Source organism: Protopterus annectens, chromosome 2.part1, assembly GCF_019279795.1.
Source record: "Protopterus annectens isolate FY-2018-M chromosome 2.part1, PAN1.0, whole genome shotgun sequence".
Lineage (NCBI taxonomy): Eukaryota > Metazoa > Chordata > Ceratodontiformes > Protopteridae > Protopterus > Protopterus annectens.
In genome coordinates, this window is record NC_056729.1 from 225,339,277 (window position 1) to 225,411,365 (window position 72,089).

The following is a 72,089-nucleotide window of genomic DNA, read 5'->3' on the forward strand; positions in this document are numbered from 1 at the left end:
TTCAAACATTTTATTGCTATTATTCGGTATTTGTTCTCATTTGTCAGTCTTGGTAAGTAGCCATGTTTGCTATTACAGATATACATGCATGTATCTACCTGGTTGGGTGAGTTCCTAATGTCATTAAAATAAATGATGACTTGATGGCATTTCTTTCTCAACTGTTTAACAGCATAGCTGAGATTAAGGCACTAAGTTCATACACCAAAGCTAAAATGAAAGTACGTGTCTAAAATGGCATTCTTGGAGACTGACACCTCCTAAATAGTTTTCATAGTTGAAGGATACCTACGTAGCAGTAAATAATTAACCATTTAAAATTTTGGGACTTGCTAGAGGGAGTCCTGAAACATGGAAAGTGAACGGCCATAAATTTAGACTTGGTATGTATAAATATCAGATGCCATTTCTCAGAATATTCCCTTTGCTCCAAGGTATGGTAATCTCCAAGTTGGTATATATAAGTTTGGGTGGTATGGGGGGGGTGCAGGGGAGGTTTGCCTTACAGCAAAAAGAAGTTTTAAGCAAAAGAGTGATTTTTGATATTCGCTCATAGCTGGGTTTTCAGTCTTTTTTTTTTTGGCTTGTCAGCATTCACCATTTTGTGTGTCGACATTTAAATAAGGAGCTAAATGATCACCAAGTAAACATTTCTTTTGAGTGACAAGTCATTGAAAAACTCTGTATCCTGGAACAGATATAAGTCTTTATCATTCAAGCCTAAACAACATGTTCTACATACACCGACTCAAAGCCCTGCCACTATACTCGGTATCCTACAGGCTGTTAAGAGGTGACCTGTGTCTGGCATGCAAGGAAATCCTCTGACATATTACTGATGCATTTACTGCACATTAGCAAGTCAAATGACATCAGGAATACTCAGTCTAGGGATCTAGACCCCTATTACAACATCAACAGAATGGTTTGTAGGAATAGGTATATTTCACAGAGGATACTTCTGTTGTGGAACCCCATCCACATAAAACAAAGTCCATCCCTGTCCATTTTGAAGTGCAACTTGATCTGTGGATGGGATAACATAATATTTACCCAAGGACTCCTATCTGTACCACTAATGGACAGAGGCAGCTCCTAAATGTTTTATCACATGCATGGGTCCCTTAAATTCTCTATGTTATGACTCCCATTGTTCTTATTAGAGGAAATATATAATTATCAACAATGTGATGGATAAGGCCAGTCTATAACCAAATGGGATATGTTATTTCAAGCAAAGAAGGAGAATTTGGCTAAGCTTAAAATGGCCCACAACAGCAGCTAGCCCAGTACTTATCTATGAATATATGGATTTATAACACAAGCTTGGAGTTGACAAAGTGAAAAAATTACTGCTAGAGTAGTTTTCCAAGGCCTTGCAGCTTCATGACCCTGTCATAACAGAAAGAACCCACAGAACACTATACCATCTCACCAGGAAGAAAAGATCAGAATCGCATACTGATATTTTACGTTCTCAGTTATGCTTACAGGCAATTTCTACTAGCTGTAGCTAAAGAAGGGAGACCATTCCATCTGTCAAACAGCCAAGATCATTTATTATATTATTACTTATCTTACACTATAGAAAGGGGAATTTTTACTATACAGCCTCATTTATTACATAGTAGAATAATGCATTTACGTCCCCTAGCTGATCTGCAATTATCTTGCATTTCATACTTTTACACATAATTCTTTATGAAATCACAGAATCTATGGATCGTTATAAGTATCACTGCCACAATAGCCTAAGGCGGAATAGGTTATGTCCTGTCCAGGATATAACACACAGCTTATCTTCAACAAACACTGGCTCTCTCCCACACATGCAACAAAGCTGCTGTGTTATAAGACAGAAAACAGCATACTACTCAACCTGTTAATGCAAGAAATCTGGACAAATCCTAAACTAATGAGGGAACAAAGCCCCAAAATCGGGACAGATTTTAAATATTGCTCTTACAAATTTAGAAAGTTGCTAGAATAACATGATTTGTATCAACATGCATGTTTTGAAGGATATGAATTCTAAATCTCAAAAATATGTCATTTAGTGACGTCAGTCCTCCGTGTTTATCAAAAAAAAAAAAAACAGTGATTTTATGAGGAACAGACCAAATATTTGAGGCAAAAATCTGGACATTCTCCAAAAATCTGTAGAGCTGAGCAGTATGAAAAACAGCATCTTGGGTGATAAAAATATGTGATATTTTTTGCCGCACTCGAGAGCTCTCCTTTTGGACTTCACAGGCTTAACGGTCAGCTCTGATCTTCTATTGCTGGCATACAAGTTGCCTATATGGAACTCTTCCATGCAAGATTTTAATTATTGTCTGTTTTCTGAATAAAAATGGTTCAGGTGTCTTTAAATAGACTGACATTTGTATGTGTTTACTTTATACTGGAAATATGCCATTACACAAGATATTTTTTGATGGGGCTAATTGAGGGGTTTTTTTCTTGTTTTTTTTTTTTTTGGTACAAACATGCTTCTTTTGTACTTTTTGTGTTTTTAGTTGAATAACTTGGACATTCTTAAGGGGAAAGTAAGTGTGTTCAGTGCTTGCGTACCCATTGTGACAGGTTACCTTCCAACCTTTTTCTTTCAGCTATGCTTGCCAGGGAATTTATTCCTTGATTATTTGTGGACAAAAGTATACTGACTGTACATGTACTTTAGTGATTACTGGGGCTGTTGTGAGGCAGGAGAATATGTGCAATGTTTGTGCTTACTTGAATGAATATTTACCTTCCAAATTTTTCCTTCCAGCTGTGCTTACCAGTGAACAAGCTTCTTTCTTTGTGGGAAAAGGGATTCCTTTAGAGGTCCATAACATCCTTCTTCTGCTGAACTTAAAAAGAGAAAAGCTACTAATCATCCTTTGACTACTCCACAGGCCACTAGTGGATGTCTCTGCAGTGGACAAAGCTTGCTCCTCTGGCCATTTAGTGGTTTCCCTAGAACACATGGGCATAGCCCCTACTACCACTATGGACCAGGGCTTAGCCACAACCTCTGAGTTTTTTTCTGTGTCCCCTCTGGGTATAGCAGACCCACTTTCTTTGGCCATGGGAGTTTTTTGGAAGATTCATCTCAGTGTGCCAAGGTAAGAGACCTGTTTCCCAGGTTAATGTGCTATCCATCAATCAGTCTCCATCTAGGGATGTCCATAGGGGAAAAAAAAAAGAAATAAAAAATTAGACATAATTCTTCTGAAAAAAGGGGGTTCTGATAATAATGATGAATTACTTACTTTGGTTTAGGTCTAACTACTGGTTTTGAATCCTGTGGAACACCACAGCTGAAATAGAAATTTATGTTTAAATAAATATCGTCAGGAATATTATAATTATTACTAGGGGATTTTGATAACGATAGAGACACGGTTCCTCTGTTTTTTTTACATGTTCCTGACTCTGAGTCTGGGGAGAGTGATTCCTCAGTTTTTCCTGCAGAAGAATTTACCTTCAGTAAGAATCTGCCCACAGAGAATAATTTATTTCAGTTGGAACAAGTGGATGTTCCTTCTTCTTCGAAGAGATGTCATCACATGTTGCAAGTATACATGCCACACTGTACTCCTATTCCTCCTTGGAGGATGCTTTTGACTTGTCCTGCAATAAAACTAATAGTTAATCTTTCCTGTAAAACACAGGAGAAAGTGGACTTCTATCTGAATGTTTCCCTAATTTTCACCAATCTATCTCAAATGTCAGACAGAGAATATTTCAAGATTGTAGGATACATGGCATCCATCATTCTCATGATTTTTCTTGCCAACCTACACATTAAAAAAATCCAATCCTTTTTAAAAGCTATGTGGACACAACTGTCTCGCCCTCTGGAATTTCAAATTGCAGTCCTGAGTTTTATGAAAATAACAGTCATTTGGTGGAGAGAACAGATTCCCTAGACCCAGGTGCCATTCTTCTCTTCCAAGCCATATGCTGACTCTGTCACAACAGACACACTGAATTTTGCTTAGGGTGCTGCATTTATGGTAATAAAAGCGCAAGGTCTTTGAATCAAAATGGACAGACCAAAGTACATACATGTAAAAGAGATGTTAGCTGTGAGCCATGCTCTAGAATCTCTTCATCATATGCAGTCCCCAGGCCCTCTGTGGGTGATTACAGACAATATGACGATGATGTGGTATGTAATCTAACAGAGAGGTGCTAGTTTTTATCTTCTGAGCAAGCTGGCTATGGCTTAGGAGGTAGACGACGTGAAGCATTGTTTAACACCCTAGGCTTCCTACATTGCATCAGAACACAATAGTGAGACAAACAAACTGAGTAAGACCAGGACAGACCCACATAAATGGAAATTAAATGAGGGTTCTTGCAGGATCTGATCAAGTTGTGGGGAGTACTTCAAATAGATATGTCTGCCTTCTATAAAACAGACAAATAAATAAATTCTGCATCATGACTTCTTGCAGACTGGCCTAGAAAACAAATGATTTTTTTATTCCCTTGGACAGGCGTGTTCCTTTCCACTGATTTCCAGGGTCAACCAGATGATTCAAAAGGATTCTCCAAAAATCATTGTGATGACTCTCTTCTGACCTAAGCAGCAGTTGTTCTCCCTTCTTATGGAACTGGTATTTAGCATTTACCACAAACTTCCTCACAGATCAAATCTTCTCACAAAAGAAAAGAGGAGTTTGAATGTTATCTTTTATGGATCTTGTTACTGTGGAAATGCAACAGGTACTAAAGGAGGCAAGAAAACCTGCTAGTAGGAAATCATATGTTACCAACTGGAAGTTGGTGGAACTGGTTTTCTAGTCATTACCACTTTAATAGCAAGGGCACCATCAGGGATTATGTACCACTAGTTCTTAAATAACTGTGTGACTTACTCTACTCTGGTCTTTCTTATCCCTTTAAGAAGATTCATCTTTAAGCTGTATGAACATTTCTGCCCATGGATCCTCCCCTTTCTTCTCAGTCTTTGTTCAAACAATTCTTAAAAGGGTTTCTATTTGTTAGACCACCTAGGAAACAGGTGACACCTACATGGGATCTTAACTGTCTACTGGCAAAGTTAACATTACGTGCCTCTGAAGCAAATGATCAGATTTATTTATGGATCTTGAGGTAGAACACTGTGTTACTTATTGTTGTGACATCTCCAACAAGAATATCTGTGTTGCAAGTTCTTATGGTTTGTCAACTGTATTTGCTATTCCATAGAGATGGGGTCCCATCAAGAACAATCCATTTATTCATGCCAAAACTTTGACTCAAGTCACCAGGCTCTTTGTTTTCTATCTAGAACCTAAAAATCAGAGAGAAAGGATTCTTCAAACTCTTGACATGCACAGGCAACTTGGGTCTTATCTTGACAGAACTAAATCCTTTAGAAAAGCTGAACAGCTATTTATTTCTTATGATGGAACAAAGAAAGGGCAACCTGTGCTAAAACAGACTATTTTCAGATGGTTGCCCCTTGCTCTTGCTTTTTTTACTCCTACCATGGTAAATAAAAAGGCATAGTCTACTAGAATCTTATTTTCTTCAATGGCATACTGGAAAGGGTGGACTCTAGAAGCATTGTAGAGGCAAAATACTGCAAACTATATTACTTCTCCAAGGTCCAGAACAGGTTTTGCTATCACCAATCTCTAGGGGCTCCAGGACCTAATACTTACTCCTCCCAGGTTGGATAAGGTATGACAATCTTCCCATAAAACTTTCAACTACTGCAGCAGTGATACTGATTAATATAGTACAGTTGTGTATGTTGCAATTAGCATAACAGGGGATGTTTGATCTTATCATTGCTGTAGCAGCTGCTTCTTCCCTGTGCCCCACCCCCCCCAACAGATGCACAGCTTTAGTTATGTTTTTCGATAATAAAGTTTTGGGCTGTTTACTTTTGGGTCTTTTTCAGGACAGTAGAATCTCTCTCTTTTGGAGCTCATGCTACAGCAATATGGAGAGGCGAGCCACAGACTTTTACAGACTGGTCAGCCATTATATCCCAGGCCAGAAATAAACCACATAGCTTTAGGCTACTGCAGTAGTAATAACTCTGAACATCTACTGTTATGGTAAACATAACGTACACAGAAACTGGCCAGAATATTGCTTCTGCCACCACTGCCTGCTCAGAGGTCAGTACAGACCCAGATATGTATGCAGCAGTCTCTAAGCAGCATTCAGAAGCACACTGATTAGACCAGGTGCACTAGATGCATTCTTTCTGACTGATTCAGCAAAAACATCATAAACCTACAGCTAGCCTTTGTTACAATTTCCATCTGAGGATAGGTTTAGCCTATTGGTAAACAGAAGTTAAGGGGGAAATGGACATATGGAAGCAACATCAATCTGATACTTCATATGTAGACATTTTGCATTCTGCTGCTAATAAATGCAACACTTTACCAGCAGAGAACCTAAAACAGACTTAAAATATTCTTCCAATCCACCCAAGCCATCAGCAGAATGTAATGATAAACCAAATAAAGATAAAATTACATTTATTTCTCCCTCATAGTGGTATGTATTACTTTAAATACACAAAGCTTGAATCCACATATGAGCTCCAGTCTACATTATTAGCTCTTATATGGACAACTATCTTTCTATGTAGGTCTGAGTTTCAGGATTTATTAATATTACATGGTTTTAAGTTCTTCATTTCCTACACCTTTGGTCCTTATTACTAGATGTTAGCTAGCCTTGGGATACACTAGATCTCTCTACCCTTTATGTATTTGTCTGTTTATTGGTTTAATTTATTTGTTTATTTATTTATTACTTCACTCTACAGTTGTCTTCTATCAGCTATGTCACAGAGGCCATCCTGTCTCACCCATCCCATCTGACAACATCTGCCTGAGTTACCATTCTGTCTGAGTGCACATAAATAGGAAATTCCTAATGCAAGCAGTTGTGCTCAGAGTTAGTTGAGTACAGAAAAGATCAAACCAAGCAGCTTTTCAGCTGGCACTTTTAGTCTAGTTTACATATTGTTTGTATTTTCTGCAGTATCGATGCAGCAGTTGACCTGTGTTCTAAAATTATCACTATGCTCTACTAAGTACAGTTTGTGTAAGAACTGAAGCTGCTATCTGTGATTATAAGAAGTTTCAATTTTTATATTAAATGGCAAGTAGTCCGTAAATATCCACTGGACATACATGATCTTATTTTACATCAGAACGTAAAACCTGCAAGCATTATCTGAGCTTTCACTTTTTTTTGATAGTGTGACCACACAATTTATAGCCTGACTAACAGTTTTTGGTAAGGAGTTATGTTGTTAATTAGATATAGGTTAGGGAGAACAATTTGCAGGTAAAAAATATGATAGTGATGGTAAATGCTTATTGGGAAGTTTGTTATGATGGAATGTGAGATTGTTTTAGGATATCTATAAGGACCTAAAGACAGTGAGTCCCAATTTCCACCATCTTCTCCTCATTTTTACTTTCTTTATTCCCTGAATATCCCTATTCTCATGGGAAGAGAGTGACAAAAAGGAACATCCGCAGGGTCAGAAGGTTGTGAATCAGGAAAATTGCATCAGGTCTGTATTGAGGACTACTTCAGTGCATTATGACCTGTGTATTCTTTTCAGTTCCTTGCACTTAACAGATAAACTGATTAGATTATTTTTAATATATAGAAATATGATATCTTTGGTATTGTCATTGATGACAGCACCATGCCTCTTTATGGACCATGTAGTTTTTGAGGTAGTGGTCTGGTAGTCATGATGACTGACTAAAAGACTACAAATCCCTGGAAGATAGGCCCAGTGACTGGTAATGGCTGGGATGCTAAACAATTTATATATGTTTCTATATAAATATAAAAAAAAGAATTATTCTTATGGTTGCTGGTTATTTCTAAATGTGTAAAAAAATAGATTATGGGCTAGATTCAATAAAGCCTATATGGTGTGCTAAAACTGTGTGTGGATCATGGTGCAAGTTCCCCATTTTATATTCAGTAAATGGATCTATGTGCTGTGTAGAGCCGTGCAAACATGGTAAACATCATGGCATGCTAATTACAGCAAAAGCAGCTGAACTGTATGCTAATCAACCTGTGCAAGATGGAGGAGCTAAGTTTCTGACACAAAGTCATAAAATATCAGGATCTGCAGGCAGAAATGGGAGCAATGTAGAAGAAAGATACAAGGACAGTTCCAATAGTAGTATGAGCAATGGGTCTTATAAAAAGTATCTACAGTTGTATTTACATATGTTACCAATACATGTAACCCCATATGAATTGCAGAAGGAGTCTTTACTGGGCACATTGCAGGTTATGTGAAGAGCATTTTTGGCTGACATCAAAGACTGAAACAATACTAATTTAATGACTTTTAATTGTACTTTGACTTAGGAATGGGGTCCATTCCCATCATGGTATTAGAAACCCAAAATATTTGGAGAAATTAAAAAAGAGGAGCTATTTAACAAGCTATAAAGTAATTGTGTAGACTCAGTGCAGGTTTCTCCTGTGAATTCCAAAACCTACTGGAATACAGCCACAGAAACAATTGTACATGGAGACAGTGTTAGGGGCTGCCATTGCTCCTATACATGTGCGTCTGCAACAGGCCCAAGTCTATGCTGCTGCTACTAGTACAACCTAGCCAAGAATGTGAATGGTGTTTAGACCCTTTTTAACTTTTCATGGTCTGCATGAGGTGAAAATTGTAGAGTACTATAGGGTGAATAGAGACACACTACAGGAACTCTGCAACCTCTGCTATTCTCAACCGAGAAAAAGGGCAAACCAAGGGGAACCAATAGCTGTGAAAACTAAGGTATGTGTAGCACTTAGAAAATTAGCTACAGGAGCCTTCCAGAGACCAACAGTGGGATATGCTGGGGGTGTCAAAGGCATCAGCATCCAGGATCCTAAACCAATTCCTTAATGCCATGCTACAGCATGCCAATGACTACATACATTTCCCCATACACCTGAGGACAGAGCCACAACTATGCAGGATTTCTACCCTGTAGCATACTTCCCTGTAGTGTTGGGGGACCATAGACTGTATGTACACTGAAATCAAAACACCATCTGGAGTACAGGGAAGGGTATACATAAACAAGAAGGGCTTGAATCATCCTGAATGCATGTACTGATAACCCAGGCAGCTACCCAGACTCCCATATCTGACACAACTCTCAACTCTATCAGAGGTTTTCTAGGTGGTATATCTTGCAAGGCCATTTACTGGGGGATGCTCGGTATGAACTTGAGCTGAGTCCGATGGCGGCCATCAGAAATGCTGACACACCCACTGAAGAACCCTATAATGAGGCACACACTCAAACAAGAAATATCATACAGCATGTGTTTGGACTGCTTAAGTCATGGTTCTGGTGCCTAGATACATCAGGAGAAGCCTTTCAGTACAGTCCCCTTATTTGTGCTGAAATTTTCACAATCTGTGCTATCCTTCACAAAATTGTCTTGAGAAAACAGTTTCAGCAGGATCACTAAAGTGAAGGGGCACACATCCTACTACCACTGGCAAGGTCAGCACTGCCACAGGCAGATGAAGAGTCAGAGGGAGAACCTCCAGCCACTGTGGGTGTAGGTAGAAGTATGCATATACAATATGCCCTTGCCCTGGCCAAGTGGAAATGGATAGCACACATTCTTACCACCTAATGGAGTAAAACTGTCCTCCTGCACACAAACTTACAGTAAAATGGATGCTAGACAATACCTGCAATCTTTATTTACCCATGTAATGTCTGTGTACTGCTGGCATCACACAGAGACAGACTCAAATTAAAACACTTGTAACTGCTGAACTATCAAAGTAAGTGTTGAACTAGGAATATGATAATGTAACTAAATAGATGGATGGTTATTTTTACAGAAATGACATCAATATTTGACAGCAATGACTTATGTCAATAGATGTGTTCAATATCAACTAATACACCTCATGCATCAAATATACACACATTACAAAAACTTGTAAGAAAGGAGTAGAAATTTAGAAAGAGCATCCCAAACACATATATAATAAGCACTCAGTCAGCTATGCACCATGTACATCAGACAAAAGACTGATGTAACCTATGAATCCAAAAGGCAAAAAAATCAAGTAGAAGGCATAGTCATTATCATTTGCGGAGGGTGCTGTTTGGTGGGGACAGGAGGACAAGGTTGACACAAGAAATAGTGACTATGTGTCAGTAAGAAAGACAGATAGGCAGGCAGAAATTTGGATCACGTATCTAATGACCACTGAGACAGAATGAGCTGCAAATGACCCATGCATACCTCTCTACTGTATAGATTTTTGTAGAACGTCCAGATTTTTGCCTCATATATTTGATATATTGCTCATTAAATTATGGTTTTGCCATTGGCAAATCATTGAGGACTGAAGTCAGAAAATGATGACATATATTGAAATTTAGACTTCATATCCTTCAAAAAAATCACGATAATGCAAAACCTGTTATTCTATCAGCTTTCTAAGTTTGTAAGAGCAATATTTAAAAACTGTACCTATTTTTGGACCTATATTCCCTCCATTATTTATGACTTTGCCCAGATCTGTTGCTCTAAGAGGTTGGCAGGTATGGACACATGTAACTATTGTGTGTGTGTGTGTGTGTGTGTGTGTGTGTGTGTGTGTGTGTGTGTGTGTGTGTGTGTGTGTGTGTGTGTGTGTGTGTGTGTGTGTTTGTGGGTGGCTTTCTGGGCAGTCAAGTTGAAATGTATGTGTAAATGTCTACAAGAATGCAGCCAAGCTCTGCGCTAGCTCTATGTCCTGGTATGGTGGACAGGTGTGAGCCATGTAAGGAGGGGTAACAGTTCATTGTCATTTCCCCCAACCGTGAGAACTGGCTCTGTCAGGAGTTGCACTGGCATGTCCATGCCCATGGTCAGATGTGCTACTGCTACTTAAACATGACTGATATCTGCTGGAAGAGCTCCCCTCATGAGCATTGCCCAAATCAGAACCCCCTGGCCTACCACGTCTGGGGTGGACATGTTAATCACTGATGGAGCAGTGGAAATAGTGCCACTACAGGAGCATGATCAGGCATTGCCACATTGGCTGATATCAGATGAAGATGTTGACCTACATCCATGTGGATGCTGTTCTAATCCCAGCAGACTTTCCATTAAATACAATGCCTCCTCCATAGTGTCATTCATCTGATCCACTGAATCAGCCACATGTTGAAGGCAGTCATGCATGTCCACCTGTGCCACATCAATAACCCTAAGCATTTCCTCAGAGGCCCTAGTGGAACATGCCTGTGCCTCCATAATAGTCTTAAACTTATGTTGAGTGGCACATAAAGACACACCAGGATCAGGTGGATGGTGGACAGCAGAGTTCCTCCTAATACCACTAATAATCCTCGTGAGTGGCACCTTGCTCGCACTTTGGCTATGGCCAGAGTCAATCAACACTGAAGCTGCAGTAACCACACTGCCCTGATAAAGTGTGTCACCCTTCCCCTGTCCAATATCTGAGGGCTCAGTGGAATAGGTATGCATAGGCCTATTAACTGTGTCTTAGGGAAATACAGGGAATGGCTGAATGTCAACCTCAGTGTCAGATTCAACCACTGCACACCCCACCTGTGCCTCTGTTTGACCACCACCATCATCAGACTCTACAGATACTCTGTCAGGATCAACTGTGATAATAAGCAACAAACACATGAAATAAACTAATGCATAAACTAAATATTTAAACCAATTTATATGAAAACAAAATAACACTGGTCACAGTATCACAGATGGTACAGTAATACATACAACACTCATTGCACCCACCTCACACGTAGAGATAAATGCATATACCTGACAACTTTTCATCAATAATCAAAAGAAAAATGTTTACCTTCCTATGTACATATGACTCCATACTTGGTAGGGAGAATGGCCTTGGAAGAAATGAAGTAAGGCAAGGATGCAATCATCACAGCTGCAATAACCCAGAGGAAATGTGAATACACAATTTTCGCCTATATGTCTGTTAACAATAATTTTAACTGAAACTTGTCTGACACATCCACTACACAAAGTTCAAGATGTAATAAACAAAAATGTGCTAATTCTCTTTATTTACCGATAGGTTCATCAAAAAATTATGAATTAGTCATTTTTTTTCTATATTTTACTATACACTCAAATCTTACAACTTGACACATGTAAGCTCACTTGGATTCTCTTCTGGGCATATACTTGTCTCCCAGAAACAACAGCACCAACATCAATTCCAAGTTGGTGTGCAGTTTCCACTGAGGTCTCTGTATCTTTGACACTGGAAAGGAACTCTTCATTTGGTGTCAGTGGTGGATCTGTAGCAATCCCCCACCCCAGCCTGCTGTTCATAGACAACTGCAGCTGCTCTCCCCCGGGCTGATGAAATCATATCTGTGGCCCTATGACACACCTGATCATAGGTCCTGGTGTGCCCCCCTACAGCATTCACATCACTGACTATTTGGTTCCAAATCTGCATTCTGTCAGCCATATCCCCACATCTTGTCATAAGCAGAAAGGCAACGTGGTGCTAGAATGGATGTACTATGACATTGATTTCTTGGTCACTGAAAGGGAGTTTACGTGGATTTGTATGCTTGGGTGCCATAATCCTATGGTACTTAAAACAGAGAAGGACAAAACACATAAACATCACACAATTGAATTCCTGCTCCAATACACACACACACACACACACACACACACACACACACACACACACATGTATATATATATATATATATATATATATATATATATATATATATATACATAAGAAACAAATTTCTGTCATTAAAATTGAAGGTTATGTGGTTGTACAATGTTTGGACCAAAGCAAGGAATACCACTTTAGTAATGTATTGTTTACCAAAAAAATAACAAGATGACTAGACAATTCCAACAGCAAGCCTCTTTAAACACAAATTTTGTTGTGGCAACATACACAAATGGCACTTGGGATCCTCACCTCCAAAAAACAGACAAATGAAAAGTTTGTACAAACCAAGTAATGCCACATAATTCAATTGTTATATATACTGTCGACACAATTCTCACAAAATCTGTACATATTTTTAACTGAAAAGTCACTTTATATGATTGCCACTCACCGCTCAGTGTGCCCAGCACTCCCTTGTAGGTGTCTATGTCCATCTCAGAAGCATAGCACCCATGTGTCACTGGCAATATAGTACATTACATTTTTTCTGGAATAACATAAGAAAATTGTAAGATAACCAGTTTTAACAAGAATACTTGTGATGAAATTTAATAGGTTGTCTATATGAGAAAGAACAGTTTGCCCAAAATACCTATGACAACAGTGAACTAGAAGAAGTGCATAGAGATAAAAGTTCCATTTTCTAATGCATGTATATAAAAATGTTATTTGTAACATGTTAACAAATGTTGAGTGTATTACAAAAACTATAGTCATACCATAGCAAGATCAGAAGCCTTCTATGCAGATAAATGAAAAGAAATATAAATCGTCTATGCTATCTAAATATACAAGCCTCCTCACCTTAAAGTTCTCGTGCTACATAGTTACACTTTTTAGTGTGGATTCAGGCCTCTGATCATGGTGAAGATGCAAATGAGGTGTGAACTCATTACAATTGCTGAATCCCAAACTTTTGACTTTGTGTAGCAGGTGCAAACATAATACAGGCACTAGCTTGATGTTAGTTGCTAATGGATTGCAATTGTGAATTAGTGTGTTGGAGAAGGAAGACACAAAGGAAATTCAGACTAACTTACATGCAGTGGGTGTGTCACCCAGGATGGGCTTATAAAATGACTGTAGCAAGCTTTTAAATGAAAGTGTACAGCACACAGTTCTCGTTCTTGTTCACTAATACCAAAACTCTTCTGTCTTTGTTGAAAACTGTTTTTCAATATCATGTCATTTTATCATATATTTAAAGGACAATGATACAACATGCCCCATATACTACATGTCTAAGAGTACAGCACAGATAAGAGAAGAATGAATATAATACAAAGAGAAAACAGAGCTGCATTGGTATAAACAGTGCTAATAACTGGTTGTGTGATCACTCATTGCAATAAATCTGTAAGCAACATATGCAAACAAATGGGATTGTACAAGTGTATAAATCTTGTTAATACTGTGGATGAAGTGGGACTTGCTTGTTTGCACAGTGATTTGCTTTCTTGCCTCAATTTTTTTTTTCTGTGGTAGAGAGATAAGACACTCCTAGTGTGTTTGGTAGGTTCATTAGTATGATACTTCACATCCAGAGTTGTGTAAAAATCTTTAAGGTGTGTTAAAATGTATTGTGTAATGTTGTTTATGTTTCCTTTTTTAAATATTAATATTTGAGTGATGCACAGTTGAGGTCAAATACAGTGAAATGGATCAATAAATTAAAATTAATGGAAGTTGTTGCTATGATAAGGAAAGCATAAATTGCAGCTATAAATCAAGTGTGAGTGTTGCACATCTGGTAAACATGATGAAGCACATAGGATATGTAGATCACAGTTCAATTCCTGCATTTATATTTTAATGATGAAAAATAATAAACACATTTTACAAGAAAAAATATATCCTGAGCTTTGCCTGTCTCATTTGCACATTGGTCACCTCCACACAAAAATGGCATAATGAGCCAGACAACAAGCAGACATTGTCGGTTTCAGAAAAGATACAGTGTCACATCTTTTGCATTCAATCTCACAAACACACAAAGAGGCATTATGCAGCAGTCAGCATTCTTCCACAGCACCTGCAGTTCCACAAAACCTACAGGCAGTAAGCAGACTATCAATTAAAAAAGATACATTGTTACATCTTGTGCTTTCCATCGTGCAAACACAAAGTGGCATTGGGTGGTGGATAGCATGCTTCCACAACACCTGCAGACTTGTCAATTTCTAAAAAGATACATTGTAACGTGTGTGGTCTTCTATCACACAAACATGCTAACAGTGTTGTATAGCAGTCAGCAGTCATACACCTGCTGGTCTGTCTTCTCCGTTGCAACTAGTGTAAATTCATGGCCAGAATACAGGAGACTCAGGGTTGTAATCCAGCAAACTCCAACTTTATTAATGCTGTTCCACTGTAATTTATATTAAAATTAACAATATAAAAGTAATTATACATAAAATAACTGTATAGCAGATAGGATTGAACATACACATGGCATCATATATATTATATGTCTAACTGTAGTTATCAATATAACTATTGTTCTACAATTAAACATTTATTTTCTGAACTTGCATGACACACACATACATGGTTAATCACTCGACACTTTAATGTGTATATGTAACCAATGATCATATGTGACAAACACATCCTCAGTTGCAATGAGCAGTCTGCACAGTAATGATGCTAAAAACTACACCTTTTGCCAGACCTTCTGTGTGGCAGCTGATGTCAGTTCATTGCCACAATTCAGATAAACCAGGGTTCTAACCCAGCTAATTCCAACTTGTATTAATGCTATCCCAGTATAATTTATTTTAAAATTAACAATATAAATATAATTATACATAAAATGGCTATGTATAGCAGTGGATATCATGTGAATTATATGTACAACTGACAGTATATTGAAAATTATGTTTCTGTACTTACAAGTTTTCTGCCCTGGAATGACTTCATACTTCAATGATTGTCATGTACACATGAATGTATAAACCAGGACAATGTCAGGTCATACACATTCATGTTTAACCACTCACTCTTAAATGTATCTATATATTTCATGAGCATGTGAGCAAAGCACTTCCTCTGTGGCAAGGAGGCAAAAACACCTATGTGAAAGATTATATATTGTCTATCTTATGTTTGTTTGAATCCCACATTGTAAAAATGACTTTTATCAGTGTGTAAAAAAAAAAAAAAATGTCAAGACATACAATTTATACATACCAATACATGTCTGAAAAGTTAACTCATCTAACACATGCATCAGCGTCCAAACCATAATCTAATATCAACTGTCAAATTACCCTTCCTAATTCATAAAACACCTTACACTCTTTTTGGTATTGTTGCTGTCCATGTTACATCACTTAAACATGGCTGGCATAGTAGTTCAAGTTTGTGTACTGACCATTTAATGAGATATCACAAGTGGGTGGGAAAGCACTTTAGTTGTGGTTATGACCTGTGTGGACATGGTAGGAGCAGGAAAGGAAGGTGCCCAATTTAGGGATCAAAGGTGGGATGTACTGGAATTCAGAATACCCTCTGGGCTCCTTTTATCGTGCCACAGCCATAGGCTATTGCAGGGGGACTATACCGGGAATCAATATAAATCAAAGGCTTGGAATAGTGTTGCCAAGTCTGCCTTTAGTGTGCATGACATTCCATGCATCAGAGAGCAATTTAGGCACCACTTCAATGACATGGAAAGGTGCTAACAGGCACAACTGAACCAGTGGCTGGATGAGATTAGGATTGCTGACTTCCTACAGTTGTGTAAGTGCACAGATAAAGATACTTTCAATTATACTCAGAGCTGGAAATAGGCAAGACTAGTATGCATAATGCTCTTCTCTTTTTTTCTCCTTTGCTTTCTCCTTATAGCTACCCAGGAAATAGCAATGAACACAGAAGCCCATGCTAACATTCAAAAAGACTAAGAGTAGCAAGGGGTATGTATGCAGCACAAAGTAAGTATTATGTATTAAAAGTATTGATGTTGCTGTTGTATACATTAGTAGCACAGTAAGCATACATATCTTAACTGTAAAACCAGTCATGCATGCTTCATTCTGCAGCTCAAGGTAATTGTAGTAGTCAATTATAATAGTATATTCAGATGCTGTGTGTTCAAATCCCACAGTTAACAAGTATATTGTAAAATAATATAAAAAATATTAAATATTAATTTCCAGAAACTGGCCTAAATGCCATGTTCTTAACTTAGTCTGTATTATTTGAAAAAAAAACATATGTGCGATATATGCATATTTTAAGGATTACTTGGAAAAAATTATCAGTCCTAGTTTGTAGTTTTTAAAAAGTATAATTAATGTAAAGTAAAATTATATTCATATTGCACTATTTTATTGTATGTGATATGATGTTTCTAATTATCTTATTATTTTTTTTCTTTTACCCCACCCCTTATCTCTCTTCTTTATTTTTATATGTGTGGTCACAATATTCTGATGCCATCAGCTCCTGAGAATTGAAAAAAATATTTCCAGCACAGGAAGGTAGGATAATCAGTGTGGCTCAGCCTGCTACCCCTCCAATGGCATCTGCACCAAAGCCCAGCACATCTGGGATGCAACCTGACAGTACTGCCTCTGCAACCCCTGCACTACCTGAGCCCTCAACATCAGGTTGCATTACCCCAGCAGCTGGTGAAGAGGTACCCACCAGGAGTATTGGTGGAGGTGGTGAATTTGTCACCCATCAAGAGATACCAGACATGGTGCATGAGGTCATAGAAAGTACTATTGGTGCACATCTTAGCCGGATGGAAAAGATGCTTGTTGGAATGCTGGAAAAAATATATCAAGAACTCCAACAGAAAGCTGAGGAAGGGGCAGTTATGACAGATCTGAGGATGAGGACTAGATGCTTACTGTCCACATGCTTGATGGACATGGACCTCTGATGTCCCCTCCCTATCCCCAATCATGGTGTTTCCCAACCTTTTCTGTCCCACACCATCCCTGTCTCTGTCTTGTTTGTCCTATGTGTCTGCACCCACTTTATCACCTACTCAACTTACCTGATCCTGACATACCTATTTTCCTTACCCAACATTCTTCTCTTACTGAAATAAAATAAAAATGAGCACCTCTCCACAAAAAAAGAAAAGAAAATTATCCCATACATAGCTCTCTGCTTTGCATGTGTCTTCTTGACACACTTGATTTGTTCCAGTAAGCTCTACAACATGATTGTGTATTTGTCACCCATCTTTGTTGAGGTGACTGCCCAAATTCAGCCAATATTCTACACTTGTTCATTTTACTCTGTTGAAGAAGTGGATAGGTATGGTTCTTATCTAATTTTCTCCTGCAAATTCCTGTATTGCTTCCCCTTTGTTCTGTTACCTGCTTCTCCTAGTTCACCACTTTTTTATCTATCCCATGTTCACACCTTTAATCTGGTCAAAAAATAGAATCACACACCACACACATAAATTATAAATCCATAATAAAGGCCTCCCCTTTTTTTTGTCTCAACTTGCCTGCAGTTTGGCATTGTGCACCAATGCTGAACAACAGAGAAAAGCAATTCATATCCTCTGGGAAGGTATGGTTACCTCCACACAATGCTGGTTAAACTTGCTGTACTAAAGGAACACACAGTAATGTCACTAAAATTAAATATTTCTTATCATATTTATTTAGATGGATGAATGTATAAAAATGCAAATCCATATATGCACTGTTGACATAATTCACTTGAGTGGTGTTCATTTTTATACTGTACTTCACTGTAGTAATTCCCTTTCAGTTTTCAAACATTATCACATTTAATTATTTAGTGCCATTGTGAAGACATATGTAAAGCAAATTAGATATAACTGGACACAAACCCTGTATCATGTGTGCTCAAAAGAAAGCTTATTGGTGTTACACCTGCTGCCACAGAGAAAGCTAGACAGAATATGTTTTTATTACACTTAGTACTGTCCAAAGTGTTAACTGCCATGCCTCTGCACTTAAGTTTTTGTGTGTAGGAAAGCAAACTGATGAAAGTTTTACTGTTTTTCTCATTTAGACAGAGACTCACATTTGTAACTCCACACAAATGGGGAAGGCAATAACAACAGTCCTTAATTTTATTAAAGTTATGGTGCATTTCCAATATAAACTGCATTCTGAACACCACCGTATCTGTCAGCTATTTCTATACTAGCCTATATTCATAAGTACTTCTCAACTTTAAGTCACGTTGTCATTAAATGCGAGTCTCCCATGACCAAACACTTTGCCATTGATTGCGCAAACCAGTTGCTCAGTGGTGCACTATGGAAAGAGTTGACTAATATGTATTAGTATGTTTAATGCACAGCTAGTCTTCATCCCATTATAATCTATGTAACAACACAATGAAAAGGAAGGCACTTGTTTCTGACTGAATACATTTACTTAGACTCATGTGTGCCCTGCACTCATGCACTTGAAAATGGACTGGTCAGTAGTAGTTCCCTAATGTCAACTACACTGCAGAAATAAATAGCACAACTACATTGTTACATCATCTAAAGCCTTATACTGGCAACAGACATTCAGACTGTCTTACACATGTATTAATGTAAAATCAATTAATACATGTATTAATGTAGAATTAATTAATCACAAGTATGAACACACATACATACACAGTTGCATGCATGCTGATCACAAAACGTGTCTGTGTGTGACAGTAAGTGTATAAAGTACACAGCATATTGAGAAACATCTGCATATGTCTCATTTCTGCTACATGCATTACTGACAGCCTTTTGCATCGAGTTTGAGAAGCTGTCTTTTAAAGTATACCTGTACATTGTAAACACAACAGAAAATATAAAATCTACACTTTGCACACTACTCTCATAAAAAGATATGTTATCCACATCATATAATGATGACGGTGTCATCTATAAAGACCAGTAGAACAAGGCAGAAACATACTTCAGGGATGGTGCAATCATTAATCACTGTGTTCTGCAGATGGCAACTAAATACTTACATGTGGGTTAGCTTAGCACAACAGCCAAATTATATGTGTGTGTCTCTATGTATGTGTAAGTGTGAGTGCAGTCATCCTACTGTTATCTGTCTAGTCCCATGCCGATCAAATATTTTTATTCTTGTACCTGCCTACACAGCCATTTCATATAGGCCTCCAAACATCTTTTCCCAAACATGCAATGATGACATTGTCCACTATAAATTGTTCAGCAGCACCACAAAAGGCAGACTTATCCAGTGGCACTTGTGTTAAGGACTGCAGTCTCTAGTTTGTTGTGGTTATAGTCTTACTGCATTCAACTGGTTTGAGTGTATAGTCAGAAGTGCATGAGTCTGCATCCTTTTTTCAGCAATCAAATCACATGGAAAACAAATAGTTTTACAGTTGTACATGCCTACACAGCCATTTCATACAAGCCCCCAAACCTACACTGCTGACATCATCAGATGTAAAGTGTTGTCTGACACTATAATAGCCAAACTTGTGCTGTGGCACTTGTGTTAAGTAGTGTGTTTTGCAATTAGGTAGGGTTCTAGTCTCACTACAGTCACTGTGTGAGCATCTGTGTGTACATTTCTGTTCAGTTAGTTCACATTTGAGAGACCATATTTGAACAGCACATGAGATACTCCTACTACCACCTTCTTCTCACCAGATACTGCTGACTTCATCAGCTATAAAGTGTTGTCTGATACTATAATAGCCAGGGTTGTGCTGTGGCACTGACATTTAATTACTGTGTTTCATAGGTAGTTAGATGATGGTTCTAGTTTCACTGTAGTCCACTTGTGTGTTTATTTGTGTTTAGTTAGTTCACATTCAAGACACAATTTTATATCAGCATGTCAGACACTCCTACTACCAACTTCTTCTCACCAGACACTACTGATGTCATCAGCTGTAAAGTGTTGTCTGACACTGTAATAACCAGGCTTATGCTGTAGTGCTTGTATTAAGTACTAAGTTCTATAGATTGTTAAGCAGTGGTTCTAGTCTCAATATGAACAACTGTTGTCTGTGTTCATTCATTCTGGTGACAATTTTAGAAGAGCATGCAAGTCCAAAGCTATGTCAGACATGCCTCTGAACATCTTCTTGCAACATACACTGATGATTTCATCCTGTATAGAGTGCACTCTGACATTACTCAAGTCAAACTTGTGCTGTGGCAGTAATGGTAAGTACTGTGTTCTCCATCTTTTGTAACTACATATTTATGGGTTCTAATTTAACAACAGGCAACTTCAGTCTGTATACATCCAAATAATATTTACTAGACAATTTTACACCAAGATGAGACTCCACATCCAATGTCAGACACTCCTCCCAACATGTTCTTTTCAGCATACAGTGATGCTATTATACTCCATAAAGTACAATGTGACAATGTTAATAAAAGGCATAAGTAGTGGTGCTACTGTTACATTGCATGAAATTCAGCTGTCATACCTACACTGGTGTAATCTTCAAATCAGACCCGGTCTACTGCTGTGTCTGGTTGGTGGTACATTACAGTCATAGTGTGATTGTTTGAATCACTTTTCATTTCACTGACACTTAGGAGAACCTTTAGCATAGCTGAATGCATCCAGCATCTGCTTTTTCCCTCTGGCCACATGACATCCTTCCTGCAGAGGAGCGAAGGATGTCCTTATGACAAAGATGAATACATGTATCATGAAGCAGAGTCCTTCCCTGAGCTTCATCAAGCCATCTCAAGACCATTGGATATGTGTTTGCTAATTCTGTCATGGGGTGGTGCACATCACATATGGAGAGATGCAGTATGTAATGCAATGAAACAAATACGCACATACACACATACCTTAATATCTTCCAGCATATAAATATAGGGAGTCTGGTTTAAATTGTATAAAATTTCTAGGATTTTATGTGATGCTGGCCATTAGCTGAGTAATGACCTATGAACATTACACATGTCAGTGTGTCAAAACACAAGAAGTGTGATCAGCAGTACATTCTCTAATATGTACATATAAGATTAATGTTCATGCAACAACTGTCTTGTCTTTGGAGTGTACATACATTGACATGCCCTTATCTGGTGCACATTATTAAGTTTGACTTGTCCTCTTACCCATTCTTCATTCCTACCATTCCTGTCTGTGGCCCTTTTTAATAAACACACTTCTCCATAATGCAGTACTACTGCTGATCATCGCCAAACCTTTATTTCAGTATGGCCAAAACACGTCTGTACTGTACCTTTCCCTGAGTACACTTTCCGAGTATGTGTTAGTAATGCATTCATTTCCTTAAATTAAACCCTAGTAGTCACTGTGGCTGTACACACAATCCCAGAGAACTAGTTTGCCTGTAAGTAAACATGTCTGCATGTTTGCATGTGTTCATGTTGCTTTACATGGCTACCTGGCTGGCAACACTGGTTTGTATATGTGAACCAGCATGCATATGCAATTAGTGCGGACTGCTCATTGTACAAACACATACACTTCAGGTAGGCTTCTTGCTAACCCTACAAGGAGTTTATTGAATTCCTGGGAATCTCTTGCTTGCATGCCAGTGCTTTCATATTGATCATCTTTAAAATTTATATTAGAAGCATCCTGCAGTACTGCTATTTTTAACTATGAGCACTGATAGGTTTACAGGTCATTGAAGTAGGATTTAGAAAGAAAAAAATAAACTGAAGGAATATATATATATATATATATATATATATATATATATATATATATATATATATATATATATATATATGGGTGACACTCCAGTCATACTGGTCATTCAGAAATAAAACAAATAAATTCTTAATATATCTGTGGAAACAACTAGAAAGTGAGCCATCCATATGCTACATGACAACAGGAATAAGGTGGCTATCCCAAAACAAATCAATGAGTTAACCTATTAAAAAATGTTTACTCTGGATCTCAGATATTCTATTTTGACACCAGCGACCTACACTAATTTCTTTTTATTTTTCATTTCTTTTTTTTAAACATCACTATACTTGCTAACAATCACTTTGTTTCAGTCATACTTCAAAAACCTTTATCTCTCATTGGTTACTTGTAAAACTGTTGAAAGTGCTCTTATAGGGTGTGTAATGTGGTGTGTGTGTTTTTGGTTGGAAAGGCAGGTTGCTAATTGTGGGAAGTGCCAATCATTGGAACACTGACATGTAGTAGGTAGTGTGATATTTGTTTGTGTGCAGGTAAGGGCTTTTTGGACATAATGAAAGGTTCAGCATTAGGGTTTGGAATGAGTGTGTGTGTGTGTGTGTGTGTGTGTGTGTGTGTGTGTGTGTGTGTGTGTGTGTGTGTGTGTGTGTGTGTGTGTGTGTGTGTGTGTGTGTGTGTGTGTGTGTGTGTGTGTGTGCGTGTGTGCGTGTGTGCGTGTGTGTGTGTGTGAGCATTTTTGAGTTAGGGCTAAATTAAGGCCTGTGTGTATATGTGTGTGTGTCTGTGTGTGCATGTGTGCGTGTGTGTGTCTGTGTGTGTGCGTGTGCGTGTGTGTGTCTATGTGTGTGTGTGTGTGTGTGTGTGTGTGTGTGTGTGTGTGTGTGTGTGTGTGTGTGTGTGTGTCTGTGTGTGTGTGTGCGTGTGTGCGTGTGTGCGTGTGTGCGTGTGTGTGTGTGTGTGTGAGCATTTTTGAGTTAGGGCTAAATTAAGGCCTAGGTTAGCAGGTCAGATTGAATATTGTGCCATGTGTGATGGTGTTTGCTGTTTGTGTCTGAGTGTCTTGTGTAGTGATATTGTTAGGGAATTTTTTTTTTTTTTTCATAAGGAAATGAGTAGGGACAGTGACAGGGTTATGGCTAGAGTTAAGGTTAAGGCCAGTATTAGAACACATATGTAAGGTGGGATGAGGGGTCAAAGGTCAATGCTAGCTTACATATCTGATATCTTATATATGTCAAAGCGCCAGACCCTGATAGTCTCCCCTTTGAATTATATTAGCTCATATTTCACTCTATGTCAATACCTTTGTGATAATTAATTCAAGAATTGCATACTGTGGAAAAAATATTTTCTCACCTAAACTTTGACATTTGTTGTCCTACTTAAGCATGGCAAACATCTCACATAGGTTGGCAGGGAAAGATTAACAGTGAGGTAGTAGAAGAGGGGTGGGGACAGAGGAGAAGGTGTCAACCCCAAAACTTCCCATTTACAATTTGAGTTCATCTGTCATTCCTGAGACTCGGGCCTTGGTAATGATTAAAGGCTTGTCTTTTATTCCATCTAGCAGAGCTAATTGAGTTCACACTGTGTTCTAACTACAGCTTTTCTCATGCAAGTTGAATCTATAGTTTGTCTTAAGTGATTTTTCTGAATTTAGTAACAAGAATTTGAACTTGTTATAAAAAGCTTAGCACATATAATCCAGTGCTTTAGACTACTCTTACCACTTTTGTTAATTTTTGTTATGATGACATTGGAGAGACATGTGATTAAAAAAAGGTTACAAGCAAATTCTATAAGTTATCTAGGGTAGAAAAATAAACTTTATACAATTTAACACATGGGTGCAACTCGCATGTGTCAAAGCAGATAAAGGAAATTGGTGTGTTCATATGGATCAAACTTGATGCAGAGGACAGGAAGAAATGAAAACAGATGAACCGCTCTGGCGATCCCTAATAGGAGCAGACGGAAGAAGAAGATATGGATCAAACTAGATACACTGAAAATATGGAATGAATGCTTACTAAATGTTTTTTTCATATTCTCACTAGATTAGGTGTGGTATACAAGGGCTATAAACTGACTGATAATAGCTTGTTAAGAGTTACTGCAACAAGGTTATGTTGACCTACACTTACATGATTTTCTGGATGTTAGTAGTCCTATACTAGGTCAGTTGATTGGTGTGCCCAATATACAGAAAAACATGCTTCAGCCTTCTTTTTGACCAGTTGTTACAGCTAGTGGTTCTGAGACTGAATGTATTTCAATTTATGTTAATAGCTTACTTAACCCTCTAGTGCAGAACCTTATGTCAGAGATTCCTGGCATTTTTTTAGACTTACAGAGAGGTGATCAGATTACTGGCATTGAGGTTGTGATGTTTAATATGGACGTGGAACCTTTTTGTACCCCTGTATCTCAACATAACAATTTGGTCACATCAGTTAATCATACCTCTCAACCTCATAAAGCAAGAAATCTGGACAAAGCCATAAATAATAGTGGGACAAAGGCCCAAAAATAGGGACACATTTTAAATATTTCTTTTACAAACTTAGAAAGTTAATAGAATGACAGGTTTTATATTAACGTGGATTTTCAGAATGGCAATGTATGTCACTATTTTTAACTTTAATGATTTGCCACTAATTTGCCAGAAAAAACATATTTATTTTGAAAAACATTGCCAAAATATGAAGTAAATATCTGGGCATTATGTGAAAATTTGTACAGTTGAGAGGTATGCAGGAATGCAGTGAATTTACTGATTTGTCTAACACTTAGAACAACACGACTTGTTTGCTTATTGATCTGGTTCTTAAAGAAAACTGTTTTCAACAAGCAAATATGTCATCAGTTGAAAGGCGTTGCTATGAGCACCAGAGCTGCCCCTGCATTTGCTAATATGGTTATCACAAACATGGAACATATATTTTTTTTAAATAAGCACTCTTTCCTTCACTATGTTTCTTTATATAAGCATTTCATTGATTACTTTTTTTCGTTTAGATGTGACATCGATTTATCAAATGGGTTTGTACATGTTCTAAATACTAGTACTAGTTTCTTAAATATTTCCATCAGTGACAAACATAGTGAACAACTTGGACATTTCTGTTTCATTCAATTCCATTGATAGGATGTTTGAAAGCAAGTATATTGCAAAGCAACCTTCTTTATTTATTTATTATTTTATTTTAACATTATTATACCAGGATAAATCCAACTGGACACACAAGTGTCCATTTTCAGTGGAATCCTGGGGAGAAAAGCTCCAAGGAAGTTAACAGAGTACATACATGGTTTAGATAACAATAAAAAACTGGTATACAAAGTAAGAGAAACAAAGAAGTACAAGAACAATTTGAGAAGGTTGGATTTTTGTCAGATGTATTCATTGACAGAGGCTACCCATCAAGCACAGTATCCAGTATAGCAGAGGAAGTGATTAGAAGTTAAAACAGTAGTGTTGAGCCTATTTTATTTGTGGGCTTGGAACATACTCATCACTGTGGTTGTATTTTGAATAAACACATTATTGTTTTATTCCTATTTGATTGGATAGTAGAGACATTATGAAAATGATTAAATCCAATGGGAAAATTATTTTGGGGAATGTCTAACTTTCCAAGGCTATTGGGCCCACAACAAATTCATTTACAAAAGGCCAATTAACCTAAAAGTTCATTAAAATTCAACCATTCTAATAAAATAAGTAACATTTCTACAGTTGTTGTGTTTCCTTGTAAATTTTACTTTTGTTTCACGTTTGCATTTGCCTGTACAGCAAGTGTTATTTTAATTGACAAACAAATGACTGATTTACAGTTATCCTTGTGTTTAAACTGGGAAGGCTACTATAAGATTATATGAATGTTTTCTGGAACAGGTGGCATCTATTAAGAAAAAAAGATGCTAATCTCACTTTTGTCAAATATGGTACAGACTGTCACAGTTTCAACTAGTTTTTATTTGGCGTGTTGACTCCTACACATAGTTAGAAGTAAAGGAACTTTGGTGGCAGCCGTGTCTTAAAGCATGTTGTTTTCCAGGACTCAATGCATATATTAAGATCAAATGTTAATATTGATTTAAAGTTTTATATATTTTTACATTTTCACAATCATGTGATTCAAAGTCATTTGACAGTATTTGGTTTGTATAAATGGTGTTTTTTTCTTTGGTGGTTAGTTTGGGTGAAGTTCAGGAGTGTTTATCTGAAAGAAAGTGTTTAACTTTATTGAATATTGTGTTTGTTCGTTCCAGTGTTTTTTTTGTTTTCTTTTTTTTCACTTTTGATTTAATGCTCTTGTCAGGGCATACTCAGGCAGAGCTTTTTTTGTTTTTATTTTTTTGACTTCTTTGATTGCTTACCACAAATATGCTCACCATGCTGTAGTGACTTTTTGATGGATCAGTATAATCTCTGTAGGTCAGTGCAAAAGATGATGTGGAAAAAAATTATTTTTACGACACTAAGGTCTTTTATCTTCTTACATTTTGTGGGCTACTGTCAGGGGACTAAACCAGATGAACTGCAATAAAGATAGTGGCTGTAGTCTAACTGCCCACCTAGAAAGAAATGCAGCACAGACATGCCTTAACCTGGCTGCTCAATGAAGAAACAAATGTCTGTGCTGCTTTGCTGGGAGGGATTTTTCGTGTAAATGTAGTAATATCTGTAGTTTTCTACTTTGGGCCACAGGGTGTAGGCATTATAAAAAATGTATTTTACTGCAGAATTGCAATGGAAGAGTTTAGTCTTTAACAGCCAGATCAACCAGATTGCAGAGCACATGTGTGAATATGCAGTGGGACAACAGAGTTGGCCAGACAACAAGATCAATAACTCAATAACAGTAATGCTCTTACTTTTATTAAATAACACATTTTCCTCTGGGATCATATGTTTTTTTCCACAGTACTCTATGCACACAGAATCAGAGCATATAGTGGCTCTGCTTTTGTATGTGTAAACAAAAATACTTTAATGTGTTGCATTATCTGAAGAGACCACAGATGTGCTAGAGGCAATGTACAGAGAACACTGGAAAAGCACTTTGACCTGTAGAAAACATGCAGTGCTCTCTCTACACAAGTAACATTATAGATGAGAAGGCAAACTTTCTTACTCACAATTAATGAGGGCAAGATTTATTTTTATTCCTATACAGAAAGTGCTGTTAGCTTTGCCTTTGCTGAAGTAGCTTACTTTTGCTTGTTTTATTTTCCCGTTCAATCTAGAAGTATTGTTCTAGAACCCTGCACAAATTATTGGTATTCAGTCTATTCTCCATTAGCCCTTCTTTTCACAGGCATGTCTGTGACTGGCTGGACCTCTGTGGTTAGGAGTGGGACTCTAGGTAGATCACAGAAATCATTTCATTAGCAGCTGATTATTGGGCTATGGAAACCTGAACGTCATTTGTGATCATAAATGAACAATCGGTAAACACTACTTAAACAAAATCAGTCTGAAGAACGATGAAGGTTTGAAATGGTGTTAAATCCAGCAAGAGAATTGTGGTTGTTGTCACTACCTTCTACTTCTTTCCTCAAGATTCAGGGGCTGAAATCCAAAATCAGAAATAATTTCAAATAATATTTTCCTTGACATAAAAGTTAGCAGAATAGCTGATTTGCTTCAAAATGCAATTCTGGGCAATAAGAAATATGAAACTCTAATGTCCAGAATTATTTACTGACTGTAATCCTCAGTGATTACTGATATGTCAGAACATCAAAAATGATAAAAGGGACAGGGTGCAAATATGAAATAAAATCATTGACATTTTAGAAAATCAGGAACATTTAAACGTATGGCGGTCGCTTTCTGTTGCTGTTATGGTAAAGAAAGGAGCCTCTCATTATTGCAGCACTGCTGCTGATGATTATGATGATAAGGATACGAAAAAAAGAAAACATGGGAATGAGACTGGGGAATTTCTATCTTCACTGGAACTTTTGTTTTCTTCTTTTTATTTATTTATTTTTTCTCTTTTTGCTACTGAGACTTGGACCATCTGCTGTAAGAAAGCTCCGTTACTTGGCAGTGGTTTGTGGTTAGTAAGACAGACAGAAAATGAGAAAGAGGAAGTAAGACACAGATTGGGAGACCGAGATAATGAGAATGGGAGAGAGAGAGAGAGAGAGAGAGAGTAAGCATATCAGAGAATGGGGTGGGAAAGCATGAGCCTTAGTAGCAAAGATCAAGCGGGAGAGTATGAAAGAGGGTATGTCAGAATGTGCAAGAGAGGGAAATTGAAATCTGTAAGCAAGAGTGGGAAAGAGAAAAACAGTATGAAAAAGAGTGGAGGAAAAACAAAGAGAGAGAGAGAGATATTAAGATTGGGAAAGAAAATTTAAGAGACAAAATTAAGAGTAAATGTTTTGCATCAACATGCTTTCTGAAAAGAACAAAAATGACTGATTGCAGTCCTCAGTAATGTATTTAAAAACAGCAGTAGTAACAGACTGAGTATTAATGTGTATTTTCTGAAGAATAATGAGTATGAATATGTTGGTGTCTGGCAAAATTGATTGACTGGAATCATGACTAACATACTTACCAGAAAATAAAAAAATGTTGATGGGCACAGCAAAAATATGAGGTACAAGAGGTGAGGCTTGACACCCATTTCAAAAACACAATAAATTGTCAATGATCAGATGGTAGCTTTATATACATGTATGTCCCTTGCATGTTTCCTGTATATTTTTATATACTTCTTCACTGACTGATGTTTTTTAAGGCTTCATATTGTTAGGGATCTGCTAACTTTCTGGTGTTGGGTATCCTATCAAGTCATCTTTGGACTGTAATGGTATACATGGCAGATAGTACAACTCTGTACTTGCTTATTCTGTTTGACATGACTTTCCTGACCACTACATGATATTTCTTGCTCATTCTATGCACCTTACTATTCCCAGGCATGAGTCATGTATCCTCTCATGTATTGGTGCAGTTACCTTTGTTACTTTAGTTTTATTAGGTTTTGGTATTTGTTTTATTATTTCTCATGATCACTAGCCACAGCAGTATCAGATGTGTTTAGTGAGCATAAGACAGATGGCTGTCATTTATCTTTTATTTTATTCTTCATTCACAGTGCTTTGGCACATTGCCACAAAATGACACACACACACACACACACACACACACACACATATATATATATATATATATATGTATATATATATATATATATGTATATATATATATATATATATATATATATATATATGCGTGTGTGTGTATATAGATATAGATATTTATTTATTTTTTTAATCAGGCTTTACTTGCCTATTAATACTGTGTTGGAGAATGCTGTCTCTCCATTTGGGTGTTATTTAAAGTTAAGCATATTTTTGTAAAATTAGTTAAGTCCTTCACTATGAGTTTCAAAAGTGAGGCTATCTCTCTGTCTTTGAATCTTCTTCTTTTTCATCTTTTTCTTTCAGCTATTCCCGTTAGGGGTCACCACAGCGGATCATCTGTTTCCATTTCCTCCTGTCCTTTGCATCTTGCTCTGTCACACCAACCACCTGCATGTATTCTCTCACCATATCCATAAACCTTAACTTAGGCCTTCCTCTTTTCCTCTTACCTGGCAGCTCCATCCTTGGCATCCTTTTCCCAATATACCGAGCATCCCTCCTCAGCACATGTCCAAACTAATGTAATCTCGCCTCTCTGGCTGTGTCTCCAAACAGTCCAACCTGGGCTGACCCTCTAATATACCTATTTCTAATCCTGTCAACTCTTGTCACACCAGTGCAAATCTTAACATATTTACCTCTGCCACATCCAGTTCTGACTCCTGCCTTTTTGTCAATGCCACTGTCTCCAACCCATATAACATAGCTGGTCTCACTACCCTCTTGTAGACCTTCCCCTTCACTCTTACAGTTACTAGTCTGTCAAAAATCACTCCTGACACTCTTCTCCATCCACTCCATCCTGCCTGTACTCTCTTCTTCACCTCTCTTCCATACTCGCCATTACTCTGAACTATTGATTCCAAGTACTTAAACTCATCCACCTTCGCCATCTCTACTCCCTGCATCCTCACCATTCCTCTATCCTCCCTCTCATTCACACACATATATTCTGTCTTAGTTCTGCTAACCTTCATTCCTCTCCTCTCTAGAGCATATCTCCACCTCTCCAGGGTCTCCTCAACCTGCTCCCTACTCTCACTACAGATCACAATGTCATCTGCAAACATCATAGTCCACGGGGACTCCTGTCTGATCTCATCTGTCAACCTGTCCATCACCATTGCAAATAAGAAAGGGCTCAGAGCTGATCCTTGATGTAATCACACCTCCATCTTAAATGCATCCGTCACACCCACCGCAGAACTCACTGCTGTCACACTACCCTCGTACATATCCTGTACCACTGTTACATACTTCTCTGCCACTCCTGACTTCCTCATACAATACCATAACTCCTCTCTGGGCACCCTGTCATATGCTTTCTCTAAGTCCACAAAGACACAATGCAACTCATTCTGACTTTCTCTGTACTTCTCCATCAACACTCTCAGAGCAAACATCGCATCTGTGGTGCTCTTTCCTGACATGAAACCATACTGCTGATCATTAATCCTCACCTCCCTTCTTAACCTAGCTTCCACTACTCTTTCCCATGACTTCATGCTGTGACTGATCAGTTTTATCCCTCTGTAGTTACTACAGCTCTGCACATCACCCTTATTCTTACAAATCGGCACCAAAACACTTTTTCTCTACTCCTCAGGCTTCCTCTCACTTTCCAAAATTTCATTAAACTCTCTGGTTAAAAACTCCACTGCCATTTCTCCTAAACACCTCCATGCTTCCACGGGTATGTCATCTGGACCAACAGCCTTTCCATTCTTCATCCTCTTCATAGCTATCCTTACTTCCTCCTTGCTAATCCGTTGCACTTCCTGATTCACTATCCCCACATCATCCAACCTTCTCTCTCTCTCTCATTCTCTTCATTAATCAGCCCCTCAAAGTACTCTTTCCATGTGGTCAACACACTCTTCTCACTTGTGAGTATGTTTCCCTCATAATCCTTTATCACCCTTACCTGCTGCACATCTTTCCTAGCTTGGTCCCTCTGTCTAGCCAATCGGTACAGGTCCTTTTCTCCCTCCTTAGTGTTCAACCTTTTATACAACACTTCATACGCCTTATCCTTAGCCTCCGCCTCCTCTCTCTTTGCCATGCTCCTCATCTCCTTATGTTCCTGTGTACTTTCTTCATCTCTCTGAAAATCCCACTTCTTTGCCAACCTCTTTCTTTGTATACTCTCCTGTACTTCCTCATTCCACCACCAGGTCTCTTTGTCCTCCTTCTTCTGTCGAGATGTCACACCAAGCACCTTTCTAGCCGTTTCCTTTACTAGCTCTGCTGTAGTTACCCAGCTATTCGGTAAGTCTTGATTCCTACCCAGTGCCTGTCTTAACTATTCCCTGAACTCCACCTCACAATCACCCTTTTTCAGTTTCCACCATTTGATTCTTGGTGCTGTCCTCACACTCCTCCTCTTCTTCTTGATCACCAACATCATCCTACAGACCACATTCTATGCTGCCTAACTACACTTTCCCTGTCACCACTTTACAGTCCCCAGTCTCCTTGAAACTGGCCCTCCTGCATAGGATATAATCAACCCTCTCTCCCTGTCTTTGAATATCACCCTGAAATTATTTAATGATGTGGCATACAACCATGGTGGACTGCTGACTGCCAGTCTTAGAAAGCAAAACATCTCCAGCAAGTAGGGCTGGAAGAAATAAAGCACTTAGCAACTATTTTAAGGTCAATAAATGACTTTGGTATCATCATCCAGTACCTGCAACCACAATTCTAATGATGCCAAAGGAGGAGAACAAAGAGACAGAATTTTCTTTCTCAATACATGGATTTCCTTTATGACCTTTAACAATGATGCCAAAGGAGGAGAACAAAGAGACAGAATTTTCTTTCTCAATACATGGATTTCCTTTATGACCTTTAACAATATCCCAGAGATAGTGAATGGCACAACAACTCAGACCATGCATGTATTCATTAACAGAGGAAAAGATGCTTAGGAGTCTGATATTGGTCCATTAGCATTTTCCATTTACAGGATGAATTTGTATTCCACACCAGGACTGAAAAGCTTCATATGTCTAAGATTAAGAGTTCATTATGAAAGAGCTGTTTCATAGATCATTAAAGTTCACTGATCTAACCAGTATTGTCTACTTAAATCATATAACAATTTAATGGAGTCATGCTTCTCATCTAACAAATGAAACCTTAAACTAGTTCTTAGTTTTATTTGCTGTCATAATATCTGCCAAATCTCTTTTTGTTAACATTTGAATAAGTAGCAAAGGCATGTTAACTGTTTATAGGTATAACTAAACACTGTAGGGAACTATATAAGTAAGCTAACCAAACTGACTTTATGTAACACAAGTACTGTATAAAGGTTACATAAATGTATAAACAACTGCTGTATCTTAGGTAAAGAGTTGTAAATGCATGAGGAAAAGGGAGACTAATCACTAACAGCAGAGCAACAAGTCCCATTAAGATTGTTAAATCATATAGAGGTGGTATACGGACCACAACATCATTTCCATGCCAGATTCCAGTCAAGAAAATTTCATCTTAAAGCTGTTTATAAGCTTATACGGTTTTAAAAACTTGGACATGGCAGAGGAGCATTTGAAAAAGGATATCTCATGCAGATAGTTCTATTCAGATGAAATATAAACTTTTATAAGTAGAGAGATTGTTATAACTTACATCAGATTACTTTTATTGACTATGTGGATGCCACTGTTCAACATATCTTGCTGTCAGAACAGTTTAGTCATTATGATATTGAATTAAAAACATTTCTTAATGATGTTTTCCTAAGGAGGTAAAGAAAGGAGGACAGGGAAAAAATGAAGAACGTGAGCAGTCTGTTTTCTACATGTAGAACAGAAATTATGACGTTAGGGACATGATGCACTTTGAGTTGTGTTAAATTGCTACTATAATAAATCATAAAACCGACTAAAGAACAGTTTTTTTTCAAAAGGGACATAATGTGAGGTGATGGTAGATATATTTTCCAAGTGTTACTATTCCTCAGGTTAGAATCAACTTGAAAACAGTAAGAAGAATTTCCAGATATTGTTGTCATATAGTACTTGGTTCAATAGTAATTTATAATAAAAAGGCATGTGGTTTGACAGATGATAACATCTGTTTAAATAGTATTAAGTTAAGACATTTACATTTATAAAAACAAATATAATGGATATTCAAATAAAAAAAACTCCAAATGATGAAGTGGTTGGAAATATAAATTTTAGATATATAGTAATATTTGCAAATTTCTGATAATAAGGTACACTTTTTTAAAAAAAGATCAATCACAGTGAATTACTCAAGAAAAGTCTTGAGAGGATATAATCCTCCAGTTAATCAGTATATACAGATATAAATTCTAAGCAAAATAAGTAATGTCAGACAGGTCAAAGACTTTAAGCAAAGACAAGAAATGTTAAATTAAGTGTTAAAGTAGCTTATGGGTAATATGTGTTGACAACACAAAAGGTCAGCATAAGGAGTAACAATAGTGATGCACTAAACATTTGGATCTTTCCTTACGCCAACATAGGTTCATAGGCTCATAGGTAGGTACTAGGGGTTCTACTTCACGCTGTCAAAAGCTGACAATATTGAACCTGATATTGTCGGCACCACAGCATCGAAAGCGCAGAACATCATGCAGGTAAATGGAAATCTCCGTAGGGGGAGATTTCCATTTACCTCAATGTAGTGCGGTCTCTGAGTTGGAATATTTAAGTAGTGGGGGCGTGGGGGTGCAGAGGGGCTTGCCCCCCTGCTACGCTATTTAGTTTTTAATTTTTTTATTTTTTTAAACGTTATTCGATGTTTTACTACATTGATCACTAGAGGTCGACCTTTAGTGATTTGATGTAGTAAGATTTCGATAACGTGATATAGACGCGGTACTAGGCTATCTGCCCAAGGACATTTATAAGCCTAGCCAGAGTGTGTCAGATTTCGCTGCCACCCATTAATTAATTAACTGAGCCTCTGTCAAGAAAAGCCAATGAAGTAATCCCAGGGGGTGTATTTTCTCTTACCCATCCACTCATCAAGGTTTCTCTTGAAGAGTGTTAGTTAGGGGATCTGCCTTATGTAGTTAGGAATTTTGTTCGAAAGCATGGGGAGTCTCTGTGACAGGAATCTATCCCTCCAGCATGCTCTATTTATTGTTGTGGCAAGATTTAGCTCACTAGAGTGAGTGGCTCGCAGTGACTTGGATTTCTTTAGGTGGAGCATGTCCATCAATTCTGAGTTGGACATGGCTTTGTAAGTCAGGCAAAGATCACCTTTGAGTAAGCGACATGCCACTGAGTACAGCCAAAGTTTTTCCAGTCGGGCTGCATAGGACATATGTTTGAGGCCAGTAATCCTCTTGGTGAGGTACTTTTGTGGTCTTTCCAGCTGTTGGAAGTGTCTTGTGAGGTACATCCCAAATGGGCCATTGTACTCTATGATGGGTCTGATGAGTGACGAGAAGAGGGGCACTATAACCTCTTTAATTCTAGATGCGAACCCTTTAGTAATTTGATGGGCTACATAGAAGGATTTCCTAACTACTTTGGCAATATGATTGTCAAAGGAGAGATACTATCTACCTGGGTCCCCAGATCTCTTATTGCCTCTTCTGTATTATGGAGGCTGCCACCTATGTGGTAATTCATGGGTGTTTTGTTTTTCCCAAATGGGATGACTATGCATTTTTTGGCATTTAGCTTGAGACCATGACTTTGACACCAGGTGTCCGTCTCAGTAAGGCCCTTTTGGAGAATGTCCGTGTCAGCCAGAGAGTCAATTATGGCTCCCAGTTTGCAGTCATCGGCGAACTTGGTTAGCCATAGCCCACCTGTGTTTGCTTGTACTTCTGAGAAATATATGCTGAACAGTAGGGGTCCCAGGACTGAGCGTTGTGGGACACCACTTGTGACTGGTTTAGAGTTGGATCTGGAGCCTGCTATTCTTACCATGTGAGTTCTGTCTGTAAGCCAAATGGCAACCCATCTCGTGATGTAGGGGTTTACGTTCAGGCTGGTAAGTTTTTCTATAATTCCCGAGTGGGGAATGGTGTCAAAAGCCTTGGTGAGGTCAAGGTAGGCTGTGTAAACCCCCTTCCCCTCATCTATGGCCTTGGTGACTGTCTCGAAGAAGTCAACCAGGTTTAGTAGGCATGATCTGCCCTTAACAAAGCTGAACTAGGTCGGGTCAAGTGTTTGAAGGTTCCCAATGTCTTTCTTAATGAGTTCCATGATGATGCACTCCATAGCCTTGCAGACCAGGCTAGTCAGGCTTATGGGCGATAGTTACCGGGGTCAATTGTGGCCCCTCCTTTGTGGAGCAGAATAAATGTTGCTGTGCGCCATTCTATGGGCACATAGCCTGTGGAGAGGCTGAGGTTGAACAGTGTGTTTACGTGGGGGTTAGTTCGTTCTACAGTTCGTGCAAGACGCAGCCTGGGACACCATCTGGCCCCATTGATACTGTGCTTTTGGCTTTTGAAAGGGCTGTTTTCACCTGTGCGTCTGTGATTTCTGGGACACTACACTTGCCTGGTATTGTTGTGGTCCCTTTTTGGGGTGAGAGAGGGGTGAAGTTTGCAGTGAATCTATCTGCCAGGATGTTGGCAATATCAGTAGGTTCAGTATATTTTGTGCTATTTTGCACTAGCTCAGAGCATATCTGTGAGTTGCCACTTAGATTCTTGACATAGCTAAAAAAGGCTTTGTGGTTATCTTTCAAATCCTTGGCTATTTGTCTTTCAAAGTTAGCCTTGGATGATTTTATGAGGGACCTTACTTTCTTACTGATACTGATCAGGGATGTCTTTCCTTCTTGGAATTTGCTTTTTTCTGAACTAGTTTCCTCCTTCTATTGTATAGCCTGTTTATGGCAGAGGTCCACCAGACTGGTTTCCTTCTCTTAGGGGAGTGAGTCTTGGTTTTGCTAGGGATGGCACGATCCATGTATCCTTGTAGGTGCTCATAGAGTGCATTTATAAAGGTTCCTGCATCTTGGACACTGTTATCCTTTAGCATGGGGGCTGTGAAACTTACCACCTCTGTCTTAAGTAAGGTGAAGTTTGCTATAGAAAAGTTTTTCACTGTGGTTTCCTTGGTTGGGGATGATGTTTTGGTGTGGACATCCAGAGTGATTAGTTTATGGTCTGATCTAACCAGTGATGGGTTGACCTCCAGTGTGGAACACCTGTCGCCCATGTTGGTGATGACCAGGTCCAATATGTTTTCACCTCTGGTAGGGGAGTTTACTAGATGATCCAAGGCATTTGAGTTGATAAATTCCAGGAAGCGCTTGACCTGGGAGTTTGTACTTGAGTAGTTTTCCCAGTTAATGGTAGGGTAATTGAAATCACCCAATATCAGGGTGTTTGGTAGAACCTTCATGTTTTCCAGTGTCTCCAGAAAGGCAGAGTGGTGGTCCTGGGTCATGGAGGGTGATCTGCAGCAGGCCACAATTTGCATTGTAGATTTGCCTGATGTTAGTTGCACATGGATGATCTCAGAGGTATCATGCTGCACCACTAACATGGAGGTGTAGGTATCCTTGATGAATATTTATCCTCCTCCTCCTTTTGTGTTTCAGTTCATGTTCTGTGGCTGAAATATGTGGTATGAGTTGTAGCCCAGTAGTGCTAGGGTGCTCTGTGGAGCTTTGAACCAGGTTTCAGTTACTGCGCAGATGTCGACATTCTCCATACTGAGGAGTGCTTTGAGCGCGTGTATTTTGAGATTTAAACTCCTGGCATTGAGTAGCATAACCCTCATTTTTTAATTTGTGCTTTTTATGGAGGTGGATTTGACTTTTGAGCCTTGGCTAAAAAAGGCACTATGGGGCCATAAAATAACAAGATAGAGCACCACAAGATGTTGATATAATCTGGTACTTTTTGAAGGACCTGTCACTAAAAAGTTAGATAGGTTAAACTGCCTGCAGTGTTGGGTGCAGAGAGTTTATAATATACACCTTTAAATCGTGTGTAACAAATTAACCTATGGATGTTAATGTGAATATTTTGGAAAAAAACATTTTTTCTTTTCTTTTACTTTTTAGTAATTATTACAGGAAGAGATTATAAAGAAGAAAACTATGGTCACCTACCTGATAACTCATATGCTCATAGGTTTATAGGTGAATACTAGGCTATCATCCATGGCAGGAAATGTTGAACTTAGACATGTTACCTATTGCCTATTTGTTGCCTATCCTGTATGCGTCCAACTATCCTTAACATAATTTTATTTAAACAATTTTCATTTGAAAATAATTAGTTGCTAGGGTCACATCTTCAGTGATGGCAGGGGAATTTTGTGTAGTCCATCTTTATATATTATGTTCAAGTGAGTTCTAAAACTAAAAGATGCTATGCTGTATATAATTTAAATTGCTTTGTAATAAAACTATACTTATGTATTTTAAATCAGAGTCTAGTTAATCATAGGCATGTCAATTGGTTAAGATGGAACAAAAATAAAATAATTTCATATAGGTTTGATCTAACTGCAATTGGAGAAATATCAGAATATATCGATGGTAGATATTTTTCACATTTTTGTATTTCTCACAGTTTAAAAGTCCGGGATTTAGTAATTTGTCAGAGCTGCACATATATTCATAGCCATATTTATTTATTTCAACTCTGTCATTCTATTGCTGATACTTTTAATATAGCCAATCTCTAAATATCACTTATTTCATTGTTTGCAGCAATATTTAATGTATACATAGCCAGGTTACCTGTATGATCCACAGAGCATCTGTTTGAACTCATCAATGGACTTCCTCAGAATACTACATTGAGTTTTGTGGGTACAGTAGCAATTAACAATATTCAGTAGTTATTTTCCTTCTGTTTTATGCGCAGTATTTTTTAAGTGAAATCATTTATCTTATTAAATGCTTCTATTAGAATTTCAAAATAGGTTTAGTCAAATCCAGCTTTGCAGTGCTATTGCCAGAGGAATCAAAGGTAGTGTGAATATATAACTCTTATACAGTTTTCTAGCATATGAACATCAATCCTGTTATAAAATAAGTACTTAATTTGAACAAACTGTCCACTCTTATCAAACATCTGTTGGGTTGTTTGTTTATGATAACTTGTTGCAGTTACACTCTTTTTTTCTAGTGGCCCCTTTAGCTGTTTAAAACTTTCATTTAAAGGCTCACTGCTGCTTTTCAGCTGTGAGTAACATTTCTGCAGTTTGTTCTAAGTAGTGGGGATATTTGTAGCATTTCCATATTCAGGCTTGTATTTGGTCTTAGTGTTTGTGGAGGCTGTGTGTCTGAGCACATAATTCAGGGACATCTTGTTTTAGCCAAAGTCATCAGGCATTTCAGTGAGAGAGAATTGTTTGAGGTCATTGGCTGACTGAGGTCTCCTGGACTACAGCTTAGACTAAGCACCTCATTGGTTCTTTTGAGATTTCTTTCTTAAAAGCTGTCTCAGGTTTCAACTTTCTGTTACCTAAGAAGCTCAGTTGTGAGTGTTCTGCCATTTTACACCGAGCTAATCGAAGGAAGGACACTCAGCAAACTCGGAGCTATAATATATAACATTAAGTATTCTGTTTTTTTGTTTATTTTGTTCTTTATTTCTTTGTTATTTATAGCACTTTGTGTACTGTGTATTTTTTCTAACTAGTTTCACTGTGTGTGAGATATTAACTGGAAATTGTCCACTCTTATTAAGCATCTGTTGGGTTGTTTGCTTATGATAAGTTGTTGCAGTTAAACTCTTTTTTCTAGTGGCTCCTTTAGCTGTTTAAAACTTTCATGTAAAGGCTCACTGCTGCTTTTCAGTTGTGAGTAACATTTCTGCAGTTTGTTTTCCACCCTCCCTCCCTGTTGGCATAGTGTTTTTATAGTTGGTGGCTTTGCAGTTGCCAGCCCCTAGTGTAAATTTGATCTGGGACCCTCCTCCCAGTCTAGTGTCATTACCTCATTCTACCCAGTACAGGGAGAGCATTTGAGAAGGCCAATCAGTTTAGTTTCTGCTACTCCTTTCTCTCTTTCCTTTCTCTCTTTCCACAAAAAAAAATGTATCTGCTTTTACTGTATTTGTGTTTTTTCCTACTTTATTTTGCTTTTGCTTCATCTTAAAAGTACTCAGTTGTATTTATTACTGCTTGGTGTAACTCATTCTAAGCCTTTTAGTTTAAGCACCTGGGCTTCAGACCAGTTTTACATTAAGAAGGTTTGTGGTCTGCACTGTAGTGGCAGAACAGGTAGCTTACATCCTTTTAAGTTGGGAACTGCTGATTTAGGGTTCAGTGTCTGTTATTCTAAAAGTGTATTCATTCTGGTTTAAGCACTTGGGCTTGAGGCCAGTTATTTTACATTAAGAGGGTTCGTGTTCTGCACTCTTTTGGGAGGAGAGGCTGGACTCTGTCCTTCTGAGCTGGGAATTTCTGGTTAAAGGCTTATAGTGCCTGCATATTTGAACTGCTTCTTACTGAAATTGGTACACCTTGTTTGCTGTAGCACAGACTAGATCCAGGCCCACTGAATCTAGCTTTGTTTGAATAACCTGAGCACTAATCCAGGCATTCTTTAAAGTATTCAGTTGTATTTATTACTGCTTGGTAGTAACTTGATTAAAGTGTAGATATCATTTCTAAGTCTTTTGGATTAAGCACTTGGGCTTCAGACCAGTTGTTTTACATTAGGAAGGTTTGTGGCCTGCACTGTGGTGGCAGGACAGGTAGCTTACATCCTTCTAAGTTGGAAACTGCTGACTGAGAGCTCAGTGTCTGTTATTCTAAAAGTGTATTAGTTCTGGTTTAAGCACTTGGGCTTCAGGCCAGTTATTTTACATTAAGAAGGATCGCAGTCTGCACTCTTGTGGGAGGAGAGGCTGGACTCTGCCCTTCTGAGCTGGGAATTTCTGGTTAAAGGCTTATAGTGCCTGCATATTCTAACTGTTTCTTACTGAAATTGGTACACATTGTTTGCTTTAGCATAGACTAGATCCAGGCCTGCTGAATTTAGCTTTGTTTGTATGCTTGTTGTTTGTTTATTTCCCTGAAATGCTAATTCCACCTAAAACACGGCCTTTTAGCACTTCTGTGGATCCCTAGTGATATCTGCATTGCTTACTGTACCTATTTCCTTGTTTCACTTGAAAGTTACTGTTTGTCGTTTTTGCATTTAAGTTACCTGTAACACATTGCATTTAAGTTACCTGGCACTTGCTCACTAAAGCAATTATATAAGTCAGCTCTAAAAAATTAAAAGCAATACACCCTCACAAACTCCCCTTGAGTACCTTGTTCCCCATTGGCCCTTTTTTTCAGTTATAAAGGAATTCCCAATACTATTCTAGCATGTCCAAAGGTCAGTTGTCAATCTTCTCTCTGGTCCAGCTGGTGAATCTGGGAATCTTGAGGCAATGTTACAACTGCCTCATGTACACAGACAACCCTCTCCTCCTCCCAACAAATTCCAACACATGTGAGAGATGCAACCATATAGCCAAACTGGAGGCTAAGCTCTCTCAACGCAGTACTGGCGTAACCAGTCAGGAGGAGAAGGAAACCACACTCACTACAATTCCAGTCTCACATAGACCTACCATGACAACAAACCAAACACATAAACACACAAAAACATACTCGGAGGCTCTAAATAAAAATCTGCCTAAGCAGCAGAGACCTCCAAAGCAGACACCCAAGCAACCGCTACCCCAAAACAAAACACGTGCAACACATAGCTCACAAAGCCAGTGTGCCGAACAGTCACAGCCCTTAAGGCTAAACAACACACCTGATACACTTGTAATAGGTGACTCTATCTTCAGGCACACTGACGTCCCACTCACCAGGCTGAACAAGGAGAAGGTCACGGTGAGCTGCCTGTCGGGCGCTAGGATCTGCCACATAACACAAGCACTCAGGTCACTACAAGGCAAGTACAAATATGACTCAGTCATTGTCCATGCTGGTGTGAATGACCTGAGATGTACCTCCCTGGACTACATGAAAAGAGACATAGAGGAGCTCTCTGAGCATGTAGCCCAGGCTGGTATGACCCTGAATTTGAGTAGCATTTTACCCTCACCAAGAATGGTGCCTCAATATGAAGACATGATGATCAATTTCAACAATTGGCTTAAGTATTGGTGTCATTCAAAGGGGATCCAATGCCTGTCAGCCTGGGATGACATGCTCGACAAGCACGATGCTTCACTAGGGACGGCTTGCACCTGTCACCCCTGGGCTTTCGGATATTGGCAAAGGCTCTTGCTACCCCCATAGTGCCTTTTTTAGGCAAGGCTCAAAAGACAAACCCACCTCCATAGGTATCACAAGGGATAAGAAACTAAGAGTAATGCTACTCAATGCCAGAAGTCTAAACCTCAAGATGCACACACTCAAAACTCTCCTTAGCATGGAGAACATTGATATCTGTGCAGTAACAGAAACCTGGTTCAAGGCTCCTGAGAGCACCCGAGCACTACCAGGTTATACCTCATACCATGCTTTTCGGCCCCAAAACTTGGACCGAACCACAAAAGGAGGGGGAGTATCAATTTTCATCAAAGATACCCACACCTCCAGGTTGGTGGCACAGCACCAAGCATCAGAGACTATCCATGTGCAACTAACAGTGGGTAAAACTGCCTTCCACTTTATAGCCTGCTACAGACCACCCTCCCAAACACAGGAACCCCACTTGGCCTTCCTGAGAATACTGGAAAATATGAAGGTCTCTCCAAACACCATTATATTGGGCGACTTCAACTACCCAAACATAGACTGGGAGCATTACTCTGGCTCCAACACCCTAGCCCAAAGGTTCTTAGAATTTATAAACTCAAATGCTATGGAACAACTTGTTACCACTCCCACAAGAGGGGAAAACATACTGGATCTGATCATCACCAACATGGGGACACTATGCTCCAGACCAGAAGTGTATCCCTCACTGGTGAGATCAGACCATAAACTAATCTCACTGGATATTCACATCCCGACCCCAACCCCTGCCCAGAAAACCACAGTGAAAAACTTCTCTAAAGCAAATTTCACATGCCTCAAAACCGAGGCGGAATCCTTCAAAGCCCCCGGGCTTGTGGAAAATACGGCCCAGACCGCAGAATCCTTTATAAACGCATTCTATGAACACCTTCAGGAATGCATGGATCATGCAATCCCAAATAAAACCAAGACCCAATCCTCCAAGGGCAGACATCCTGTCTGGTGGACCCCAGCCATAAACAAACTATACAATAGAAGGAGGAAGCTACTACATGATAGAGCAAAATCCCAAAAAGGGAAGGCATCTCTGATCAGTATTAGCAAAAAACTACAGGCACTCATAAAATCATCTAAGGCCAGCTTCGAGAGAAAAATTGCACAGGACACTAAGGATAATCACAGGGCTTTCTTTAGTTATGTTAGGAACCTGGGTGGGAATTCCCAGATATGCTCAGAATTAGTCCAAAATGACAAAAAATACACCGAGCCCACAGACATTGCCAACATCCTAGCTGACAGGTTCAGTGCAAACTTCTCCCTCCCCTCCCCACCAAAAGGGCAAATATCTATCCCAAAAGAGTGCTGCCCCCCTGACATCTCAGATGCTCAGGTAAGAGCCGCCCTCTCCAAAGCAAAAAACAGAGCATCAATGGGACCAGATGGTGTCTTGGGCTGCGTCCTACATGAACTCCAAGAAGAGCTAAACCCAAACATAAAACTACTGTTCAATCTTAGCCTTACTACAGGATATGTACCCAAAGAGTGGCATACAGCAACAGTGGTCCCTCTCCACAAAGGTGGTGCCTCAACGGATCCTGGAAACTATCGCCCCATAAGCCTGACTAGCTTGGTCTGCAAAGCTATGGAAAGGATCATCATGGACCTCATAAATAAAGATATTGGGGACCTACAGACACAGGATCCTACACAGTTTAGCTTTGTTAAGGGCAGATCCTGCCTCTTAAACCTGGTCAATTTCTTTGAAATAGTCACCAAGGCCATTGACGAGGGGAAGGTGGTCCACACAGCCTACCTGGACCTCGCAAAAGCCTTTGATACAATACCCCACTCGGGCATTATAGATAAGCTCACCAGCTTAAATATAAACCCCTATGTCACTAGATGGGTTGCAAACTGGCTCAAGGACAGAACCCACATGGTTAGAATTGCTGGAGCCATGTCAGACTCCAAGCCAGTTACAAGTGGTGTCCCACAAGGCTCATTCCTGGGACCTCTCTTGTTCGGTATATATTTCTCAGTGGTACAGGCCAACACAGAAGGACTGTGGCTGACCAGGTTCACAGATGACTGCAAACTGGGCGCCATAATCAACTCTCCAGCCAACACAAGCATCCTCCAAAAGGGCCTCATAGAAACAGACAACTGGTGCCAGAGCCATGGCCTCAAGCTAAATGCCAAAAAGTGTATAGTCATCCCCTTTGGCAAAAACAAAGTGCCCACAAATTACCACATAGGTGGTAATCCATTAAGTACAGAAGACATCATTAGGGACCTGGGGACCCAAGCTGATAGCAATCTCTCATTTGACAACCACGTGGACAAAGTGGTTAGAAAAACATTTTATATAGCCCACCTAATCATGAAGGGATTCGCATCTAGATCATGGGAGGTAATCGTGCCTCTTTACTCATCCCTCATCAGGCCCATAATTGAGTACAATGCCCCTTTTGGGATGTACCTTACCAGACACCTGCAGCAACTGGAAAGGCCCCAAAAGTACCTCACCAAGAGGATCAAAGGGCTCAAACAGATGCCATATTCTGCCCGGTTAAAGAAACTCCAGCTCTACTCAGTGGCATATTGCCTGCTCAGAGGCGATCTGTGCCTGACGTATAAAGCCATGTCCAACCCAGAATTAATGGACATGCTGCACCTCAGAAAATCCAAATCCCATCGAGCTACGAGCTCGAGAGACTTGAACCTCAGCACTGAAATAAATAGGACATGCTGGAGGGACAGATTCATAACCCAGAGGCTCCCTTCACTCTGGAATAAAATCCCAGTCCAGGATAGGCAGAGTCCCACATTGACTCTCTTCAAGAGGAATCTTAATGAGTGGATGGGAGATCATAGGTTTACCCCGGCTATCACTTCTGTGTCACTGTTAGACAGAGGCACAGTATACTAACCTCAAAAAAAGGCATAGCAAAATTAATTTAAAATGGGTGGCGAAAGCCAAACACACTCTGGATAGGCTTATAAATGCCCTAGGGCAGATAGCCTAGTATGAACCTATGAACCTATGAACCTAAATAGTAGTAGCAATAGCAGTAGTAATAGTGGCTGTAGCACTAACAGTAACAGTAGTCATAGTAGTAAAAGTAACAGTAGTAGAAGGAGTACTAGCAGTAGAGAAAGTAGTAGGAGCAGTAATATCACAGCAGTAATAGAAGTGCTAGTAGCAGTAGCAATGGTGGTAGTAGTATTAGCAGTTGCCATAGTAGTAGCAGTAGTGTTAGTAGCAGTAGTAAAGGTAGTAGTAGCAGTAGAAGGAACAGTTGTGCTAGTAGCAATAGCAGCAGCAGTAGTAGCAGTAGTAGTGGTAGTCTCAGTAGTAGTTTTAGTGGTAGTAGTAGCCATAGACATAGAAGCAGTAGTAATAGCAGCAGTAGAAGCAGCAGCAGTAGAAGTAGTAGCAGTATCAGTATTAGGAGTGGAAGAAGTAAAAGCAATGGTAGTAGTACTAGTAGATGTTGCAGCAGTAAAGGTAACAGTAATAGCAGTAGTAGCAGTAGTAGTAATAGTACTTATAGCATTAGTAAGTCTGGGGAGCAGGGAACCTTTTTTACATCTTTTGAAGTTCATGTGCCTTTTTCACGATGATGCCTTATTATACAATGACCCTCCATTAATATTCCAAAACGAGCACACTGATTGGTCAGAGCGCACGTTGTGAATAAGAGTTATAGTAATGGAAAAAGGTCCGGTCGCCTGGACTTTTTCCATTAGTATAACTCTTTCTTTTTTTTTTTTTTTACAGCAACGGAGAACGCAAAATCACTGTTGCTTTTTACAACCTGTCTTGCTATGTTAAACTCTCTGTTGCTTTTTTTAAAGCTGTCTCGCTATGTTAAACCCATTTAACATAGCGAGACACTTTAAAAAGCAAAGGAGATCTTGCTTTCTCTGTTGCTTTTTTCAAAACTGTCTTGCTATGTTAAATGGGTTTAACATTGCGAGACAGCTTTATTTTTTTAAAGCTGTCTCGCTGTGTTAAACTCATTTAACACAGCGAGACAGGTTGTAAAAAGCAACACAGATCTTACTTTCTCCACTGCTTTTGCCTACAGCTCCGAAGTACTGCATAAGTATACGCATGCGCAGTACATCAGAACTGCCGCAGAATAACAGACAGCTGCGGAAGGGCAGCAAGGAGGCATTATACAATGCCATTATTTAAGAAAAGTAATTATTTTTTTCTTAAATAATGCCATTGTATAATAGCAATAACCCACTTCTGGGTGTAGGTAATGCTGGATTTACCCATGGTTGTCTTTGTTTAGCCAGTCGGGCTTTACCCTCATGACCAAATCACATGAGCATTACCCACACCCAGGCATGGGTTATTGCTATATTATAATCTACTATCATTTTTGCAGTGTTTGGTTATTCTCCAGTTTTTCTAAAATGGAAGTTATCCTGCAGTCTAGTCACTTAAGTTTTTATCTTAGAGAATTAAATACATCCAGATTAATCAAAGCAGGAGGTTGTTTTTCATTTATTTTTCCAAGACTAACACCAACATTGACCTGATTAAAATAAAATAATGTTCAAAAAAATGATATGCTAAAAAAAAAAATATATATATATATATATATATATATATATATATATATATATATATATATATATACACACATATACACACATATATCTATATATCTATATATATATATATATATATATATATATATATATATATATAGGTCCATTGGTCCATTTCTTAATTTCAAAATCTCTGAATCTCGAACATCATAATCCTGACGTCCGGATGTTCAGAATTTTGAAATCTTGTTTTTAAACAATTGACACCAACCAACAGTGCAGAACGGTAACTTTACCATTTGCTACACTGCAGTGCAATCTCAGAGTTGGTATATTTAAGTAGCAGGGGCTATGGGGGGCACACCTCCTCACTTGGGGGTGCAGGGGTGCTTGCCCCTGCAGCAATGTGATGTCTAACTTTTTTCGATTTAGTTTTGTTTTGTTTTTCTGCATTTTGAGATTTCAAAATTTCGAACATCTGAACATCGGGATTCTGATGTTCGAGATTTTGACTTTTCGAAATAACATAGTGGACCTATAGATATATATATTTGCCTACAGCTCTGATGTACTGTGTAAGTATACACATGCGCAGTACATCAGAACTGCCGCGGAATACCAGACAGCTGCGGAAGGGCAGCAAGGAGGCATTATACAATGCCATTATTTAAGAAAAGTAATTATTTTTTTTCTTAAATAATGTCATTATATAACAATAACCCACTTCTGGGTGTGGGTAATGCTGGATTTACCCATGGTTGTCTTTGGCCAGTCGGGCTTCACCCTCATGACCAAACCACGCCAACCGTGGGTAAATCTAGCATTACCCACACCAGGCGTGGGTTATTGCTATATTATAATCTACTATCATTTTTGCAGTGTTTGGTTATTCTCCAGTTTTTCTAAAATGGAAGTTATTCCTGCAATCTAGTCACTTAAGTTTTTATATTAGAGACTTAAATACATCGAGAGTAATCAAAGCAGGAGGTTATTTTTCATTCATTTTTCCAAGACTAACACCAACATTGACCTGATTAAAAAAAAAATTAATGTTCAAAAAATTATATGCTATAAATTAAAAATAAATAAATATACATACATATATATATATATATATATATATATATATATATATATATATATATAGGTCCATTTCTTAATTTCAAAATCTCAAAATCTCGAACCGTCCGGATGTTCAAAATTTTGAAATCTTGAAGTTAAACATTTGAGACCACCCAACAGTGCAGAACGGGAACTTTAGCATTCTCTTCAATGCAGTGCAATCTCAGAGTTGGTTTATTTAGGTTGCATGGGCTATGGGGGGCACACCCCCTCACTTGGGGGTGCAGAGGGCTTGCCCATGCAGCAACATGATGTCTAACTTTTTTTGTTTTAGTTTTGTTTTGTTTTTTTTTTGCATTTCGAGATTTCAGAGTTTTGAACATCTGAACATCGGGATTCAGATGTTCGAGATTTTGACTTTTCGAAATAACATAGTGGACCTATATATATATATATATATATATATATATATATATATATATATATATATATATATATATATATATATATATATCTCGAGCATCATAATCCTGACATCCGGATGTTCAAAAATTTTGAAATCTTGAAGTTAAACAACTGAGACCACCCAACAGTGCAGAACGTTAACTTTACCATTCTCTTCACTGCAGTGCAATCTCAGAGTTGGTATATTTAAGTAGCAGGGGCTTTGGGGGGCACACCCCCTCACTTGGGGGTGCAGGGGGGCTTGCCCGTGCAGCAACGTGATGTCTAACTTTTTTTGTTTTAGTTTTATTTTGTTTTTTTTGCATTTCAAGATTTCAAAATTTCGATCATCTGAACATCGGGATTTTGATGTTCGATATTTTGATTTTTCGAAATTATATAGTGGACCTATATATATATATATATATATATATATATATATATATATATATATATATATATATATATCACACCAAAAAACAGGTCCAGCACTAAAAAATAAAACAAGAATACACAAGCCAAATATGATAAAGAAGAAGAAACTTTATTTTCTCAGTAGCAAAATCCCCATAACAGTGATGAAGTGTAGCATACACAAACAAACCAGTTTTGTCCCCTGGCATCTCAATGTAGTACATTCATCATAAAAACATTCATTTAAATATCAGTGGTTTAAAACTACAGCATCTTTAAATACAAATATCTTACACCATCAATCTAGAAGCATATACTTAATAAAGAATTTAACTACATTAAATACAAAAATATTTAACTATATTAAATACAAAAATACATCTCCACAAATACAAACAAAACTACCAGTGTTCATTTAACCCTGGTTTGTATAAAGCCCCAAGATTAGTAATCCATAACCTCTCTTTTTTATCTAACAAAGCATGTTTCTTATTTTCAGTCATACCTCTAACAAGAACAGCATCTATACCCAAAAATATGAAGTGATCCGATTCATGCACCATAACATGCTTGTATAGTGCACTCCTCTGTCTTTTACAATTAATCTTGCTAAGCTATACAGCTATTCTAGTTTTAAAAGGCCTAGATGTTTTGGCCTATATAAAAAGTACCACATTGACATTTGGCTATATAAACTACCCAGTCTGTACAACAAGTAATCAATGTTCTAATTTCAAAAACCTTTAGGGTATTTACCAAAGTGAATGATTTTATGATAGAAACCCTCTTGCAGTACACACATTTACCACATTTATGATTGGCCCTTAAAGATCTCTCCTTCACATTAGTTGTTACATAGTTCATCCTTTTATACCATGAAAGTATTTCACCAACATTTTTTCCCCCTACGATATCCAAAAGGGCACAGGTCATCTAAATGTTGATCAAAGAAAACATTATTTTTTAGGTTATCACAATGTTTATTCACTATTTGTTTAAATTTGAATGTATTTTTACCAAAAGTAGTAATCATTCTCTTTTTAGAAAACAGTGCTTTTTGTACTGGTCTAGTTACCAAAAGCTGATGTCCCCTACTACAACTCATAGCCTCATTGTTAATATTCTTAATTGTAGTTGCGTTGTAACCCCTCTTAATAAATCTATTTCTCATTTTTATCAGCCTCTTTCTTATATTCAGTGTCATCCCTACAAATCCTTCTTATTCTTTGAAATTGTGCTTTCGATATATTTTCTACCATATGTTTCGGATAACAACTAGTGGCTTCCAAATAAGCATTTTTTGTAAAGGGTTTCCTATATAGGCTAGTAATCATAGTACCATCTTTTGCCTTTGTGATATTTACATCCAAAAAAATCAATAGTAAATAACTCAATCTTATCTGTAAATTTAATACCATATTTGTTATTATTTAAATATAGTACAAAATCTTTCCATTGGTCAACTTTCCCCTCAGGAAGTGCCCCAAAAATCATTGAGGTAATGTCTCCACATTGTTAGTGGACCAATATATGGATTCCCATCACCATATATTAAAGTGCATTCAATAAAACACATAAAAAGGGCAGCATAGATGGCAGCAAAATTTATACCCATCACTGTACCACTAACTTGCAAGAAACATTTTTTCCCAAAGTAAAATACATTATGTTCCATAACCAAATGTACTAATGTGATAAGAAACTCATTGCGTTCATCTGAATATTGCTTAACCAGCATTTCACAGCTTATATACCTCAATTATGTGGTGTACTAGTATACAACGATTGAATATCAAGAGTGCATAGATATGTCTTGTCTGTTGCTTGTAAATCATTCATCAGTCTCAAGAACACATTTGTATCTTTTATTGTAGCTCTAACTAGCTTTAATAATGGTGTTAATTGTTTCTCAAGATACATTGACAAAGGCTCAATCATTGAGCCTTGCCCAGACACCATGGGTCTACCAGGTGGAGAGGTTATAGTCTCTTGAATTTGGGGGAGTATGTAAAATATTTGGGGTTTAGGATCATCTACTATAAGTTCTTTTAAACAGATATTCACAAATAACACCTATATCTTTACATTGCAGCAGTATAGAGTCTATTTTCTTTTTAAAGTCTTGAGTAGGATCATATAGTGGTTGAAAATAAAACCTACCATCTCCAAGTTGTCTAAACACTTCATTAGTATACTCTGAAGTTTCCCATATTACTGTTGCACCCCACTTATCAGCTTTCATGACTATAACTTCATGATTATTCTTCAGTAATGTTAATGCCTTTCTCTCACTCATAGTAAGGTTCATACCAAAGTGTTTAAACATAGTCATTTGGCTATTATGCATATCCTGTAACACTCTTTCTTCAAACGCTTCTAGGCCTTTTAAAACTAGAATAGCTGTACACCTTAGTGGCATTAATTGTAAAAGACAGAGGAGTGCACTATACAAGCATGTTATGGTGAATGAATCAGCTCACTTAATATTTTTGGGTTTAGATGCTGTTCTTGGTAGAGGTATGACTGAAAATAAGAAACATTCTTTGTTAGATAAAAAGAGAGGTTATAGATTATTAATCTGGGGGCTTTATACAAACCAGGGTTAAATGAACACTGGTAGTTTTTTTGTATTTGTGGAGATGTATTTTTGTATTTAATATAGTTAAATACTTTATTAAGTATATGCTTCTAGATTGATGGTGTAAGATATTTGCATTTAAAGATGCTGTAGCTTGATATTTAAATGAAGGTTTTTATGATGAATGTACTACACTGAGGATGCCAGGGGCTGAAACTGATTTGTTTGTGTATGCTACACTTCAACACTGTGATGGGGATTTTGCTACTGAGAAGATAAATTTCGTCTTCTTTCATCATATTTGGCTTGTGTATTCTTGTTCTGTTATATAGTGATGGACCTGTTGGTTTGGTCCATGTACTGAGTTGGCTACGTGCACTGCTGCTTTTGGTTGTGTATGTGTATATATATATATATAGTAACTGCTGTTCTCTCCCCCCTAAAAATAAATTAGGTGTGGCTAGTCTTGATAAAGATCATTCAAGCTAACAATCTTCTCTGCTTACTATGATATTTAAAGCATGTTACATCCCTTTTAAATCTCCATATTTAAGTAAACAAGTTTTCCCGCTAAGTCTATATACTCTATATTCTGATCTAAAAGTCTTTTCTGGGTTAATACATTTTATCATTATTACATTGTAGATGAGGAAAATAACTCTATTAATAATGATGTTAGGGACAAAAATCTAGGAAAACAAGAGCCAAATGAATCAATGTTATTTCATGCAATGCAGTTGATGGAATAATTTGATATAGTAGACTCCTTCGTTTTTTTATATTATGATAAGTATCCATGTGTATGAACTTTCTTTATGTATAAACCATGGTCAGCCTAACAGTACATTCATTGCTAGGGCATCTGTTTATGCAGCTGCCAACCTGTCTTGAAGAAATAACTCAGGTGATATGTAGAGCTATTTGGGGAACTAGAATAAAGATGCCAACTCTCCTATCCTGTGAGAAGGGTTTAAGGAATGCTGAAGCATGTGTAAACTCTGTTGGAGACCAATACCTTCACATGGCATCTACTCAGATTACAGGGGGACAACAACATATTTTATATCCTTGCACTAGTCTGATCCCGTAAGATAGGAACTTTGACTAGCTTTCATGATGATGGCTTCTGCCTCCATGCATGCAGCCCCCTAAAGGACCATTCAGTCCATGGGGCAACAAAAGAGTTACCATCAAGGTGAATGTCTTGAAAAGTAAGAGGAGTAGACCCAGTATATTTTCACACTGGGGTATATGAAAAGTGCACCCAGGAGATCTGGGTTTTGGTTGCCATGGAATCCAGTAGAACAACTGGAAGGCTGTACAGGTCCATGAGGGAAGAGATATGAATGAAAAGCATAAACACATCATTCTATCTCAACTTCTTCCTAATTTCAAATTCTCTTTCACATGCAGCAACAGATACTGTTGTACTTCCCAGACACTTCTCAGACTTTTCTCAGATTGTACATTGCTTTCAGTATTCTAGCACATTTTCGGATTCTAAGTTGAACTGGTCTCTTAATGTATTATACCATCTTGCTGTTGATAATTATCTAAACTCTAACCTTGACATAATGTATGGCTGAAACCCTATCATAAGTTACAACTGGATATCTTATAGACTTTCCTCAGAAAAGGTCTTAGCAAATATTTCAAGAACAACAACAACAAGAAGCTGTAGTCTTTAAAAAAAAATCAAGACATATAAGGCTGCCTTTCATAACATGTTAACACACTTGGTAATCCAAAATATTTATGCACAATGACCAATCCTTTGAGTAAGAAAATAAAGAAGCTTAAGTGGAGCACAATGGTCAAACATATTCGCAGTTATAGTAAGACCAACTATGAACTTTTCTGATTGGGTTGAAACTCTTTTAAATATTCAGCTTTAATTATTAAAATTCAAGAACCACTCATAGTTCCCTTAAAACAGACAATAAATTTATTAATGTTATTAAATTCACTACTAGCAACTGTTTCTTCCTCTGACAGAATATTTAAAATGTTCTAGCAAATGGAGTTGATGGCATTATCTGTAACCAAGATTTCAAATAATGAAATAATAACAAACTCTTAACAAATCCAATTTAGCCTACATACACAGGAATATAATTGTAAATACCATAAATTCATTAAAGTTGCACACAACTTAGCATCCTGGTATGCATACCTTTGATATCAGAAAATTATTTGGAAATAATTTGTTTAAATTTTTACGCATATTTTCCTTATATTCAACTTCTTGAAATTGCTGACTCTTGCTTTAACCATCAACAATATTTTTCTTCACAAACTGAATATGGTACCTTAAAAATAAATAACAATAGATTGACAGCAGATTTAAAGACTTTACATCATTTTTTTTTTTAAATAGAATTTAAAAAGTTTTGTGTCGATGTGTCTTTTTGTCAGTATTTGTTTCCATAGCATAATACTATAACACACCACAGTACAGTCCATCACCTTGGTTTCTATATTTCTCATTAAAAACTTATTTAAAAAAATATTTTTACTTTAGCCATTTATGCTAGTAAAGCTTTTAATGATGTATATTTGTTTTCTTTTACTCTGCTATGAATGCATTTTTTTCTGAAAGCTTTACAAGGCCTGAAAAAGCCTTACATTCTAATCCCACCATTAAACTTTATGTACATGGTTGTCACTCTCACTCAGGCAGTTAACTTACAGGATTAAAGCTATTTGCTTTTAATGAGCTACTTCCTGTGATACATGGTTTGATTCCTTCAGGCAACATTTGCTTACTGTGTGAACTTGAGCATATCACTTAACTAGACAGTGCTTTGGGGTAATTAGGAATTTCTGCTAGACTCCTTCTATGGTCTCCCAGACTGCATGTCAAAAGGACCATCTATTAACCAATATGAAGAAAGATACTATGATTATCATATCTGAAGAAGCACCACATTGCACATAGCTAAAATCTATAGATTGTCTTACTGATGGATGTTCTGTACTGCATTCATAGTAGACCCACCATGACCATATTCATCAAGGACACCCACACCTCAAGACTGGTGGCAACGCACGATGCATCGGAGACCATCCAGGTGCAATTAACCATAGGCAAGACTGCTCTGCAAATTGTAGCATGTTACAGGCCACCCTCACAAACTCAGGAACCTCACATGGCCTTCCTGAAAACACTAGAGGGGATAAATGTATCACCAAACACCATCATACTAGGTGACTTCAATTACCCTAATATAGACTGGGAACACTACTCAAGCCCAAACACCCTAGCCCAAAAGTTCCTGGAATTCATAAACTCAAATGCCATGGAACAACTAGTCACCATCCCCACAAGAGGAGATAACATACTTGATCTCATCATCACGAACATGGGAGCACAATGTTCAACACCGGAGGTGTACCCCTCACTGGTGAGATCAGACCACAACTAATCTCGCTGGAGGTCCTCATCCCACCCCACCTGAAATAAAAAAGACCACAGTAAAGAACTTCTCAAAAGCCGACTTCACACTTCTAAAGACTAGTGTGGTCTCCTTTAAGGCCCCCGAGCCAGCGGAAAACAGTACTCAAGCCGCTGAATCACTTACAAATGCCTTCTACCAGCACCTGCAGGACTGCATGGATAAGGCAATCCCAAGCAAACAAAGACTCTTTGTACCAAAGGCAAGCGTCCCAGTCTGGTGGACCCCAGCCATAAACAAACTCTACAACAAAAGGAGGAAGCTACTACAAGATAGAGCAAAATCCTTAAAAGGTAAGACACCCTTGATCACTATAAGTAAAAAACTAAGAGCTCTCATAAAATCATCCAAAGCAAATTTTGAGAGAAAATAGCTAAAGACTCAAAAGACAATCATAAGGCCTTCTTTAGCTATGTTAGAAACCTGGGAGGAAACTCCCAGATATGCTCAGAGCTAGTTCAAAATGATGTGAAGATTACTGATCCTACAGACATTGCCAACATAGTGGCTGACAGGTTCAGTGCAAACTTCTCCCCCCCCCCAAAAGGAGAGATATCTATACCAAACGCATTGCAGCCCCCAAACATCTCCAGCCCAAGTGAGAACTGCTCTCTCCAAAGCAAAAACACAGCATCCATGGGACCTGATGGTGTCCCCCGCTGTGTGCTCCATGAACTCAATGAGGAATTAAACCCACAGCTAGGACAGCTGTTTAATCAAAGTCTTACCTCTGGATACGCACTCCAGGAGTGGCGACTGCAACTGTGGTACCACTTCACAACGGCGGTGCCACCACCGACCCTGGAAATTACCGCCCCATTAGCTTGACAAGCCTTAGCTGCAAAGCCATGGAGAGGATCATAATGGACCTCATAAATAAAGACATAGGGAATTTGCAGACTTTGGATCCAACCCAGTTAGACTCCTTCGTTTTTTTATATTATGATAAGTATCCATGTGTATGAACTTTCTTTATGTATAAACCATGGTCAGCCTAACAGTACATTCATTGCTAGGGCATCTGTTTATGCAGCTGCCAACCTGTCTTGAAGAAATAACTCAGGTGATATGTAGAGCTATTTGGGGAACTAGAATAAAGATGCCAACTCTCCTATCCTGTGAGAATGGTTTAAGGAATGCTGAAGCATGTGTAAACTCTGTTGGAGACCAATACCTTCACATGGCATCTACTCAGATTACAGGGGGACAACAACATATTTTATATCCTTGCACTAGTCTGATCCCGTAAGATAGGAACTTTGACTAGCTTTCATGATGATGGCTTCTGCCTCCATGCATGCAGCCCCCTAAAGGACCATTCAGTCCATGGGGCAACAAAAGAGTTACCATCAAGGTGAATGTCTTGAAAAGTAAGAGGAGTAGACCCAGTATATTTTCACACTGGGGTATATGAAAAGTGCACCCAGGAGATCTGGGTTTTGGTTGCCATGGAATCCAGTAGAACAACTGGAAGGCTGTACAGGTCCATGAGGGAAGAGATATGAATGAAAAGCATAAACACATCATTCTATCTCAACTTCTTCCTAATTTCAAATTCTCTTTCACATGCAGCAACAGATACTGTTGTACTTCCCAGACACTTCTCAGACTTTTCTCAGATTGTACATTGCTTTCAGTATTCTAGCACATTTTCGGATTCTAAGTTGAACTGGTCTCTTAATGTATTATACCATCTTGCTGTTGATAATTATCTAAACTCTAACCTTGACATAATGTATGGCTGAAACCCTATCATAAGTTACAACTGGATATCTTATAGACTTTCCTCAGAAAAGGTCTTAGCAAATATTTCAAGAACAACAACAACAAGAAGCTGTAGTCTTTAAAAAAAAATCAAGACATATAAGGCTGCCTTTCATAACATGTTAACACACTTGGTAATCCAAAATATTTATGCACAATGACCAATCCTTTGAGTAAGAAAATAAAGAAGCTTAAGTGGAGCACAATGGTCAAACATATTCGCAGTTATAGTAAGACCAACTATGAACTTTTCTGATTGGGTTGAAACTCTTTTTAAATATTCAGCTTTAATTATTAAAATTCAAGAACCACTCATAGTTCCCTTAAAACAGACAATAAATTTATTAATGTTATTAAATTCACTACTAGCAACTGTTTCTTCCTCTGACAGAATATTTAAAACGTTCTAGCAAATGGAGTTGATGGCATTATCTGTAACCAAGATTTCAAATAATGAAATAATAACAAACTCTTAACAAATCCAATTTAGCCTACATACACAGGAATATAATTGTAAATACCATAAATTCATTAAAGTTGCACACAACTTAGCATCCTGGTATGCATACCTTTGATATCAGAAAATTATTTGGAAATAATTTGTTTAAATTTTTACGCATATTTTCCTTATATTCAACTTCTTGAAATTGCTGACTCTTGCTTTAACCATCAACAATATTTTTCTTCACAAACTGAATATGGTACCTTAAAAATAAATAACAATAGATTGACAGCAGATTTAAAGACTTTACATCATTTTTTTTTTTAAATAGAATTTAAAAAGTTTTGTGTCGATGTGTCTTTTTGTCAGTATTTGTTTCCATAGCATAATACTATAACACACCACAGTACAGTCCATCACCTTGGTTTCTATATTTCTCATTAAAAACTTATTTAAAAAAATATTTTTACTTTAGCCATTTATGCTAGTAAAGCTTTTAATGATGTATATTTGTTTTCTTTTACTCTGCTATGAATGCATTTTTTTCTGAAAGCTTTACAAGGCCTGAAAAAGCCTTACATTCTAATCCCACCATTAAACTTTATGTACATGGTTGTCACTCTCACTCAGGCAGTTAACTTACAGGATTAAAGCTATTTGCTTTTAATGAGCTACTTCCTGTGATACATGGTTTGATTCCTTCAGGCAACATTTGCTTACTGTGTGAACTTGAGCATATCACTTAACTAGACAGTGCTTTGGGGTAATTAGGAATTTCTGCTAGACTCCTTCTATGGTCTCCCAGACTGCATGTCAAAAGGACCATCTATTAACCAATATGAAGAAAGATACTATGATTATCATATCTGAAGAAGCACCACATTGCACATAGCTAAAATCTATAGATTGTCTTACTGATGGATGTTCTGTACTGCATTCATAGTAGACCCACCATGACCATGCAAAAAAAGAGTTCAAAAGAAAGAATAACAGAGCTACATAAATGGGCATTGTTTAAGGTCATAGAGAAGTAAATGAATGCAAATATTCCTGCAGAATATGTTTCACAGAATGACTGTGACCTGACTGAAAACTAGGAGTCTCAGCTTTTGATTAACGGCCTTAGCTTATTAGATATCAGCTAGTGTGATAAGACAAAGTGGCATTTTTGTCTGCTGCTATCTCACTGTTTGGTTTATGATGGCACACACTTTGTCAATGAGAAATGAGATGGGGCACAGGATTAAAAAAAAAAAAAAATAGATAACCATGAAATTCCATGGATGTGCCATTTCACTTCATGAATGTGGAGGTGTAATGTGTTTTTTTGTGGTAGAGCTTAAACAGGGACATCAGCGGGTAATCAGCTTTTTGAGGTAATGAATGAGTGAATGAATGAATAAATGAATAAATAAATAATTATTCAAAAATGAATTAAAGTGCAGAGGCATTGAGAAAACTTCATGATACAATAATTAATTAAGGACAAGGTGTGAGACCAGTCTGAGAACAAAATTAAATACTTAGAAAATGTTTTGAGATTAAAATAAGGAGACAAATGCCATTTTGTTTTGTTTAACATGGAAAGTAATGCTCATAAAATTCTTCATTAATGTCTTAGTCAAAAACAATAAAGCCATTATGCAAGCAAAAAAATAGGCTAGGAAAAACAATAGATCAATACATTACTAACTGGTTGGATAACTGAAGCAGGAGCTGGGCAAACTTAAAAATTTGAATCAAGAGCATTTGAAATGCCTTAAGCTGGTTTCTTAGTTGTATGTGTCCTCTATGAACAACACCATGACCTACTGTAGTTTTTTCAAGGGCAAAAATACAAAACTTTGGAGGGATGCACTAATGAGCAATGTTTTACATGCCCCTTACTGTCCCACTGCTACATTATCAAAAACACTGTAGAAAAGCAAGAGGAGCCTTTGTAAACAGCTGAATTTTCAAGTGAAGAAAGTCAGCAATATGTTAGAGTCAATGATCAACAGGCAGGAAACCAGTGATGAACCACACAAAACTGCAGGATCACCAAATACGAAAGAAAAAATCATGCAGATACAAGGCAAAGAAGACCAACCATTCAACACAAGGAAATTTAGCTTTAATGTACATTGGGTGGTCTTTTTTGCCTTTTATCTGCACAATATATTAGAGTTAGGAAAAGAAATCCATCAGTGGTTCTAGACAATAGCTATTCTTAGGCAGCAAGGGCTTCCCTATACTTTATCAACATTAATATCGGTGATGTTTCTCATTGCTGAACTCAACTCCTCAGAGTTCAACTCCCTACTGTTTGTTTTCATTAAGAAACACTGAGGATAATATTTCAATGTATACCCCAGCAGTGATTTTATTTCTCCTTTCTTCATTGAATGTGTGACTATGAAGTTGATATATAGATATAAATGTATGGTACCACAAATTGTGGTGTATGGCGGTCACCCATGTAAAATAAAACACATACTTTAAAACATTTCATTTTGCTAGTTTCCTGATGAGATGAACTAAAGGAAGTTGAAATCATAGTGAGCAGAACTTTGCAGACTCCTTGGTGAAGCACAACAAACCCAATCTCATCCATTGGTAGTGAAAGTTATGCAAGAATGAAGACACACTGCAAAAGTGAAAATAGCTAAAAGACTAAAGAGAAGCCACATATCAGGAGACACATTCCACAGAGTTGTAGCTAGTTGCTGATAAGAAGGAACACAACAAAATTAAATTGGGCACAAAATAATATATTCTTAATGAATAATTGCACAATAACAGAAAATGTAAGCACACACTTGGCAAATCAGAATTTGAACTAATAGCTTATTAACAATTCCCTTGTGTGGCACGACGTTCATGAAAACTTCATAGCATTCCTTGAAAGTATCCCTACAAGAGATGGTTCTTCAGTCCTCTGTGACTTCAACTTTCCCTCCATTGACTAGAGTGCTTGCACTTCTGATAATGTGCATGCACAATGTTTCATAGAATTTGCTGGATAAAAGGGGTTGGTAATATTGTGGATCAAGCTCATGCAACTCAGCTCCAGCATATCCATTGCCAATGATTGGCCACTCATTAATTAAGCAAGACCACGACCTGTTTACATTTACCTTCAGTGCATACACCCCTCTGGTAACAAACACCACGCTCTTTACAGATTAAAAAAAAAAGAAACTTTTGCAATTGTACTGAAAACCTCAGAATTCATTCATTTCTCTCTCTCTCTCTCTCTCTATATATATATATATATATATATATATATAAAATGTGTGTGCATGTGTGTGTGTGTGTGTGTGTGTGTGTGTGTGTGTGTGTGTGTGTGTGTGCGTGCGAGGAGGTTTGGCTTTATTGGCTTAAAAGTATCAATAAAAATGTAAATAATAGAAAGTTATGGGCATTTAGAAGCCTTGTAGAAGAAACACTGCTATGAACTTAAGGGGTCATTTGCACACATGGACCTCCACTACAAGAGGTTTAAGGTATTACACAAAGAAAATTCTACCTTGGCTGAATCTTTCTTGCAGTTTTACTGAATAATTTATTTGTGTACCCTGTGTGTGTGTGTGTGTGTGTGTGTGTGTGTGTGTGTGTGTGTGTGTGTGTGTGTGTGTGTGTGTGTGTGTGTGTGTGTGTCTGTATGCATGTGTGTGTTTGCAGATATATCTACACACATGTGAGTGGACAAGGGAGCGAAAGAGAGCCATTTTCATAAAGTAACAAAACAGTGCTTTCATCCATCGTGAAGTAATAGGACTTCATCACACAATTCTATTCCTTTCTAAAAGCATACATAATTCTATAGAATCCCACAATAGTACATAACCTTGATTAATTTTAAGCTTTTTTCCCATAGTTCAGGCTTAATTAAAGCCAATTCATTAAAAGCAGGGAAGCAACCAGCATCAAATGAAATCTTCCAGTTTAATTTTCTTCTGTATAAATTTAAATTTTATCACCCCCCCCCCCCGAATACATATTTCAACCTTGTCTAAAATGCAAAATCATAGTCTTAAAAATTCACTGCAATGGAATGTATATAAGGTGCATTATATTTATTTAATAAGAAGAAATGGAACATTCACTACTGTGAATACTATAGAGGTATCAAACTCCTGTCACACTGTATGAAAGTCCTGAAGATAGTGACTGTTAAAAGAATATGCAGAACAGTCGAAAGAAAGATAGGAGATTAGCAGTTCAGATTCAGATTCAGATAAGGATGCAGCCCAACTGTTTCAATGTTTGCAGTGTGACAAATAGTTGAGGGGAATCTAGAAATTAGGAAACAGTCCAGGTGGGCATTCCTACAGTTGGAGAAAGCATATGACAAGCTCCCAAGAAAGCTGACTTTGGTAGAACTGCAATGAACTGAAATCCCAGAAGCAGTGGTAGAATTAATGCAGGTTATGTACAGGGAGCTAAAGACAGGGTAGTGTTCAGACTCACATAGAGATTCCCAGTAGAAGTGGGTGTGTGTTAGAATTCAGCTCTGAGTTCACTGCTGTTAATTCTGGTGATGGACTACATTAGCAAACAGATTACAGGGGACAGATCTACAAAGTTGCTATATGGAGATGATATAGGATTACAGGCAGGCTCTGAACAAGAACTTCAGCTAAGAATAGGAGAATGGAATGCAAACCTAAAGGCACATAGGAAGAAAATGAGTAGAAATAAGATAGTTGTAATGACACAAATGGGAGAAGCTGTTGAGAGAGTAGCTACATTAGTGGAATAGGCTAACAGATTCAAGTATCTGGGAGAGGTGGCTAAGGATAAAGGAAGTCTGGATGATGAAGTCAAGGCTAGAATCAGACAACTTTCATAGTATGTCAGGGGAAATTTGTGACTGAATGCCAAAGAAGCTGAAACACAATGTGTACAAAGCAGTGGCATGTCCAACACTACTGTATGGTACAGATGCACACTGCGGGAAAATTGAAGAAATAAGGACATCAGAGCAGAAGCCCAAGTGACACCAATTACAGAGAAGGTCAAACAGAGTAGATTACAGTGGCTCAGGCACATGTACAGGAAAATAAAAGAAAATGTGGTTAAAACGATTTGAGAAAGACATAAAAAAGACAAGAGTAAATGAGAATTTCTAGTAAAGAGCTGAACGGATTCTGTGAGAGAAGACTTGTGACCACCCAAGATGGCTATTGAGGAAGGTAGGAGAGTGACATTGAATTGAGGGAGATGATGACAGTTGAAGCTATAACTCAACCTTGTGCAGAAAAATAGGAAGAGGATGGTTGGTGATAATGACAATATTTATGTTAATATCTGATCATATTTGTATTTATGACAATCTTTAAAAATATATTAATTATAATTTTACAATGTACTATGGAAGAATAATTCTTAATAATCTAGACATTTTGCATCCACAACAGAAATGGGTACCTTTTGTTAAATGTGACATTGTATGATCAGCTTTATATGCACACTCCTTTACATTATCAAACAATCTCTTTATATTTCTTCCTGTATAACAATAAAGCAAACGTCTATCCACCAGAAGCTTAGAAATAAAATCATTAGTTTTCAAATAATTTACAGTTATTGTGCAATATTTTTATAACTTGCGCATCATTAGAAAATTCTACTCTCATTCTAATTTGATTTGATCCACTACAATTCTTTTTTTTTTGTTCAACACCCTATAATAGTAGTCAATTCCTAATATATTGACATGGAATAACTTAATTTAACAACTTGCTAATGTTTCTTCTCGGATAACATTTACCTTCAAACATTGCAATTCTTAAACATTTGGAAAACTAATTGTCATCACAAAAATATTGTAGAAATGTGAATGGTTTTGCTCTTAACTATATTCAATTTAAATTTTAGGGTAATTGCCATTGAAAGGAAGCAATTAATTATGATGGCATTCATTTCTGTATAGTCTGGCAGTTATGTCTTCTGAAGTGAGTAGTTCATAAGCTTCTGCATCTAAAAGTGAATTGTGTTCATGGAAACAAAAAAAAAAGAAAATCTTTGAAAAATATGAAAAAGCTGTAGTCTTGTTAATGTCAACTAGACGTTCCTTTAAGTTAACCTAATCAGCTCATGAAATACAAATATCATCAACAAATCTGAATTAAACCATCATCTTGTTAAAGTTTGAATTATGTACATAACTACTTTCCCAATCCCACACAGCAATTAATTAAATAATAAAATATGGAGCCATGCATGCTTCTGTGAAGATATGTGAAGGCTGCCAGCCTAGCTAGATAGAATGTTGTAGATAATTCTATGTCATTGTAAATATGAATATAATCCACAGGCTTGTCCTCTTAAATGTAAGAAAACTGTGTTAAATGTTGAACTTCAAAAATGTAATCACACAAAACTGATAAGTCATGCATTGTATGAATGTTTGATCTCAATGCTCAGAGACATAAAATCTGGACTAAGGAGATACTTCTATTGTTTTGAGACCAGAGTTAATTGTTAGATTTTACATATATAATGTATTTTATTGCTGTAGTTTCCTGACCAGGTGCAAAATCAAAGAAATATTAAAACTCTGAGTTTCTGTTTGCCTGGGAACCAGAGGAGAATGATCTAATCTAAAATGAGTCAGCAGTGATGTATTTTTTAAGACTTTCTCAGAGAGAGAGAGAGAGAGAGAGAATCAGAGCATTTTGCCTTAGAACATCCACTCACCAGTACTCTGCCTTTGCTCTATATGTAAGTTTATTTAGAACTGTGATTGTTCTTAGAGTTAGATAGGAATTTAGTTAGATTTAGTCTAGCTGTTTTCTATATTTATGTCAGACTATTCTACATTATTATTTTAAGCATTTTCATGTGATCTCTGAACTCTTGTTGTATTGAGAAGATTTGTCTTGTGTTTTTATTATTTATTATTAAATATTTTTACACCTCTCGACTGTGGCTATTAGCTCTAGAGTACTTGCATGTATTTGGTGATACTGTACAAAACCACTCCAATAAGCCTTGCTGTTTGTCCACTTACTATTTGGATAATAATATTGCACAGTATAATTGGACACCCTTTGGTAAGGGCCTTTTTAGTAGCTGATAAGAGTAGTTGGTGGCAGTGATTACTACCTTATAGCCTTTCAGGAGGGGGCATAGCTGGTGAACCTGGCCAGCCTTTCCTAGGAGTGTCTGTGTGTTTGTATATAAACCAAATCTCAAAGTGTGTGTGTGTGTGTGTGTGTGTGTGTGTGTGTGTGTGTGTGTGTGTGTGTGCGCGTTTGTGCGTGTGTGTGTGTGTGTGTGTGTGTGTGTGTGTGTGTGTGTGTGTGTGTGTGTGTGTGTGTGTGTGTGTGTGTCAGCTACTTGGTTAGAGACACGAAGTACTGGTTGGACAGAGAGGGCACTGGAGGTTTTGACATGACTACCCGGATGAGATCTGTACCCTATAGCTGTGCCAGTGGGAAGTCTTATCGGGGATATGGAAAGAAAGGGAGAAACAAGATCCAGACTGACTGTGATGTTTGAGTAGTAAGGGAAACTGTACTTTAATGTGTGTGTATTTGTTATGCTTTTTTATGTGGATGCCTCTCACTGGTGCTAGTGATGAGGATTGAGGCTCCTTGATTACTGGGTCAGTGCACAGGCATCACAGCTTCCATCATCTCTGTAAATGTCTGTTGAAAGAAGTAATATATATTTTCCATAATCAACTTAAAAATGTTTATCAAAATTAATATAACTCATCTGACCAATTTTGTGTTTTAGAAAATCTTAAAATGTGTACTCAGGAGATTAAATTAAGTTGTCTGATATAATCTTGTTGATTTTGGAAAACTGGAAGTGGTACCCAGTCTGTTAATTTAATAAGTTTTTGTGTGATTTGGGTCTTAGTTTGTACTTTACTAGTATTTTTTTATTGTTTTGCACAAGTGCCCATATACATCCATAGATATGAAATGTTTGTTTGTTTGTTTTCTGTACTTAAGAAAACAATAAGAGTATTCAAAGCATGGCAGTGGGTAATGAAGCCCCTTTGCCTGAACTGAAGAAAAAAAGTAATTAAATTAAAAATATATATTTATGGGACAAAATATTTTGTGTGAGAACTGAGAAATTCCCAAACTGAATAGCTGGAGGTTCAGGCTTTTATTAACAAATAATGTATTCATTTAATAACACTGACCTCATATTGGTGAAATTATGATGAATCAAAATGTTGAACATATGCACTTTGTAAATGGACAATGAAACTCAAGTTATATATTTTCCAAATATGTGTCTTGGAGATGAAATCTGAGCTTTAGATCAAAGCATAGTGCTTCGATCAGCTTGCTAACATGCAGAGAGTGCTGTAAGTCTGTATTGCAGACTTTGTACAATACTGAGAAAGAGGAAAGAGAGAAAAACTTAATGTTACAATCTAAGGTTAGAAAGTCTTCAAATCTTTACCGGGTAAACATGAAGTATTTTCTTCCTCTGGAGAAAAGTAAATCTTCCCTGCCTGACCATTTTTGCATTGTGAAATTTACTGTTGTGTGGTAGTAATGTGCATGTAATAAATAAATAATGATACAAAGAAATACAAGTTAATAAAGTCAACAAATAATTAATTTGCAGTCATAGTATTGAAGTTAAAGACTTGTAAATAAAAACAAAAGGCACTATTGTCTATATTTTAAAATTTAACCTTGTTTACTGCAGGCAGGGTACAGAACCACTACAGCAGCGAGTTCTCAGAAAATCTCCCCTGCAATAAATTACTTTACTCTTATAGCCACTCATGCTGCACTGTGCAGCTTTATATCTTTAATGCTATCGTCTCACTTTTCTGTTTTCTTGTTGTTGCAGAGAGTTGCCCTTATGAATGTTTGGCATACACCGCATGAAAAGAAGCTGATCAAAGTGCAATCTTTTGATCCAAGGTCATGAAGGCCTGATCCTTATGGTTAATAAAGTGTATGCAGTGTTTAATCCGGCAAAGCAGCAAGAGTCTGAAGCAAAGGCTCATAAAATAGAGTAATTACCCTGCATTAGAAAAAAATACAAAGAAGAAAAAGCATGTAACGTTATTGAAATAAATGAGCAGAATCCCAGCCAATCTACTGCAGAAGTTTATTTATTTTTATTTTATTTATTTTACATTTGTTAACCGGGAAAGTCCGACTGGACACATCTCCATTTTCAGCAGAGGCCCCAGGAGAAAAGCTCCAAATATACATAAACAAGTGTAATTACAGTGAAATTCTTATTTTGTATTTTAACAACATAGATATTTCTTTAATGCTATATACACACAATGACATGTTTTTCTGAAGTACAGACAGGAAATCGATGGAAGTTAATAGGTAAGAAGGAAATAGATGGCGATTACATCTGAGAAGAGGAAACATTTAGCCTTAAAGTGGTTGAGGAGGAGATAGTTAGAGATTATATCTGAAAAGGGGAAACACGTAGCCTTAAGGTGACTAACATACATGCTATCAACCTTATTTCACAATTTTATACTTGTAGCTAGGTTCTCATATATAGTTTCTGTCTGAGTGGGATTAGTCAGGGTTTGTGCATGGACAAATCCAATGTGTTTTTAGGTATTTCTTTAGGGATATTTTGAATTGGGGTTAGGAGGACTGAGTAGTAAGTTCAGCAGGAAGTAAGTTCCAGTTTTTACCTGCAGAGTTGGAGAATAGTGATCATCAGCTGAGTTGTGAGCTTTAGTTGTTTGTATTAGCATTCTGTTGGAAGAGCGAAGGGCTTTTAGGTTATTGTAGGGAGTGATAATATTTTTCAGTATGGGTGTACTGTTTGGTTGGAAGAGAATTTTGTGAATGTCTATAAGTTGGTTATATTGAAGTTGATAGGGTAGTTCTAGCCAGTCTTGAGATTGAAGGTTTAGGCAGTGATGGGTTCTATAAGCTGAACCTGTAGCAAATCTGGCTATATTACTGTAGCAGCTAGTAAGTTTATTGAGGTTTTATTTGCTTAGGTTTACGAAGATGGATGAGGCATAAAGAAGAGTTGATAGCAGGTGTGTCAGGCAATAACAGCATTGACAGCTGGGATTATACATTGTTTAATCCTGTATAAAGAGCTTAATTTCTTATTAACTATTATGATAGTTTTGTCTATGTGAGCATCAAACTTTAGGTTGTTGTCAATGATTACCCCTAGTAGTTTAGTACAAGGTTCTGGGGAAATTATGGTGCCATTGTTAGATGTTATGGTGACAGGTGGTGAGGAGACTTTGCAAGTAGGGGAGAAGAGTAATAGTTTGGTTTTATTTGGGTTTAATAGTAGTTGGTGAATAGTGAGCCAGTTCTCTATTTTACTGAAAGCGATTTGGGTTAAGGATTGTAAGTCTGTGGGTGAGGTGGCAGAGCAAATTAGTGTGGAGTCATCTGCATATTGAATACATGTTGCATGTGGGATGATTTTGTGCAGGTCATTAATGAATATGGAGAATAAGAGGGGACCTAATATACATCCTTGGGGGACTCCAAGGGTGTCTGGTAATAGGGGGGATAGGTTATCTTTCCATAGTACAGCTTATTGCCTGGCACTCAGGTAAGAATGAAACCAGCTAATTGCTAGGTTGCCTATACAGAGTGATTTTAGTGTGCCTAGGAGTAGTTGGTGATTTACCATGTCAAATGCCTTTGATAGGTCTAGAAAGAGAGCTTAGGAGAGCATGTTGTCATTACAGTGTTGATTTATTGTGTGAGAGAAGAAGAGGAAGGCTGAAGTAATACTATGGGAAGGTCTAAATCCATGGTGGGAGGGGGCTATGAGATTGTTCTGATTCAGGTAGCCTAGAAATTGTTTATGGATGCATTTGTCCATTATTTTAGCAAGGGAAGATAGGATGGCAAAAGGTCTATAGTTTGAGAGTTCAGTGGAATGTCCCCCTTTGTGAAGAGGAATAATGTGTGAGGTTTTCCAGATGAAGGGAATGTAAGATTCCAGAATAGTTTTACTGATTAAAATTGAAATTGGATATGCTATTTCATTAGAAGCTTTTGGAGAAACTCTGTGGGTAGTAGGTTTGCTGAAAGGATGGTGGGTTTCAGTTTTTTAAGTAAGGACTTAATAAATGATGTAGGTATTGGATCAACCTTGGAGGGCTTTTATTTTCTTGTTGGGTTAATGTAGTACTTGAGGTAGTGGGAGATAGTTGGTTGGCTAGGGATTGCATGGTGTCTGTAAAGAAAGTGTTAAAGGTATTAGCAACAATTTTAGGAGGTTGTTGTAGGGTAGCTTAGGGGGTAGAGGGTTGATGATTTACCTGGGTGGAGGAGTCTATTTAAGTCTGTCCAGAATTTTTGTGGTTGAATTTGATGTAGTAACTTGTTTTGTCTAGGATAATAGACTTCTTTGTATTATTTCTCAATTGTTTATATGTGATGTGATCTTTTGGGGATTTAATGGTTCTCCAGGAGGTCCATGCTTTGTTTCTGTTAATAATTTTTTGTATTGTACCATTGGTTAACCATGGCGCTACTTTGTTATTGGTTCTGATAGTACATTTGGGAGCATGGTTATCTGAGATAGCAAGAAATTTAGAGTTAAAGTATGAGACTGCTCCATCTAGAGGAAGTAGTTTTAGGGTGGACCAGTCACATGATTTAAGTTCATTCTGGAAATTAGTTTGAATAAAGTTCTTAGTATTTCTAATGGTTTTAAAGGTAGATTGTTGAGGGATGTCATTTTTTTCTGATTATATAGGTCAGGAAGTGGTCACTGATGTCCTCAGGTAGGGTACATGTGTAATATATCTGGGGTTGGTTGTTTATTAATATCCAGTCTAGAATACTTCTCTTTTGCTGGACTTATTGATTCTGGTAGGGAAAGGTATGATCTGGGAGAAGCCATGTAAATGTATATGGGTGGAGGGAACGTCTAATGAGCAGGTATTCCAGTCAATATTAAAATCACCAAGAATAATAGTCTCTTGGGGGTAGTTAGTGGATAGCCACAAAGGTGTTTGTGTTGTCACCTGGGGGAATATAGATACAGGCTATGTTTATAGACTTATGTTTGTTGAGTTGGACTTTTGTGATGAGTATTTCTGCATTGCTAGTTATCATGGCCTGTGGAGTATTAGTTTTGGTTACTTCTAGTGTGAATTTATACAAGATGGCTACTCCATCTCCTTTCCTAGAGATGTGATCAAGTATTAATATGTTATAACTGGAGGGGTATAATCTCATTATCAGAGGTATTAGGTTTGAGCCAGGTTTCAGAAAGGCAAAGCATATCAGGGGAGTGGACATCTAGGAGGGCATGTAAATAGTGAATTTTGTTATTTATACTTCTAATGTTTAGGTGACACACCAGGAGTGAGTTGGAGGCATTATTCGAATTTCGTAAGCTAGTGTGGGTATTATTTGTGGAGATGATAGCAACAGGTGGGATTGAGCCTGGGTTAGGGTGGATGCCACCATCTTCTAGGAGGTTAAGTAGTGATCTATTCTCAAGTTTCTGGAGTTTTAGTAAGAGTTTGTGATAGTATTTAGTTCTAAGGTTGATATAAGTGGCTCAAATCGGATGCAGAGGTGTTACATTAGAAGAGTTTGATGAGAGTTGGTGTAATATTAGTTTAGAGTTATGTGGCAGCTTAATAGTGGTGGTTTTGGATCAAGGGTACTGAGAGCCAGGGAGGTATTGATATTCACCGGCTGTGATAAGATAGAGAAGTATGAGTGGGGGTATTAGGCAGTAAAAAGGTTTTGATTTTGGGGGTGTGAAAGTAGTTTCTGGAGGCATTTTGTGGGTATTTAAGTAGCACTTGTTAGAGAGTAGGGGTGGGGAGTCTATAATTCATGTAGCTTGAGAGATTGGTAAGGGCTTTAGTAGTGGGTTGGATTTTATGAATGATAGGATAAAGAAGATTGTTGCTAATGACTGGGAGTGGTTCTAGATGAGGGGGAGTAGCAAGGTGATGATAAATGTAGGAGTACTGGGGCAGGTGGGAATTGGGGGCAGGGTAGGGGAGCGGAGTCAGCCCACATGGCAAACGGAGCGGGAAAAGCCAAAGGGAGGTAGAATGCAGGTCAGGATGGGAACAATCAGTAGAGTAGATAACAAGTTTGGAAGTAAAGTATGCACAAAGGGAGTAGGGTAAACCCCAAGTTTTTTTTTTTTTTTTTTTTTTTTTTTTTAGAAAATTATATAACTGTGTCATGCACAGAACTAAAACATTCAGAGTAATTGACCAAAAAGCAAAGAAGTCTCTCTGAATTAGGTCTGACTGCTCAAAATTGCCATTAGATCAGAGACAATACTGACCAGTGAAGGTCTGAGGAAAGAATTAACAGCAAGTATGACAGTGGTCCAAGAAACATTAGAATTGACAGTAACTGATGAAGGTGCCATATTATCTGAAAAGTTTAAACAGCAAACTATGGAGAAGATGGAACATTTCAAATTGGTCAGACAGAAGGAGGGTCTATTACTGAACATTTTTTTAGAAAGGAAGTACATCACAGGTAGATATTATGAAAGCAAATAAGGACATGAATGATGCTGTAGCTGATGATATTTTCAGATTTAAAATGATTAATTTATCTATGAAGCTTTTAATTGAAGTAGAGACTTTCCTTTTAAAGCTAGAATTAACTTTTATCTTGAGGCATAAAACAAATTTTGTACCCACATTAACAGATTTTAAAATGTTTGTGAGACAATTAAATTTGAATGTTATATTTTATGAACATAATAGTACATGTTCTAATAGTATTATGAAAGTATTTTCTAAGGCAAGAGTTGTTAACACAGTATTATATTTGCTACTGCACACATATGATAAAACATGCAGCGATGATATGAGTAAATTGCTACATGGTAATAATAGTGATAAAAGAAGGGGGGTTAACTATCTTTCAGGTTCTGAAAGGAAGGCTTTAAGTGAAGTGATTGATGATACTGTAAGATGCATCATGAAAGTAGGTAAAGGTGGTCTCATACTATTGATAGACAGTAGTGTATAAATATTTATTTATTTATTTTACATTTGTTGACCGGGATAGTCCAACTGGATACATGTCCATTTTCAGCGGAGGCCTGGGGAGTAAAGCTCCAAGATAATAATGCACATTGAGCATTTAGTAAACACTAGTTTCAAGCAGATTGCTGTGATAAGCAATACCAGCATTTAGCACATATAGTACTAACTTATAAAACACTTTACAAAACATAACATTATTTTCAAAGTTTTTTTTTATATATATATGTATATATATATATATATATATATATATATATATATATATATATATATATATATATATACATAACATTACATTCAGGTTTAAGACACACTGACCAGCAGTTATACAATATGTTAAGTATGCTGAAAAATCACAATAACTTTATTGAAGTAACTAAAACCAATGTTATGATGGGTGAAAATAAGACTGATAGAATGCCATTGCAGCATTCTATCAGTCTTATTTTCCTAGACAGGGGTCCAGGAAAGTAAATAATGTGGGAAGAAATAGCCCGGGAATTGTTATGGCTAGGCTTGTATAGGCCCTAGGGCTGATAGCCTAGTACCAACCTATGAACCTATGAACTTATGAACAAAGGAATTATAAACAAAGGGATTTGTGCATATTCTCAAGTCAAAAAGAATGCCACTTGACTGCTACATATCAGGGAAACTAAAAGTGATATGATAATGTTCCTGTTTACTACCATTAATTCCTTCCTTTAAACAATAACTATCATGGGTTGCAGGAACCAAGCATTCACACACACACACACACACACACACACACACACACACACACACACACACACACACACACACACACACACACAAAACACACATGTGTATAACCATTAATTACAGTCGCTAGCATGACTGTACACCTCATATATCTGCTTGAGACCAAGTGAATGAATATATACATAAATATGGGCCAGAAACATATCTTAGCTTGTTGCTGTTGAAACCTCACAGTAGAACCTAATGAAACCCCTCTGCTCTCTCATCAACTTAGCTCAAATCAGAGACAAAAACTACAAAATCAGGAACATACTTTAAGTGCTCCTCTTATATACTTAGAAAATTGTTAAACGAAAAAGCTTTGCATCAAGCGTTTTATAAAGGGTACAAAGTGTGAAACTCTTGCCTGTCATTATTTAATTACTGGAGACAAAATAATTTGCAAGAAAGTCAGAAAATTTGCAAAGGATTGACAAAAATTCTTTTCAAATGTCTTTATTCTTTATAAGCAGTGCAATCCCTTTACCTGAAGAGGTCATTTTGTAAAACATTTTGGAGTAACATGGCAGTATCATGGCGTAGCAGGGCAATAATCCATCATGGAGTAACTGGGTAGTAGGGGAACACACACACAGAAATGACTAATGCACAGATGCACACATGCACATGCACACACAGATATAAACACTATTCACTGTGCAAAGATCTGATCTCCTCCCTTGTCAAATATCCTGCTCTGCTTTCCCCTTTTGAAATCACAAACTTTACATTCCTGCCCACGAAGAAAGCTCTTTCCCACTAAAGAAATATCTAAAACAAAACTGTAATCCCTCGGTCTACATTATGTAAAGAAAGCTGAAGAAAATACAAATCTCCCACATGCTGACAAACAAATCTCCTGCTCACCGGTTAGTTGAATTGTCAGCAACATCTAGTGTGTTCTCCTCAGTGCCAGTGCAGAAGATCACCTGAGTTC